Consider the following 72,089-nt stretch of genomic DNA (forward strand, 5'->3'; position numbering starts at 1 on the left):
CCGGCCGGCCGTAAAGCAAAGCACAGCGCTCTGCTTTAGGGCCGGCGCTTACACAGTGCAGGGAAGCGGACGCCGGGGGACGCGACCTACACGGCAATGTAAGTATGTAGTGTTTTTTTTTTTTTACATTTACACTGGTAACCAGGGTAAACATCGGGTTACTAAGCGCGGCCCTGCGCTTAGTAACCCGATGTTTACCCTGGTTACCCGGGGACCTCGGCATCGTTGGTTGCTGGAGAGCTGTCTGTGTGACAGCTCTCCAACGACCACACAGCGACGAAACAGCGACGCTGCAGCGATCGGCATCGTTGTCTATATCGCTGCAGCGTCGTTTAATGTGACGGTACCTTAACGGGAAGGTGAGAGGAGGAGGAACCAGCAAAACATACAGTGAAGGATAGGTCAGAGAGATAGGCCGGAGACACACTGGTGCGAGATACGGCCGAGTCTCGCTGGTTAAAAGCAAGGTGTGGCACCTGCACTCCGGAGCGGAGCGTGCAGCTGCATAGCAATACATGGAGCCGCACGCTCCGCTCTGGAGTGCCGGTGCCACAGCTTGCTTTTAACCAGCGAGACTCGGCCGTATCTCGCACCAGTGTGTCTCCGGCCTTAGGAGGAGAAGCAAGAGAGAACGGTGTCCTTGAGGCCGATGGATAGGAGCATAGTGAGGAGGAGCTGATGATCCACAGTATCGAATGCTGCGGAAAGATCCAAGAGAATTAGCATGGAGTTGTGACCATTAGATTTAGCTGTTAATAGGTCATTAGAGACTTTAGTGAGGGCACTTTCAGTAGAGTGTAAAGAGCGGAAGCCAGATTGAAGAGGGTCGAGAAGAGAGTTATCTGAGAGATAGCGGGTACCATATACTGTTCTTGAACAGGGACCCTCTTCTGTCTGTTTCCACCATTGAAAATGACTGTCTATAAAAACTGTGTTGCTGGGGAACATTGTACATAAAAAGTAGTGGTTGTACTGTTTAACACTTTCCTGGCGTGGCCAATTTCTGTTTTTTAATTTTTGTCTTTTTCCTCACTTCTTTCAAGAGCAATGTTTTTTTTTCATTTTTTTTATCCATTTAGACTTTTGAGAGCTTGTTTTGTGCAGGATAAATTGTACTTTTTTAATGACACCATTCATTTTACCACATAGTGTAATGGAAAATTAGGAAAAAAAATTCCAAGTGTGGTGGAATTGTAAAAAAAGACGCAAATCTGACTTTGTGTTTTGGGAATTGTTTTTTCAGCGTACATTGTGTGATAAAATTGACCTAGCAATATGTTCTCCTCATCAGTACAATTACGGCGATGCCAAAGTTATCCAGGTTTTTTTATTATTTTAGTGGTGAAAAAAAATCATATTCAATCAAATGAAAAAAAAAAATGCTTGACTGTGTTGCCATTTTTCGAGACCTGTAAGGTTTTCATTTTTCCGTTGACAGAGCTACATGACTGCTTATTTTTTGCTGACGTTTTCTATTGACACCATTTTTTACAGCATTTTTTGTGGTGTTGCGGTGAACAAAAAAATGCAACTTTGTAATTTTTTATATTTTTCTATTTAGGGTATTTACCAATTGGGTTAATTATTGTTATATTTTGATAGATTGGACTTTACTGTATGTGGCGATACCATATCTGTGTATTTTTTTATTTTTAGTGGAGGAAAAGTGTGTGATTTGGACTTTCATGCTTTTATTTTTTTTAACACTTTTTTTTAAACTTTTTAATGTTTTTTTTGCTCTTGAACCTGCAATCATATGATCTCTTGTACTTTATATGACAATACCACAGAATTGCTGCATATAGTAAAAATCTCCATGATGACAGGCATGGAGGTCTTCAACAGACCCTCAGCTTTTGTAGCAGCCCATCGGCACCTCGCAATCGTGTAATGGGAGCGCCGATGGGCACATAGAATGACGCGCGCCCCTGCCGAAGTGCTGCTAAGGCCGGGATCACACATACGCGAGATACGGCCGAGTCTCGCAGGTGAAAACCCAGCTCTGGTGCCAGCATTCCGGAGCGGAGCGTGCAGCTCCATGTATTGCTGTGCAGCTGCACGCTCCGCTCTGGAGTGCCGGTGTCAGAGCTGCGTTTTCACCTGCGAGACTCGGCCGTATCTTGCGTATGTGTGATCCCGGCCTAATGCTGCTGTCAGAGATTGACTCAGTCAGCCCACATATGAATAATGCATGTGTATCTGGGCACAATCTTAAGGCCACCATGTTCCTAAATTAAAAAATGCTTCTTTTTCAGCTGCATTTTTTTCTGTATTTGTTCTGCACCAAAATACACAACAGGAATCTGTACTGATTATTGCATTTTTGAAGGTTTTATATCTTCGCTCCTTTCTTGATGCGTCTTTAGTGCAGATTTGAAGTAGTATTTTTTATTCTTTCTTTCATTTTGAGATTCTGCACTTCAAAATGCATTTTTACATGCTTTTTTTCATTCTCCTCATAGAACTCTTTAGTTAATGCACCAAAAATGCAGATTTCAACAGTCGTGAAAAAAACAGCGGGCAGGAGATTACATGAAATCACATTACTTTGCTTAAATTGTTAAATGCATTGGATTTTCTGCACAAAACAAGTGAGTGGATAAAAAGCAGCATTTGCTCTAAATATGAATATGGTCAGATACGGATGACTAGGAGTTTACACTATGTTCCAAATTGTTATGCAAATTACATTTTTATCAGATTTTCCTAAATGGTCGGTGCAAATGACAGTCAGTCTAATAAAAGTCATCACCCGTTAGATTATACATCGAATTTTATTGAAGAAACCTCCCAATGATAACAGTATAATCTCCAAAATGAATAAAAACTAAAAATGCACTGTTCCAAATTATTATGCACAGTAGAATTTCTAAACATTTGATATGTTTTGAAGAACTGAAAATGCTCATTTGTGGAATTTGCAGCATTAGGAGGTCACATTCACTGAACAAAAAAGCTATTTAACTCCAAAACCTCCTAACGGGCCAAGTTACATGTTAACATGTTACATTTTTCCCCATGGTGGAGTTACTCTTTGCCACATGGGTTTTTTTTGCCTTCCTCTGGATCAACATGTTAGGGCATGTTAGGTTAGGCTGTGGGTTGAACTAGATGGACTTACAGTCTTCCTTCAACCTTAATAACTATGTAACTATGTAACATAGGAACCCTTCTTTGCAGGGCCGGCGTTAGGGGCAGGCAGACTAGGCAGCTGCCTGGGGCCCCCGCTGCCCTAGGGGCCCCCAGCCAGGGGCAGACATACTGCTAATGGCACTGCTCCGGGGCCCAGAGGTGGAGGGGGGCCCCTGCAGGTAGGCCCGGTATCATGCAGGATCGGGCCCCTCTCACTCCCTCCTATAATCATGGAACACCGGGTGCTGGGAGAGAGCGGGGCGCGAAGTGCAGGAGATCAAAAAGGGGGCGTGTCATGCAGGGAGAGACGCTGGCCAATGAACGCTTTCCATACCTCACAGTGACCAGACTGAGGAGAGCGCTCACTGGCTGCCGTCTGTCCTGCTGCATGGAGCGTCCCAATGGTGAGTGCTCACCTACAGTCAGGGGCCCCAGGGCAGCACAGCACATAGGGACAGCAGTGGAGGAAGAGCAGGACTTACAGGAGGTCTTCTGCTCCCTCCACTGTTCTGTTCAGAGCAGGCTGCAGCGTCTCCTCACAGAGAAGAGATGGGGGAGGAGGCTCACTGCACGGGACAGCACCAGGGGACTGATATCAGTCCTGTCTGCTCTGTACCCCATCCCCCACAGTGGGGTCTGCAGCCCTCTCCAGCTGAACTATGTGTCCTCATCCAGGGCTCATCTGATCACCTATACAAGATTAGTATGTGTATATGTATATGCTTGTATATGTATGTGTGCATCTGTGTGTGTATCTGTGTATGTATGTACGGTATATGTGTGTATGTATGGTATATTTGTATGGCTGTGTGTGTATGCATGCACATTATGTGTGTATCTGTGTATGTGCAATAAATTTGTATGGATATATGGTATATATGTATGTTTATGTGCATGTACATACAGTATATGTGTATGTATATGTGTGTACGGTATGTGTATATACTGTATGTGTGTATGTACGGTACGTGTATGTGTATCTGTATGTTCGGTATATGTGTATGCATGTACGGTATATGTATGTATGTACGGTATGTGTATTTGGGTGTGTGTATTTTATATGTATGTACGGTATGTGTATACTATATGTATATAACTGTATCTGTGTATGTACGGTATATGTGTGTGTATCTGTGTATGTACGGTATATGTGTGTATGGCATTTGTGTGAATGTACGGTATATGCATTTGTGTATGTACGGTATGTGTATGTATGATGGTATATGTATGTGTATCTGTGTATGTATGGTATATGTATGTGTTTGCATATACTGTATATGTATGTGTATCTGTACGTACGGTGTATGTATGTGTATTTGTGTGTATGTATGGTATATGTATGTACGGTATGTGTATACTATATGTGTATATAACTATGTGTGTATGCATGTAAGGTATATGTCTGTTTATGTATGTACGGTATGTGTATCTGTGTGTGTACGTATGGTGTATGTATGTGTATCTGTGTGTATGTATAGTATATGTATGTATATCTATGTGTGTGAATGTACGGTATATGCATGTGTGTATGTACGGTATGTGTATGTATGACGATATATGTATGTGTATCTGTGTGTACGTACGGTGTATGTATGTGTATTTGTGTGTATGTATGGTATATGTATGTACGGTATGTGTATACTATATGTGTATATAACTGTATGTGTGTATGTGCAATAAATTTGTATGTATATATGGTATATGTATGTTTATGTGCATGTACATACAGTATGTATATGTGTGCGGTATGTTTATACTATATGTGTATATACTGTGTGTATGTACGGTACATGTATGTGTATCTGTATGTACGGTATATGTGTGCATCTGTGTATGCACGGTGTATCTCTGTACGGTATGTGTATGTATGTACGGTATACTGTATTTATGTGTATGTGTGTATGTATGGTATATGTATGTACGGTATGTGTATACTATATGTGTATATAACTGTATGTGTGTATGTACAGTATGTGTTTGTGTATCTGTGTGTATGTACGGTGTATGTATGTACAGTATATGCCGGAACAAAAATCATTGTTCTCATCAGCACATCACCCAGTTAAAACTGCAGATATGCTGCTAAGATGATACTGTATGGGGACAGATTGATTTACTAGTGATCATTCTGTCCCCATCATTGTTCCTCAGCCAGTGTAAAGAGGCTGGGAAACAAGTGGCGAATGACTTCAATATTGTTGATCACACTCGTTTAGTGGTCTGAAATCAGCGCATGTAGCTACAACCAAAATGTTTCTGTTTGTTGGTGCAATTTGTTAGCATTTGGGGCCCCATTTTAAACTTTTGCCTAGGGCCCCACTTTGCCTAAAACCGGCCCTGCTTCTTTGATATCACCTTCACAATTCTTGCATCCATTGAACTTGTGAGTTTTTGGAGAGTTTCTGCTTGTATTTATTTGCATGAAGTTGGAATAGCCTCCCAGAGCTGCTGTTTTGATGTGAACGGCCTCCCACCCTCATAGATCTTTTGCTTAATGATCCTCTAAAGGTTCTCTATGGGGTTGAGGTCAGGGGAAGATGGTGGCCACACCATGAGTTTATCTCCTTTTATGCCCATAGCAGCCAATTACTCAGAGGTATTCATTGTCATGCATGAAGATGATTTTGCTCCTGAAGGCACGTTTCTGCTTTTTAGACCATAGAAGAAAGTTGTCAGTCAGAAACTCTATATACTTTGCAGAGGTCATTTTCACACCTTCAGGAACCTTAAAGGGCCTTACCAGCTGTTTCCCATGATTCTGGCCCAAAACATGACTCCTCCACCTCCTTGCTGACGTTGCAGCCTTGTTGGGACATGGTGGCCATCCACCAACCATCCACTACTCCATCCATCTGGACCATCCAGGGTTGCTCAACACTTATCAGTAAACAAGACTGTTTGGAAATTAGTCTTCATGTATGTGTGGGCCCAATACAACCATTTCTGCTTGTGAACACTGTTTAAGGGTGGCTGAATAGTAGGTTTATGCACCACAGCAAGCCTTTGAAGGAGCCTACACCATGAGGTTTGAGGGACTCCAGAGGCACCAGCAGCTTCAAATATCTGTTTGCTGCTTTGTAATGGCTTTTTAGCATCTGCTCTCTTAATCCGATGAACTTGCCTGGCAGAAATCTTCCTCATTATGCCTTTATCAGCATAAACACATTTGTGCTCAGATACAGCCACAAATCTCTTAACAGTACAATGATCACGCTTATGTTTTTGGAAAATTTCTAATGTTTTCATCCCTTCACCAAGGCATTGCACTATTTGATGCTTTTCAGCAGCAGAGAGATCCTTTTTATTTCCCATGTTACTTGAAAACTGTGACCTGCTTAATAATGTGGAACATCATTTTTAAGTAGTTTTCCTTTAAATAGAATCACCTGGAAAACCAATTATCACATGTGTTTAAGATTGATTTCAGTGATCCATTGAGCCCTGAGACACAATACCATCCACGAGTTTATTTGGAGTTTATTTGAAAAACAAAACAATTAAATCTTTATGACACTTAAATCCAATTTGCATATTAATTTGGAACACAGTGTATAAGGACAGCCAGCCCATTGTTTGCAGTGGGCACCATCTAGTGCTTCATTTCCCATGTGTTGTCCATGTATAGGAATTTCATATTTATAGCAGATCTCAATTTTCATTTTATTCAGATCACATACTATACATGGTGTATATTTCCCTTGAGACCCTTTATGTCTTAAAGATGGTGACTATAGAATTACTATGGGGACGCAGAATAGCATTTTTTCCTGCTGTGATGAGCACTAGCAACCACAAGGGGGCAGTGAAAGCTCATAATGTTCCTAAATTAACTTGCATGTAGTTTAGTAGAGAATTATCACATGGATGATAATAAAAAAGGAGCCTAATTTATAGAATGTTACCATTCCATGGGGAATAAGTAAATATATCAAATTACATATTGAAGAAAAAAAACGTCTTAAAATAACACAAAACATAAGAAAACACTGGCCATAAGAGCTTAATATGTAATGAAATGCTTTGGAAAGCACATTGTCAGTGAGTCTAAACATTATCATTCGGTGATTATTTTGTGTTGCCGTTGACTCAACCAATAAAAGTGTTACGTGAAACCAGAAAATTATTATGCATACATTGTGAACACGAGTTTGCACTCTTGTCCTTTTCCACATGGCCTATGAGTAAAATAAAGGAAATGTAAATTTTTCTTTTTATCTCCAATGAAAAAATTTGACCATAAAGCCATAGAAACGTTAGTGCTGTCAAAAAACTTGTGCTTTATTATGGTGCAAGTCATTGGCTCTCCATGTGACTTACCTGGCAAGTGCCACAAGGGCTGATACTACTACTAATTAATATGACAATTTATCGGTAAGCCTAGGACCTTGTGAGAGAATGAACACGATAATAGCCGATACTATGACATACAATGGTTCTGAGCACAACTTAAAGGGGTATTCCTATCTAGTACATACGGCATATCCTAGTGAGATGAAATAAACGTATAGCAGATGCAGGTACTACAATAGCACCTACATGTATATGGAGGACATGGCATGTTGTGTGCTGCAGTCAGGGCAGAGGTGGTTAGAATTCCAATACAAATAAAGAAGAATTACAGCCACCTCTCTACTGACAGCCACATTTATCCGGGCGCTGTCATCGGTGGAGGGATCAGCTATACATACATTTTGCCATAAATTACCAGTAAGTCCTAATTAATCCTTGGACTACTGTAGATACAGCCCCCCGATATATAGTGCAGCCAGTGTTGTGTGTAACCTGCATATTTAGGTCTTTTCCCCTATGCTGGGGTCTATAGACTTATATTTTTATGCACATCCCTGAGTGTGAGCAAACCCTCTTCCTGGTGTGATGTCAGGACTGTGTTTGCTACACTGAGTCAATAAGATTAGCTATTTCTTTTTGCCTCCTTTCCCAAAATATGAATCCGAAACACAAAGCAAGGCCAGGGTCACACGGCAGTTTGATTCAAGTGTCATGTTACTGTGCTGCAATTCTCTCCCATGAGGGAATCGCATCACAGGTCCGTAAAAGACGGAGAACATAATTTCTCCATTGTCTCTGCGCACGTAGATCGGACTGCACTCACAATGACATCCAAGTGCAGTCCGATACTTCACACGCACCCATAAACTTGAATGGATAAGTGCAATCCGACTTATCGGATGCAGCTGCTATTGTTTTCTTATGGTGAATTGGCATGAGAAAACAATCAAAAGATCTGCACTGCCCCATAGTACAACATTGGGCCAAGTACTATCAGATAAAACATCACACAGCACTCTGCTGTGTTATACAGTCGTGTTAGCGTGCCCTAAGAGAAATACTGCAGTTGCAGCCCCTTTTCCCCTTCCTCTAGTTTTACTGTTCTTTTAGTGTTTGCTGTTTGGAGACATTTTATGAAACATTCAGAAAGAGAGGTAAGAAAGATGCCATAATCTCCTACTGAGACACATTACATTTTATATTTACATATGTGCTCTTAATTTATGGTAAAACACTCAATATATCATTTTTATATCATCTGTAAAATTATTTAACCAAGTGTATTTATAAATCCTGTCCCTAAGGAAAGAACGTGGGTTACTGTGTTTCTTGAAAGTCAGTATGATTCCACTGTGATATCTTATGTCATGAGACCTAATTTGATTATAGTAACGCTAAACTGAAAAATCTAAACTGGTAACTAAAAAAAGACATTGATATGATGTGTACAGAGACACCTCCTGAGTAACCACATTGCATTTCACTCCTGTAGACACAACATTATTTACTATTATTTATAGCATAATGTAATAAATACAGAACAACAGCAAATAACTGCAATGGTACTGCAATTAAAACAAAAATAGTTAATAAATAATCCAAAATCACATGTTACAAAAGGTTTAGAGACAATTTGTAGAATGTGTATGTTTAAATATTCCTCCGAATACAAAGCATTTGTTATTTTTGTTCCAATGTTATTGCATGTAGTATGCTTTATTAAAGGGAGCCTGTCACCAGGTTTGGCCGATAAGCCTTTCAGGGCTTATCTACAGCATTCTATAATGCTGCAGATAAGCCCCCGATCCGACTGAAAGATAATCAAAATAACTTTTATCATACTCACCTGCAGAGCGGTCCGGCCCGATGGATGTCGCAGGTCCGGGTCCAGTGCCTTCCACCTTCTTATGATCGCCGCCCTCCTGCTTGCTTCATGGCTCCCAGGCATCACGCTCCTGTGCAGGCGTACTTATCTACTGCAGTGCGCAGGCGCTGGGCCTCTCTGACCTTTCTCAGCCCCTGAGCACTGCAGTACTTTGCTCTGCCCTCAACGGGGTAGATAAGTACACCTGCGCAGGAGCTCAATGGTGAGGAGCCATGAAGCAAGCAAGAGGGCGGCATTGCAAGAAGATGGGAGGCGCCAGTCCCGGACCTGTGACACCCTTCGTATCGGACCGTCCTACAGGTGAGTATAATAAAACTTATCTTATCTTCCAGGTCGGATCGGGGGCTTATCTACAGCATTATAGAATGCTGTCGATAAACCCTGAAAGGCGGTGACCGCCGTAACTCGTATCGGCCAAACCTGGTGACAGTTTCCCTTTAAGGAATCAGAGCAATGTTGCACGTTCTAATTACTAAGTCTTCATCATACATAAGTCAGAATTGCAGAGTCAGATATACGTCAACATGAAATGAGACTTTCACTCCTCCTATTGATGTCCATGGAAACACGGAATCATTCTTCCAAGCGGTGGTCTCCTAATTCCATGTGATCTATATCGGTACCCCACAACTCCAACATTCTAATAAAAATACATTAGAAAGGGACAGAAAATTAAAGTGTTTGTACAAAACCGCCTGCAAGGCTGCAACATTTTCCACTTTCTCACTTGCTTACAAGACCACATCCCTTTGCAATTAATCACCACTCATTAAAATAGGGGCAATGCTAACTTGGATTGGGCTTCTGCACTTCACACTGTTGGGACTTTTATATTAAATTTGGACATAAAATAGGAATACGTCTCAAAAGAGAGTGAAAAATAAACATTCCTTAAAATAAAAGTTTCTCCCTATTAAAGTGGAATATGAAGTTATCTTTTGATTATGTAAATGTGGTCTAAAACCATTATTGTAGCGTATTGAGGAGTTGGGACTGGGGCACAAAATTCTTAGGGGAGCTAAATTTGAAGATTTTTTTTTCTAAAAAAAGGATAATAGTGGCTTCTTTAAGCACAGAAGATCCATGGCAGTGCATGGCATGCCCTAAACATCTGGCCAGCTGCCTCATAGGCCCAGACGAGCACCACTTTGAACTGTATTGGTGTCAAAATAATGCCAATACTATTGGATTTTGTGATAGAGCAGAGAGCCACATGTTCCCTGCCCCACCACTCACCTTTTCTGTAGGCACAAGCTGCTGTAGGTCCACAGCCAACAAGACATCAGCGTCCCAGCACAAGAGGCACAATGGCGTTATTGTATTGCCTCGCCTGTGCAAGCCCATTCTCCGTGTCGGCAAGAAGATGACTGGGTCAATAGAACTAGGGCAATCTAATTTTTTTTTGTGGGTAGTGCACAAAGGGGTAATCATTAATTTTTAAGGAGAACTCAGTGGGCATTATTTGTTCTAAATGGGTACTTTGGGAACATTATTTTAAGAGGGCAATCACTAGGAATTATAACTAAGTTATGGGGTACAATACTTGCCATGCTATGAACGCTGGCAACACACACTAGGTCACTGCCTAAAACTATAAACAATTTTTTTTACATGTGCTTTAACTGTTTATACAGATGTTTGAGACAATGGACTTTGTAGGCTTAACACAACAGGACAATGGTAGCCTACTCCCTTGGTAGGGACTTTGTTGAACATAGTTGACTCAAACATTGCTTTTTCCCCTTCCACTGAAAATCGGGCAGTCGTCTCCCTGTTTAAGCAGTAGATAGCACCGTCCAGCACAGCACATCTAAAAGGAACCTTGCTGTTTGGAAAAGTTGCTGTATATTCAGACCACACCTTGGCAGTGGTATTATATTTAAAAATATGGACTCTGGATTCCTTGTGCATGTCAAATCTGTAAAGGATATGGCCCAACGCTACCATATCACAAGAACGACCCTTGCTGGCATTGAAAGGACATTCTTCCCATTGATTTTGAATTGGGTTGTATTTTAATAGCCGGTAAAATAAATGGCCTCCTGAAATATAAATGTCTCCTCCACAGGCTGCAGCTTCATGTGCCACAGCAAAAGAGCCTTTTGGGAGGGGTGCTGAAAGGGTCCATTTGTTTAATCTTGGATCATATCTTTCCATTGTCTGCAAGCACTCTCCTCCAATGGCGTAAAGGTAGCCATCAAGTGGGACAAGCTTCAGCTGGGACCTTGCTTGGTTCATTGGCGTGAGCTGTGTCCATATGTCAGTCAGGGGGTTATAACAAAATAGTTTGTCAGAGCATAATGAGCCGTTTTTGGTCTTTTGGATGCCTCCTGCAATGAATAGGTAGTTATGCATAGAGCAGATACTACAACCTTTGAGACATGCTTCTTCCGGAATATTAGTGACTCTTTTCCATTCGTTAGACTCCATATCTAGTGAGTAAATCTGGTTTATAGGTTGATCAGACGTCATAATCTCTAAACGACTAATATTTTTGTTTAAGCCAAATATGCTTTGTGTTTCAATTATGCAAAGAGACAATTTTCCCCTCGTTCTTAACTGAAGGATTTTCTCTCTCTCCAATCCTGTCAGCTGACTGTAAATAGCAGAGTTCTTTAGCACATTTAGGTAGTTATCGCTGATAAGTGTGTACAGTGCCTTCAGAAGTTCAGGCACACTGTTCTTTCTGGCTAACTTTAACAATTCCAGGCAGTTTCCCAAAGTCAGCTGAAAGCTCACACCTTCTCGTATATTCTGAAAGCCCTTCGGAATATGAATGAAACATCCCCTTGATACTTTTTCAAGTGGCCCATTCTCCAATGAATGTAACTTTGTAGTGTAATATTCTGTAAGTAAACATATCATGCTCTGTGCTTTGCTTTTCATTGCTGATCCCTGGAATGAAGGCCCAGAAAATATGTTATCACAGCTCTTAGTCATTAGGGGCATCTTTCTTTCAGAAATGAACACTGACTGGTATTCCGGTAAAATTAGCTCTGGAGTTTCAGCAATAGTGGACATTATCCTTTCCCTGGAAAATGACTGGGTATCTGATTTTATTGTATCCAGTCTTTCCTGATCTCTAATTTCTAATGATTTATCTTGTTCTTCATTATGCAAAGGACTTGAAGTAATAGAGCCTTGTGCAGAATATGATTCGTTGGAACTGAAGTCTGGGTTGCCTAAAATACTCTGTTCAAGACTTTGAACTGAAGACCACAAGGAATCAGATGTTTCTTCAACCCTACTCACAGCCACGTTTTCTACAAACAGATGAGGGTCCTTTTCATTTTCTTTTGTAATTTGTTGACATTTTAATTCACTCTTAGATATGTCCATCATATCACTCAAAGCAGTGGGGTTGGAGTAAATCGGACTCTGGCAAGGGGATTCTTCAGCCAGAATCACATTGTTCGGCAGAGAGTTTGATAAGGGTTTGGAAATGGCAGTCTGTTGATTTTTACTATAACACTCCTGTGATTTCAATTCTTCAGAAGACAAACCAAAACTTTTGGAGTCCACTTGTTTTTGATACCTACTGAAATATCCATTAGTGATGGCAGTGCAGAACTCCTTTTGGTCCATGGTAAGCAATGTAGAATTCTGCTTGTACCCATTGTAGATTTCATCATTGTCTTGTTTATTACTGGTAGATTTGATACTTTGGATATCAGTGTTGGTGACCGTTGTCGAATTGAATGTGTTGAGCGTGGAGGGATCACATAAGTTCTTCCTTCTCATGGTGGTTGGTACAAGTTTGTCATATAGTATGTTGTGGGATGTAGAACTTTCAAAGAAACTTTCCACCTCAGCATCCAAATTGTGATGTTCTCCATCATAACATAAAGGCACTGATTTATCAGATAAAAGTGACACGGTGTGTTGAATATTAGTTTGGCCTTCATCATTCTCGATAACAGGAATAATCACATTTTCAGGTTCACGATTATCCAGTGGGTACATCAGATTTATATATTCTGTAGAATTAAATACACATGTAGTATTCCATTGCATAACATGGTTAGTAGAATGAGAAATTGTATTTTTGATTTTCCTTTGATCCATTGCACCAGACTCAGGTAAACACCATTCCACATGGTCGTGTGAATCAGAAGAAATCTGTCCTCTTGAAGGAAACTCTTTGTCATGTTTTCCATTGTGATATGTATGCAAAGTGTTGAGTGATGAAAATAACTTTCCATTTTTCTCTCTAACAGTCTTGTACTCTTCAGGAACAGGCACAGAGATCATATTAGAACATGTCAAGTTGTCATTTAGTTCTTCAAGTGTTTCTTCAGAATTCACATAGATGTTCTGCTCCTTACTTGATTGCCGTGAGCACATAGGATGATTATTTTGCATACAATTAATTTTTTTATTTTGGAAATGATGTTTGCAAAATTTATTTGTCAGTACCGTATCTTCATTGGATATGGTTATAGTGGTCTGGTTAGCCTCCTGTATTGCATCTTCAGTTTGAAGAATATCCAACATTGTAAATGTTGTGTAGATTGTCTGCTGCTTACTATTGTGACATCTTGCAAGAATTTCATTATTAAATGGACTATAAGCCTTTATGAAAGTATTGTCTGTCTCCTGTGATTCAGGAAGGCAGGGGAAACATATTTTAACATGGTTGTCTCTTTTACAGATGTGTTCCTTGGTATTTTCTTCCATATTCCTGCCAGTAATTATACCAGGCATGTTGTCATCATTCTCCGCACAGGGCTTTGTATGATTTGAAATATTTAAATCAGTGTCACTGTTTAAATTTCCATTAATTTCCCATTTATCCTTATTAAATAGGTCTTCATCCAAACCAACGTTTACAGCCTTGTGCCGCAAATATGTTCTAGACACCATGTTGTCATCACCGATAAACTGGCTTTTACACTCTGGGAACTTTACAGTCATAACATCAATACACTCACCATTGCTTGAGCGTGTTCCAGTGTCGATCTGCTGCTCCTGTGACCTTTCATTAAATGTCATATCGTAGGTCTGTGCGAAGCAGCTAGATAATACTTGATTCTGTGTATCCTTTGTTTTACCATAAACAAAAGCAGCAGGTAATCCTGAAATACTGACACTTGCCTGCTCCGAGATGTGCAAATCACTTTGGGGGGCTGACACCATACTCACTTCACGGGAAACTGGAGTACGGTCACTTGATAAACTTTTATGATCAGTCAGAAATCCACTTTTTTCTTCCACATACATATTTGGACAGGACATTTCTAGAGAACTTTTCAAAAGTTCACGTGAAAAACAATCAAACTCTAAAACCATCAGATCTTTTTCATCACTGACCTGGGGTTCCCTTATATTATTTTCCACCGTTTCTTCATCTGATTTAGGATCATCCCCTGGAGGTTGTGCATCTTCTATTGAATCTTGATTACATTGGAGCTTTGAATAATTATCCTTTCCCTTTTCGATCTGGTCATGTGAAAGAAACCATTTGATGGCTACAGCCGTGGCCGCTGCTAGAGCCAATGTTCCCAGAGCTCGAAGTACAGCAGGGATATCCTGGCTGGATACAGAATCTTTATCGCTCATCGTTATTGATGTTAATACCAATAGGTGGCTGTTGCTGACCTCCGGCAATGGAAGATGAAAATCGGTTTCAAGTTAGGAGCAGGAATAATATGTCACATGGACCCGGAAGTGAATTCCCGCCACTGGATTTCTGTAAAGAAGCAAATTTTCCCGAGAATCCTGCAAACTGTTGCTTCTTGGTGCTTGTGGTGCATCTCTGTTAATGTATTTCTCCGTGATCTTCTTGTGTGTTTTTTTTTTCTGGCAACACGCCACTAGTAATGTGATCAAGGCAGACGACTGTATTTAAGGTAGATCTGATAATACGCCCAACTTACAAAAGTTTCACTGAAACTCATATATATAAAATAACCATTCTCCTTAACACTGAAGAATAAATATTACAGTGAATATTATCTGCATATACATGTGGAGTAACTTTGCAAATGTCAATCAATTAAAGTAGTGTTACAGTTTTGTATTTAGCATTCATAGACTTTTTTTATTGGTGTTATTTAACATGTCTATTTCTTCATGCATCCATCATTTTTTTTACTAATATTTATTTTTTAATAGCTAATACTTCTGATGCCTGCTTAACTGTTAAGTTTTTCCACTTGGTCTTAGAAAGCAAAATGTAGCTCTCAAATATTGGTAAATTAGCATGGTTATTCCCTTTACATAAGGGTGTGTGCGCATGATGTCTCTTTCAGGCGATTTCAGCTTAGAACCCACCTGAAAAAGCACCACAAAAAAAAAAGAATGACGTGAACAGCAATGTAAAAATGTTATGTAAAAATGAGATTGCTGTGCACGTGTTTCGTCTATTATTACTTGAAGCTCCCAGTCTACCTTAACAGCAGCACGGTCCTATTCAAATCCACGTACTCAGGTATATGATTACAGCAGTCACAGGCTGCTCTGTGTCATGTTACCTTTGTTATTCTCGCAAGTGCAAGGCTCCAGGGGCCGTGGTGTATGCTGTAACCAGTCACTTCAGGTTATATGAACTCATCCTTATTCAGAAAGTATTGTAATATAGGACATTATAAATAGTTTTTTTATGGAAACATATTTTACATTGCATATTTTAATACTTAAGTTTTTTTTATTTTTGCAACTTTTTATGATTTGTAAATTGTTCCTAATCATGTTAATTACAAATAACAGGTTAGTTGCTAAACTACAGAAATTAGATATATTTTCTTTACAGAATTTAAAGTGAACTAGTTATGTTCAAAAATGCAATTTATCAGATCTGCAGATATAGGGTTATTCTGCAGGCAAATAGCATTAAAATCCCATTAGCTGCCTTAATGGAGCAATGAGTACAGGGAGAAATTGAACTTACGGTATATCCTCCTTGTAGCTGCTCGCATTTTTCCCCACACCTGCCTAAAACTTTTGCACAGTACCGCATGTCTAATATAGAATTCTGATAATAATATTTTGAATAAAAATATTTTGTATGATCTTTTTCAATGTTTAAAAAAATCATGGAGGCATTACTTTTTTTTACGGAGAGTGGAAAAAGTGTTCTATTTTTATGGACTGTTCAAGGGTTTCTGGACAGTAAGCAATAATGGGAACATGGCACAAAAAAACTGGGTCTGAGAGTCCTGTCCAGTCATGAAAAATGTATTTCTGATTGTGGAGCTAAGTAGACACCTGTACAGAGAAATAGCTGTGCAACACTGAATCATAGCTTCTTAGCATCTGAGACATAAAATGTATAGGTAAAAGTATTAAATAGGTGATCACAACTAAAGGGGTTGTCCACTACTAGGACAACCCCTTCTTGATCTGATAGTTTGGCATCGATAAAATGAAAACACTTATACGCTATTCCAGCTGTGTCGGCACTCTCGGGGCTCTCATGCAGTTGTTATGACACGTGAGCCCTGCGTCCGATCAGCCCTGAAGTCACTGTCCCCACCTTTGGACAAAGCAAACATCAACAGGAAGTCAGAGCACATCAGCAGCACTGGCTTCCTGTTAATGTTCGATTTGTCCAAAGGCGGGGACCAGTGACGCCAGCGCTAATCGGATGAAGGGCTCATGTGTCATAACAACCACAAGAGGTCCTTTGGATCACCAGTGCTGACACTGCTGGAATGGCGCCGACATGGAAGGCGAGTATAAGTGTTTTTATTCTATCGGTACCAAACATTCAGATTGAGAAAGGGTTGTCCACTACTTCATTTTTTCTACTATGTGATACAAGAATAAAGTTTTTTGTTCTTTGCCACAAGCAATATCTTGAGAGAAAAAAGGACACTGATGCTCTTTAAACCTCACATCTTTACTCTTGATTTTGGCAAGCAGGATAGCCGTAGTAATAATAAAGTGTTAGCACAACTATGGAGACCGGTGCACAAGTAGGTTCCCAAACCATATAATCTTGTGTAGATAACTTGGCACACAATGGATAGTTGAGAAATTGTGGTTTAATGTGATCCAAAAATTAATACATACACAAAGGTTTCGGTCATCTAGACCTTCATCAATGTGCTAAAGATTTATAGGAAAAGGATTGTGGGATTCCACGCACAGTAACACAAAAGGCTCAGTATGTGCAGAGGACTTGGCTATGGTAGATACCAGGTGAATTTCACTGAATACCCAATTATAATGTATGGATCTTGTATGTGTCAGACACGGTCTCCACCTTTAGTCAGGCTGGAGGATGATATCTTGTGTGTGTACCGACACGGTTAAGATAATGTGCATCAAGTGTTGCAACCAACTAGTGTATTGTTCCTGTTAAACAACATTCACACGGTCAGTATTTGGTCAGTATTTTACCTCAGTATTTGTAAGACACAATCAGGAGTGGAACAATCAGAGGAAAAGTATAATAGAAACATATGCACCACTTCTGTATTTATCACCCACTCCTGGTTTTGGCTTACAGATACTGAGGTAAAATACTGACCAAATACTGAACATGTGAACGGGCCTTAAAGTAATAGTAATCAGGAAAATTTCTGCATCACTCTATGTGAAGAATTGTAAAGTAAGGATGAACAGTTTGAATAACATTGGTCTACAGATGTCTTCTTTTAAAGTAGAACTGCTACACACTTAACAAGCCTATAACAGAGCATATATGATCAACCCACACTCCAGGAATAGGATGAAGAGAAATCCAGCACCAAAATCTGCATTGTATTTTAGTATAGCTCAGTGAATACAACACATTATAATTTTTCAAAATTATAGATTTTATTTCAAGGCGTCTGAAGGTTTGTCTTGGGCAAAATAACAAGCTTGCCAAAAATGTATCTGTGAACCAAGGTCATTATCTGGCCCATGAAGTCATCAGATGTGCATCAGCCAGGAGGGGAAAGGTTGCTCAAAGCTGCTGCAGAAGCTGGAAAGTAGCTGGAAACTCATTTTCTTAACCAATACATTTACAATTCCTTTTTTTAAAATGCAATCAAATTAATCTTTTGACAGACAGGCTTCATGATCTCTTCTTCACATATTGTTAAAACAAAATTATATATATTTACTTCTGACATTGGCACTCTGACATTGGAAAACACCAGTTGTTCTCAGTGCAGAAATCTGCAGCAGGCAAGCTGAATAGCAAACAGGCTGAATGACCCCCTCGTAATTATTAGGCAACTTTTGAACTTCTAGCATTAGTATTACTTAGTGGCCACATTTAAGGTTCTTCTTTCTTCTGGTCACATTACACCTAAAAAGAAAATTGTATCAAAATGTGCACAATTACTTTGCATCTCAAAACTGGACCAAACATTTCACTGAATGTTAGGGCATGTTCCCACGCTCAGGTACCGGCAGCACTTTGGACGCAGCACATGTTTTCTCCATCCAAAGCGCTGCCAGCTTTTGAATGCAGGTAATTCAGCATGTGTTTATTGAACGGTGTGGAATCACCGTGCCCAATACATTGAACGAGGACATTTATCTTGCAGAGACTGAGCGTCTCTGCAAGATAAATTGACTTGCTGCGGTCTGGAAAGAAGCGCCGCATGTGCGTCTCCGCAGGGAAGCTGCGGGTGCCGGTGCACACATAGTGGACATGGGATTTCATGAAATGCCATCCACTATGCTGTAACATCTGGCCGCTGCGGGTTGGACACTGCAGATATACGCAACGTCCAACTCGCAACGTTTACTGACCGTGGGAACATACCCTTACAGGGTAGTAATCGATATATATGAACAGCATGGTGGCTCTGTTGCCTTGCAGCGCTAATGTCTTTTGTTCATATTTGACCAAAATCAAAAACTGTATAGAGTTTGCATGGATTGCTTGAGGTTCTTTACATACAATAAAGCAAACAATGGACATTGCAAAGCTGCAGTTCCAGGCAATGGCATAGCATGAGTTGCCTGCTCCCGCTAACCCAGTAAGGATACCCTCAACAATAGAAAGTATTATTGCCACTCTAGTATTCCCTTAAAAAGTAATGGTGACCCTTTAAAAAGTATTATTGCTATGATAGTGGCCTTCTTAAATAGTAATAATGCCCCTAGAGTGTCTCCACCAAAAGTAATAATGACACCTTCATGCCATCCCCTACAAAAAAATAAAGTATATACTCTCCTAATATGGGCGATTGAGTCCTCTCATCCCCTATACACATAGAACGGATCACCATATGTGGAGCAATGAAGTGACATCATTGCACTTGCCTGCCTAGATTAGAGCGTGAAGGTAGCCTTTGGTTCCCTGCTCTACCACAGGATTCAAATATATCAGTGTGATGATGATTCTGATACGATTCAAAGTGGCGGAGCTCTGGGTCACCCAGCCAAAATTTTGGAATATGTGCATTGCATCAGATCTTTATTCCTAACACCAATTCTTTGGGGTGCAAAATTTCAAAAGAAGAAAAAGGAAGAGCTACCTTTTTTTTACTTTTGAAATGTTGCACTCCTAAGAATTTTGCACCCAGGACAACGATGCCTGTAGTCAGCCCTACACCACTGAATGCAGGTACATATATCCAGTTATTTACAAACTTTAATATTTTATATAACACTGTATAAAACAGATTATTATCTTCCTTTCCACTTTTGGTGTATGTGGACAAAATAAGAAACTAAAAAATATAATTTTGCCTTTTGAGATGAAACTTGGATCATTGGATCACTGGTGGGACACAGACAGAAGAGACCCGTGTGCAAGAACAATACATGGGTCTTTGCAGTCCAATAGCTCATCATAATGTACAATTCCACCTGCTTTGGAGGCGATAGTGGCCCCCTTACTTCTTGGGCCCCTCTGCATTTGCGCAGGTTGCACCAATGGTATGTTCGCCTCTGAATTGGATCATATGATCTTCATAGTCCTGTTTAAGTTGGTCAGAGGCACAGAAGCAACTGCGTATTTTGTAACTCAAACTGACCGTATCACTTACTTGATGGAAGATCGGGTCACTCAGATTACACAGCATTGCTTTTCTCAGCCACTGGCACGGGCTTCTCAGCTGTGGTCTCAGTTGGCTACAGTGCAGAGATAAAACAAATTATATTCATATCAGCATTAAAACATCATTAACTACTATGGTAATAGGATAACAAGCTCACAGCATTACATACAGTATATCTTCAGTGTAGACCAGAGAAATAATACCTTAGCCTCCTTAGTTCCCGGTATTAGAGCACTCCCTTGGTTGGGTCGACGCCGGTAGTTGTATGGTCTTCGGAAACCACGTCGGTTTTGTTGATCTGGAGCCCCTGTCTCATATTGGTTTTCCTTGTTCTCATTTTCTCCAGGAGGTGGAAGAGATCTGGACTGAGTCATAGGTCTGTACAAAAATATATTTATAGATGTTGCAATGCTCTTTGTTTCCTAGTTGTGCAAATGCTAAGTCACAGCTTCAGTGGGTTGTTCCACCATAAAAGGTTTCTTAGATAATGAAGCCAGCCTGGTGATGGGTGATATTAATGTGCCTGACATCTATAAAAAATCCTGGTTTTCACCTAGGGAAATTAAGGCCAGTTATACATGTATTAAATGACGACAACTGAAATGAATGGCCTTCTATGAAACACATGGAAAAACCATGTCCGCCTGAGGGAGGGCCCACTAGAGAATGTCATAGTGGCCAAATAGAGCATTTAGACAGCGGTTGCCCTTATGAAAAAAAACGAGCATCTAGAAACTTGAGGGCCTTTCATGAGGGCCAATGATTGAGCATGCAAACATTAGTTTCTAAGCATTGGTTCATGATAACAGATGCTCATACGACAGCTGAGCGCATCTTTTATGAGGATATTAAAATCACTGTCCACAGTACTTTACCAACGTAAACAGAAATGTACTATCAACAATAGCAAAGCTGCCTGCAAATGGATAATTGCATCTGCCCGTTGGCCTAATACATGGTGCTACAACTTTTTTTCTGCTGTATGGAATAGTGCAGCCTTTTGTCTTATGCCATACAAAGACATGCAGAAAAAAGAAAAAAAAAGCATGTCAAGCAATATATGTTTATTCTGATATCACTAATGCAAGTTCCTGCCCATAGTAAAATACTTACCAGCAATTGTCTTCTTCTGTTCTCAGCACCGCTCCCGTCATCTTCTGCAGTTTGTGACTTTCCGGATCGCATCAAGCCAAAAGTCCCTTCTCAATGTAAGTTTACGAGAGTCAGAAGGAGATTCCTAGACACTTACATTGAGAGCTTGTGAATGTTCCCTCTGACTTCTGATTAGTCAGAAGCTGTGATCACAAGATTGTGGAGAGGAACCAGAGCGGCACTGGGAACAGCAGAAGACGGCAGCTGGTAAGTATTTTACTAAGGGCAGGAAACAGACATTAGCAATACCACTCCGGCAGTGAAAGAAAAAATAACAAACATAGGAGTGGTGCTTTAAGTAAGCTAATAGATTATACTGTAAGTATGCAGTGTGAGAGGCTGAACTGTTACATAGCTACACAAATTCATCAAATGCAACCTTTCTAGGTCAATGATACATTTATCACTAAATTATAATAATCCTCAATGCCATTTGTTATGAGAAAATTATCCAGCCCTTTTTTTACCAGCTGATATATTATCTGCCATTACTACCTCCAGTGGTCAAGCATTCCATAGTCTGAACGCTCTAACTGTAAAGAACCTTTTCGTGTTTAGATGTCTAAATCGCCTTTCCTCCACACATAATGAATGGCCCCTGGTCTTTTGGAAGGTCTTTGGCAGGAACAAATCATATACCCGTTCTTTGTATTGACCACATATTTATTAATAAATCTAAATGAGATCACTTCTGAGGAGCCCATTTTGTAACCTGGACAGGCCTAATTTTTTAACCTCTCATTATAAGAAAGATCTCTTATATTGCTTAATTAATCTGGTTGCCAACTTTGAATCCTTTCTGTCTACAACTAGATCCCATATTCAAGATGTGGCCTTATAAGGGATTTATAGAGGGGTAATATTACCATGGTATCCTGGGTGGTTATCCATTTCTATGCATCGTAATCGTAAACTCTTATTTTCAACGGTAGCGACTGTTTAAAGCTGAGTACTGCTGCTTATCTTACTTGTAACCTGAATACATAATTCCTTAATTTATTTAGTTATCACTAGTTTACGTACATGTAGTGTAAATGCAGGACAAGGTGCATTACTTTACATTTATCAACATTACAATTCATCAGTTACATTTTTGCCCAGTGGCCAGCTTATTTAGGTCCTTTGGTAATATTATACAATCCAGTTTGGCTTTTATTGCCCTGCAAAGTTATGCGTGATCATTAAAACACATATTTTACCTACAATCCCATCCACAATGTTGTTAGTAAAAATATTTATTTAGAAATGTAACAGAGATTTACATAGGAGCTGTCTAATCATCATCTGTAACTAGGATAGGGGTTTCTATCCCCCATCCCAGACTGAGATAGTGTCTCGCTTGGGAGAATGTAAAGGTATGTAATTCCTAGGGGTTCACAATGAAATCACATAACTTAACTGAATGGAAGGAATACATACATTTTCATGAACATTCAAAGGGATAACAAACTAAGGCAACAGTGTATAAATTAGAGAATGAACTAAAAAATAACTAGAATGATAATTTAAAGGTATCCATCAGATGAAAAGGTCTGTCAATTTTCATCAAGTGTAAAAAAGTTCTAAATTATGGTGCACGGTGAGAAAAGTGTGAAGAGACATGTTCAGTAACTTTCTCATTTTCTAAATGCAGAAGATTTGTTGTGCAAATGATTTTATTTTCTTTAGCCCAAAATGCACCAGAGGCTTGCACACTTGTATTAATTTGATGCAATTAACTCCAATAAACTCCAATAATTTGCTGAATTGTCAGAATCTAGTCTAATGGAAATGGAAATATTATATAGCATTATTCAGTAATTAGCATTTGGAAGAGAATTACAATATTAATGAGCTAATATTATTTGGCTATCATGACCATTGGAGTTTTATTCAGAACACCAGACACTTTAATAGAAAATAAATTACTATAATAATAATTATAATAATAATACAGATTAATACTTTAAAGAACCTACCTACGATACCTTGCTCTGTAGTTGGTTGGCTGGCGAAGTGGTTGCTGGGTTTGGTTTGCTTCAAGGACACCGTCTTTGATCTCACCGTCACCTCCCTGTAGTATGGTAAAAGGCTATGTTATACATTTGTACAGTATTGTGTTATGTAACAAGAAAATAAAATAATTTCATTAATACAACATTGTAGTATCTAACCAATATGAGGAGTTGAGATTTCATCCCCCAAACTATATTGGAAAAATGAAACTACTGGTTTCTCTAAAAGTGAGCTGGATCAAGATTAATCGAGGATGACACCGTTAATGGGTTGGAGGCACTAATTTCTTTCTCTGGAACCTCAATTAATCTTGATCCAGCTGTGCATAAATGTTATATTTTGTCACCACTTGCCCCAATTTGCCTGCAACATCATAGTTATTATGAAGCCTACTGTGTTCTGTTGGATGAAACAAGGGTTGTAAATGTAGTTATTGTCAATTCTTTGCTCAAACCAGACATAAATGAAATAAAGGTGTGTGGCAGCCGCGTATCCCGCTCTTTTTATAGCAATAAACAGTCGTGGTCAGCCATCAGATTTCGTCTAGAAGGAGTTTGGAATATGAAGAAAAGTTTTCACCGAATGGGTCTTTTAAAATAGTTTTACGTTCTAGTATCAATATATTTGTCACAGGGTTACCGCGACACTATTGAGCCAGAAGACCGCAGCGTCTGATTACTTCTACTCCGGCGCTGAGAAGAAGCACTTCTCCGTCATATTAAATGTGTTTATTTCCTCTGGCAAAACATTGGTTAGTCTGCCATGTTGGAAATCCCTGTGCTCAGCTGTGCTCGGTTAGCCACTCCTTTTCCTTTATATAACCTGTGCTCTATTACAAATCCTCGTCAGCATTGGCTTTGCTGCTGCATGGCTAATGGAGGAAAAGGAGTTGGTATGAGAAGGAGAGTTGGAGGAGTTATTAGTGACTGTTGCTTGGTTTGTACGAGTGTTAATTCCTTAACCTTCTCTATTTTGTTTTTTTTTCCCTCCTTGCACACCCAGTGGATTCCTCTGTTATATGTGAGTGAATATTTTGTATGTCTGGAGTTTTCTGTTAACCCTTGTCTGTGTTGCCCTGTTTGTCAAGTTGGTGTACTGCGGTGCACAGTAGCGCTCCCTCGTCCCTGGGTGGGGGAGGAGAACAGATGGAGGGCTAACTTAGGAGATAAGGCAAAGGCGGAGGCCCGACATCTTCGCCATCTGAAGTATCCCGGGGAGCAGGGTGAGCTAGGGCACCCCCTAGTGTTAGGGACAGGAAAGGAGCCCTTGGTCCCGGGTCACCCAACAGCTGTGTTGTGACAATATTCCTTGATACTAGAAAGCTCAAAATTTCTTCGAAGATCCAACTTGAAATACAAAGGTTTGAGCTGTCAAACATGAGTACATATATAGAAAGATTATTCATATCCACAATTATTTCTAAATATGGATGTAGTATTAGATGGGCTTGACCATCCAGCACTTCGCCAGCCCTTTAAACATGACCAGTCATTGTGGGCATGACAGACAAGTGTGTTTGTAATCTGAGTTGCTGAAGTTGACTGTGCTTTCACGCTCCTTTTTTCCCTTATAATCCAGAGCATCTGTTTCTACTTCTCACACAGTCTGAGACAAATTTAGACTCTCAACAACAGCAGCTGCTGCGATTAATTTTTTTATCTACTCTTTCATTTCCAAGAAGACACGACTCACAGTCATTTAAACGTTAGCGCTGACATCTATATCAGCTCCATTAGTTTACCTGTTCTGCTTATTAATTTAACTCACATTATGTACAGTATATGTGGCAGCTCAGGTGTATTCCGTGGGCAGTCAGCCATGAAAGAGAACATCTTGCAGAAATTTATTAAGGCCTCGTTCACACGTTTGTCTTTCCAGTAAGTGTCATATATGTTTTTTTCACGGATATCACACATACCCATAACCTACTGTGCTATGCACATGTCAATGTTTTTACACAGACCATGTGTTCGTGCAAAACACACGAAGACATGTCCATTTTTTACCGCCAGCACGGATGACAAGAGCCAAATACAAGTCTATGAGTCCGTAAAAAACAAGTACAGCACACGGATGGCATCAGTGGGCATTCCATCTGCCATCCATGTTCTGTCCGTGTTTAACATTGCAAAGTATAAGAAAACTTTGTAATTTAATTCTTTCTTTATTCATTCTGGAAAAACAATGATGACGCTGCTGACACCGGTACCATTTATTTACACACATGTTTTATACGGATCTGTGATCTGTGAAGGAGGCCTAATGAGTGGAATGGCATGTAAATATCTACAATATTGCACAACTCTATAGCTTAATTTGTGCTATTTTTTGTTTTGTCGTTTGGCCATTACTATATAACCTGAACCACCAATACCTTGCAAATAGTGAACTGGGATACAACTAAACTTCATTGCCGTAGTCAATATTGCAGTGCAGCGAATATTTGCAGAGCCCATATATGCATCGTATAGTAGCAATTTGTATTGTAAAGCGTTAATTATAGACAAAAAATTAGGTTTCATTTGTGTATCCTTGTAAATAGGATATATTCACACAAACTAGTAAAAAATATAAACTAAAAAACAAAAACACAACTATTATCACCTATACCTCTCTTGAAGGTCCTCTTCTGCGTCCATAATAACCGCGGCGATATCTGCGGCGATCAGCAGCATAACGACTACCCTGGACAGGAGCTCCTTTTGGGCCTGTTACATTAGCTGCTTCGGCGCCCTAAAAAATTAGTTTTGAAAACATACTGCTGATTAATGGAGTTATGAATCATGTTAATACAGCACTTAAAGGGGTGTTTAGGTGGCCATAAAGATATATCACTTAGCCACTGTGTGAGGTTATAAAGGTTAGATCACACACAATCACTTGTTCCCCTGTCTACCATAGCTGCAACAGCGCAGCAAAGAAGGGCCTAAAGAATCTTTGCATGGAATAAACTGTAACAGTTGAACAGCTGAACGGAACAAATCAAGAAAAAAATCATTTTGATTAAAAAAGAAAAAAAAGAAAGTTTTGTCTACTGCTTGTACCTCTGATCATGTTACATGTCCTGGAATATTACACATTTTTAAAACAAACACATAGAGTGACTTACAGTACCTTTTCCCCAGCAACAACATCAAACTCCACCACCTCTCCATCCCCTACGCTCCGCAGGTATTTGCGAGGATTATTTTTCTTGATTGCTGTCTGTAAAATAGAACACATGACATTTTAGAAAAATGTATACAAATGCGTAATTCGCACATCAGAATTTTTGATCAGTATTTCTTTAGTATTTGTATACCAACGTCAGGAATGTCCCCAAAACACAGAACAAGTTTCAATCTTTTAATTATAGTTTTTCTCTGTAAGTTTCACTCCTGGTTTTGACATACAAACAATAATGAAATATTGATCAAAATAATGACGTGTGAATGAGGCCTAAAACTAGTGTTGAGCAAAATGCCGCAGAAATAACGTCATGCAAGACTACTAAATCAGTAGAGACACCGGGGATGCTAGCGGGGAAGAAGAGGTTCGCAGGGCTCTGGTCTGGCAGCCACGTAACACCAATGTCTCGGCTGGACCAGTGTTCTGTGAATCATTTGACATAATGGGTGAGTTAATAGAAAAAAATCCTTATATTCAAGGTCATGAAATGTTGCTTCAGGCCTTATAATAACCTCCATTCAGGTCCGTTGTGGTCATATAGAGACATTACAAAAACTGCTTACTACTCAGACTAGTAGCCTTCGCTTTACGCTGCCATTAACCATAATAGCAGGGTCATAATTATTTGAGACCGATTTGTCAATTTTTCTACTAGCAATGTCATAAAGTTTATACATAAACTATAAATGGTTATTAGATTCTCACTATATGTCACTGATGATGACAAGACCCAGTGCCAATCTAATTTAGGGCATGAATTTTAAAGAGATCCTGTCAGTCGATTCATGCTCCCCAAACCTCGGAAAGCAGGAATCAGAGTCGGAAACACACTGGAGATTCAGAAGAAGCAGTTTGATGAGTCAACCAGGAACCACAAGAAAAGACTCACCCAGTGCTGCCCTTAGTTGGCTTCTCTCCACACTGTTTTGATTGACAGGTCCTTCCTGATGTACACGCATAGAAGTAGTATGCAGTATATCAATCAACTAGAGCAGTGCAGGGAGAAGCCGTCTGGCTGCTGTGCTAAAATTGTCTAATCTTTTCCTGTGGTTCATGGCCAGCTCTTGATACTATCTTTTCTTTGAAATCCTGGAGTGTTTCAGAGAAAAACATACTTGCCCGTAGTTTGGGCACCATGATTCGACTGACATGTTCCCTTTAACTTCAATCCTGTGGTAACTGAGAGATAACCATAGCATGCTCGATTATGTCTTCAAGCTAGCAGAGCCAGAAGAAAGAACATTTTATTTTAATTCCTTTATGTGCCATTAACCTTAGATACCATACCAGTCAGCTGAAGGCCAATTCACCCAACACCTATCTCCCATGATATCCCTATACATATAAACAATCGGCTCAGCCAATCTTTTATGTGTTTTCAAAGGGGAGAGAGGAGTATGTCTACTCCGAGCATCTTATCTAACTAGTCCATGATCTGGTGGATACGGTTAGACGATTGACTTATGTATACTCCGGCCTTGAACACCACTGTATATCGTATTTCTTCATACTATTCATATGTATAATTCATCTTCATGAACAATGTAGTGTGAAGACAAGTAGTTTTAAATAAGATGAGTGACACTACAGGAGAAGATGATGACCCCGCTTCATCATAAAACTGAAGACTATAAAGTTCACCTCATCAGCGCTTTTGCTGTGCTAGGCACCAGGCAGTGTGTGAAGGGAACAGGTGCCGCTACATAGGACGGTAGCAATAACAGGCTCAGTGCCATCTAATGGAATGAAACACTACTTGAAAGTTGGAGCCCCTCCAGTCACCTAGACTGCTCATTACCAAGGTAAGCAAAGTGCGCTGTCATACAAATAAATGGCATTGTCATTCCACTTGTCTACAGTCTCTCGCGATGATGCTGAATTGTCTGGGGTCTTTCTGGCCATGAAACGTGAGTTTACTACTATTCAGACAAGTTTGTCCCATTGATTCCTCCAATTGACCCTTCACTCCTCTCTCAGTGTTAGTGACTTTCTCAAGTTACATTTTGACAGACCTGGCAGCGGATGGTGTTCTATTTTAACTCATCAGCACTAAACGCCGATCCAGAAAGGATGAAGTCAGCGACACATCAATCATTACTCTAACCATAGAACATTCCAGGGATTTGTAGATAAAGATACAAAAAAAACAATATAGTACCAGTGTAACAGGATTTAGGCAAAGACAAAAACATGAAAACACACACACATATATATATATATATATATATATATATATATATACACACCGTATATATGTTCTTAAGGTCAGGATCAGATGAGCATGAAAAATCATCTAATTTTCATCCAGAAAAAAATGGATAATTTTCATCCATATTGTCATCTACAGTATATTGCATCCATATGCCATCAGTTTGTCCATTTTTTACATCTATATGATATCTGTATGTCACGGGTTTTTATACATCACCAGTTAAAATTACAAGGCCAAATAAAGTTTCCTTTGCTAGTATTATGCAATATGAATGATCCATATATACTTGAATAGGCGAGTCTCATCCAAAATAAGGAAGAGACTAGTTCATGCTGCAATTTTTTTTCATACGGATACCTGGTCTGTGTGAAAGAACTGTCATCTGAACAACCTTATAGAATGATATTTGTATGTGTGTTATCAGGAACAGAACACATCATTTGAACAAGCCGTAACAGGGAACAGACCCTGTTGTAGATCGCTTTCGTAATTAGTTATTGCCGGAAATGCTTATGGCTTCCTTAAACCTTTCATAATACCTTTGTCATACCCTCACACTCTTACAAAGGATTGTATCACATCTCACCTGGTGGACAAAGACATCTTCTTTGGTGTCATTTCTAGAAAGATAATAGCAGATTAGAAAAATATTACACAGTTCCATTGAGAGATTGAGAGATGTAAAGATAAAATAGTAAGGTGATGGGCAGTGGAATAACTTGAAGCTTGTGGGCCGCAATGCAAAGTCTCCAACAGGGAACACACTAACATGGGTCTTTTTATAATATTGGTAATCTATAGTGATGAGCGAACGTGCTCAGATAACTTCTTATCCGAGCATCTGGCAGTGCTCGTATATTATGCTCAAGTCCCTGCAGCTGCATAATGTGCGGCTGTTAGACAGCCTCAACACTTATGGGGATTCCGTAACAAACAGGCAATCCTGACATATGTTCAGGCTGTCTAACAGCCGGAAATCATGCAACCGCAGGGACTTGAACATAATATACGAGCACTGACAGATGCTCGGATAACACCCGAGCATGCTCTGATAAGATGTTATCAGAGCATGTTCGCTCATCACTAGTAATCTGATGGAACCTTCCCACACCCCACTTCTCTTTTTTGCCCCAGGGCCCATATGTGTCTGCAATTCTGGATAAGCCATCCTAATGGTGAGAGAGGTTGCTCAGCTCAGATCAGTGCCTTCCACATGGACAGCGAGAGCCTACATAAGAATGCAAGAAATTGCAGGTTCTTGAGGCAACAAACACTCTTGAGCTAAAGGCCCCGTCTCACATAGCGAGATCGCTAGCGAGATCGCTGCTGAGTCACAAGTTTTGTGACGCAACAGCGACCTCCATAGCGATCTCGCTATGTGTGACACGTACCAGCGATCAGGCCCCTGCTGCGAGATCGCTGGTCGTGTCGGAATGGCCTGGACCTTTTTTTGGTCGTTGAGGCCCCGCTGACATCGCTGAATCGGTGTGTGTGACACCGATCCAGCGATGTCTTCACTGGTAACCAGGGTAAACATCGGGTTACTAAGCGCAGGGCCGCGCTTAGTAACCCGATGTTTACCCTGGTTACCAGCGTAAATGTAAAAAAAAAAACAAACAATACATACTCGCCTTCTGATGTCCGTCAGGTCCCTTGCCGTCTGCTTCCTGCTCTCACTGACTGCCGGCCGTACAGTGAGAAGTGAGAGCACAGCAGTGACGTCACTGCTGCGCTCTGCTCTCACTGTACGGCCGGATCTCAGTCAGAGCAGGAAGCAGACGGCAAGGGACCTGGACACCGAAAGGCGAGTATGTAGTGTTTGTTTTTTTTGGTAACCAGGGTAAACATCGGGTTACTAAGCGCGGCCCTGCGCTTAGTAACCCGATGTTTACCCTGGTTACCCGGGTGCTGCAGGGGGACTTCGGCATCGTTGAAGACAGTTTCAACGATGCCGAAGTCGTTCCCCTGATCGTTGGTCGCTGGAGAGAGCTGTCTGTGTGACAGCTCCCCAGCGACCACACAGCGACTTACCAACGATCACGGCCAGGTCGTATCGCTGGTCGTGATCGTTGGTAAATCGCTTAGTGAGACGGGGCCTTTAGTCTTCCTTCAATCTTAAATACTATGTTACAATGTTACCTTCTGCTGATAACACATCTATAAAAGTCCATCTAGTTCAATCCATAGTCCATCTAGTTCAATCCATAGCCTAACATGTTGATCCAGAGGAAGGCAAAAAAAAAAAAACCCATGTGGCAAACCCCAAGCTCCACATTGGGGGAAAAGATTCCTTCCCTTCACATGGTGAATCATTTATCAATATTCCTGGATTTCCTTTCTGCTTTATTCAACAATAGCAGCAACAAACATTACATTAAGGAAATATTTTGAAACTATTCTGCTTAACTATTATATGAGTAATTAGACTTTAATTGAATATTTGACAAATTATCAGAACTATGGTCAAAGATTAGAGACCATCTGCCCAACATTTATGGGTATTTATATTATATTCCTTTATGCGTAACCTATGAGATCCAAGATATCTGATTTTTCTTTAAAGGGGTTGTCCTATAAATAAAATGTGTCACCTATTCATAGGCCAGACTTCTAAAGTATGATTGGTGGGGGTATGATCACTGAAAGCCTGCTAAATGGGAGTACCAGGGCTGCAAATTCCTGTGTGTGAATGAAGCACTAGTAAACATTTCAGACGTCTGATCCACTGATAAGTGTAAAGCGCTGTAGAATTAATGGCGCTATATGAGTGAGTAAAATAAATAAACTGTTTATAGGCATTACACACATTTAATGGAGTAGTGGTCACACATGCTCTCTAATGCTACATTGGGGACTTTAGTGCCTCAGTTCTTGTTCTTGTGATCATATGGGGTCCGGGAGGTCAAACCTGCATCAATCATTCATACCCCTATGACCTACCTTGTGGATAAGGTAAGACTCACATGGCAGAGGTTTGACTGCATTTTTTCGTCCATATTATGACTGCAATTCCTCGTTTGAATGCGGATGTCGTGACCTGAACCAACTGAATATTTTATGCCTATGATACGGTTAGTTTGGGTCAGGAGACCAATGGTCAGACTGGGAATTGTGTAATATGGATGAGAAAATACTGCTACAATTCGGTCAAGTGAGCATTTTGTACCCGAGTTTTAGGCTTCATTCAGGCTGTGTCGTGTGCATTGTGGCTATACAGAGGCACATGAAATCCCTGCAGCTCTGTACTGCCGAGCCATAGGTATTCCAAGTGTTGTCATATGGTGCTCTGTGCGGTGTCCAAAACATGTCACCAATTATTTAGGGAAGCAGTCAGCATACATAGCACTGTATGCGTCTTCATGAAATCAAAGTCATACAAAGGTATAGTAGAACCAAAGAGACATGATCTAGCCATAATACATCAGGTTGTGTGAGGCTGTAATGCTCTCATGTGTACAAGAGAAATGGGACAGCCAGGGATAGCTCTGTGCCACTTGCATTGATAATGAATGGAGGGGAGGTGGACATGCGTGACCTTCACTCTATTCAGATGGGAGGAGCCCTGTTCTCAGGAAGATTAGGGGTCTCCACCGATCAAACACCCAGCGATCAAAAAACCTTTAATGTGTATATTAATCTAAAATATAGACAAATATATTTTAGTTTTGATTGAAAGCTTACCGATTTATGAATCCATAGCCATTCCTTACATTGAACCATTTAACCGTCCCTTGGACTTTTGTTGCTGGAAAAATAAAAGTGTAATTTCAAACTCATAGTACCATAGTATTCCCAAATCTAAAGATATGTTTATACCTTAAGCTCAGAGCTCTTTCTGTATGGTGGGTATGTGCACAGCTAAAATATTAGTGCATTTTAAATCTGATTGATAGGGTATTATATGGTTGAATGTGCAAATATATTCTAACAAGTATGGTAAAGCTGTATAATAACGTAACACAAGACAGACGGTGATACAATATAGAAAAAGGTCTTCTTCACTTCTCATTCATGACTATGCTTGGTAACGTATGAAATATTATCAGGGAGTAGATGAACAGATGGGATTCATCCAGACCATAAATAGCCCATGACAGGAACATTAGGTAATTAATTCACAATAGGGAGAGCACATACTGGAAAATCAACATGTTGTAGGGCGATGTGAGTTCACACTACTGAAGAATTAGTTCACAATACTCACCTAGCACTGTCCTCTCCACTTCGCCGTCACCAGGGGCAGCCGCACTTGGTTCAGTCCCTGGAGTTTTGGGCTTTGGTTCTTCAGCTGTTCCTTCACTCATGACTGTGAATCCTTATTGTTCTGTTCCCTGCTAAATGGTGTTGGGAGAGGGGGGAAGGAGAGGCAGGGAGGATTGCAGATGGTAGTTCGAGGGATCTCTTTCCTCGATCGGTCTTGTTCTCTTTCTGTCACTGATCTTACTGACCTAAAAATGGCCCTTCAGTGTCTTTTATATGGTGGGGAATGTCCACCCATCGTCATCTCTCCTTTCTTAAAGAGACATGCCATGTGATTACTCACCGGCAGTATGAGTAGTATGATTTATTCCTGTCTTATGTTGCACCACAGCAATTTTCGAAGTCACTTTGGAATTAGCTACCATGCCAGATAACTTTTTTTTTTATCTGCCATCTTCTCTTTTGTAAGGCTAGGTTCACATTGCGTTAGGGCAATCCGTTTAGCGCTAGGGGATTGCGCTAACGCAATGTATTTTTATGGATCGCGTTTGGGGGTCGCGTTAACGTCCCCACTCTCGCAGATCCCCGATCTGCGAGAGCAGGGAACGGACCTCGGGTGCGCCGCGGACGCTGCAAGCAGCGTCTGAGGCGCGTCACAGAAGAACGGCACATCACTAGCGCGAGCCGAAAAAGGCACGCGCTAGTGATGCGCTGCTGGCGAAATTAACATTGCTGTCAATGGGTGCGCTAACGGACCCGTTGCACGGCGTTAATTGCGACATTTTCGCCGTGCAACGCTGTCCGTTAGCGATCACCCATTAACGCAATGTGAACCTAGCCGATGAATCATAGCTAAAGGGTTTGTCTTGCATCGGGCAACATTTCATGTCGCAATGACCAGTGACATTTTTCCCGTTCGAATAATTTTTAAATTTTTCTATTAAATTGAATTTTACATATTTTTTTTGTGCCCAATAGGGAACTATTATTTTCCATGTAGTAAACAAATAGCAGCTACTTTTTAAGCAATATTGGCTTTTTATTGTTTTAAAAAAAATAAAAATATTTTATTTTTTTACGTGAAAAAAATGTAAGTAAAAAAAAAATTACCGGTATGTATATATATTTTTTCTACTATTATATTTTTATGCATAGCATGCTGTAGTTAAAGTTACTCTGTCAAGGGCAGGGCCTTTTTCCATTTTGATGGCCAGCATCCCCCGATGAACCCCCGCCATTCCCACGGGGGGGGGGGGGGGGGGGGACACGCATTGGGCATTGTTAGGGCTGTCATTCCTATATGAAGCTTCACTTGTGGCTCAGGTCGGACGGTGATCTCTGCCTTGGAGGTGGTGAAATACAGCTCAGATGAGTATATGATCATTGCACTATATATAATATGAATTAAACATCATTACACCTATTTACTATATAAGATTATGTATGAAACCCTATTATGGACAATACATAGTTAATGAGCTGTGGTTTTGTGGAGCCCTGTCCTTGACACTATTTTGTATTATGATGTTGAAAAGCACAATCTTTATAGAGTCTGACCGGTGGCTTTATGTGGATGGCTATCTCCGCTACGACTGTTACCCATTATAGCTCAAAAGGACGCAAGGTCATTATACCATGCTATGCACATCAGATGCTACTTTAACTGTGATTCTGTGTAGCCCTTTTAAGGATAATGTATAGCTAAAGAGTCGTTTATTGCAGAGCCCCGTCCATCTCTTTTTATTATTAAGTACTAGGACAAATGCACATCTTTTTGCAATCTATTTGTCCAGACTGCATTTAGACATTTGAGCTTCAATAGGGATATTTAGAGGTAAATTATCTATTATAGCCTCTATTTTAAGGATTAAATATCCCCTCTATTTAATTATTATTATTTTTTTTTTTTTTGCTTGTTTTTGTTTTTCTTTGGGCAATATGTGTATTGGGACACAATTCTAGTTACCATAGGGAATTGTAGGGATATTAGGGCAAGCCGTTGTTGAGTGGGGGGGTGCCTACCGCTGAATCTTAGGGTACCAACCTCCGCTGCCAGGCAGGGGTCAGTACAGTGGACCCACAGGGCATAATAGGATACACTATTAAGATATATTTTTCCCTATGGTAATCTATTTATATTTGTTGCTTTGTCTCCAATTTTGGAATATTTTTTAACTTGATTCATTAAACGTTATATTTTAGGGATCCTTGTTCTTTTGGTTTTTGTGCGGTTCTAGGATCTCAATAGATTTGATTTGGTTGATAAATTTATTGCTTAATATTAGATGATTTTTAAACCACAAAAATAAACTCGGTGTGAACATACCCTTAGCATCCCTAATGGTTTGCAATAGAATCATTACTACCGTATATATTATTATATGATCAGGCCAGTAAATTAGTGGTACCCTGTGCATGAAAAAAGCACAGTGCTGTTTTCTGAGGGCATTTTATTTTTACTATTTGTTTTATATTGTTATATCTTAATAACAGCTCACGGCTGTTTGCTTAGCCTTTCCTGGTGAATTTATGGGGGATCCCAGAAAAAAAATGATGTAGGGTCCCCCTACAAATTCAAACCAGCAAAGACTAAACAGACAGCTGTGGGTTGATATTAATAGCCTGTGAAGGGGTCAGAGATATTGCCTTCTACCAACATCAGCCCTCTGCCGCTCCAGAATTGGAGCAGCCATAAGATGTGCAAAATCTGGTGCTTAGCCTCACTCTTCCCACTTGCCCTGGGATGACAGCTGCCTTCAGCAGGCGGCACTTGGGATTAGCATGAATTGTACTGCTTTTCCCAGGTGTCGATACATGGCACATGGATGTGACACACGGACAAGAAACGGATACACGATTGTCATACAAATGTCACATATGTACATACGGATGGCACACGGACAAGGACCTCACCTGCAATGGTTTTTCATATACATGAATCCCAAGAACATGTGAAGGAGGCCTTACCCACAAGGCAAAATCTTGACCAAGAAAGATTGAGTCATCTTGTGTTTTTCCCATCTTGTAATCGTGCCAACAATTGTTGCCTTCTCACCAATCTGCTTGCCTATTGTTCCGTAGCCCATCTCAGTTAGGTGCAGGTGTTCCGTTTTGTCACTGGTGTCGTTAGACAGCTCTTTGGTCTTGGCCAAGGTGGAGAGGTTGGAGTGTGATTGTGTGGACAGGTGTCTTTTAGGCCGGTTTCACACGTCAGTGGCTCCGGTACGTGAGGTGACAGTTTCCTCACGTACCGGAGCCACTAACACACGTAGACCCATTAAAATCAATGCATCTGTGCAGATGTCATTGATTTTTTGCGGACCGTGTCTCTGTGTGCCAAACACGGAGACATGTCAGTGTTCGTGGGAGCGCACGTATTACACGGACCCATTAAAGTCAATGGGTCCGTCTAAAACACGGACCACACACGGACCTTCTCCGTGTGCAGTCCGTGTGGCGTGCAGGAGACAGCGCTACAGTAAGCGCTGTCCCCCCCACATGGTGCTGAAGCCGTGATTCATATGTTCTGTGCAGCAGCGTTTGCTGCATAGAAGATATGAATAATAGTGTTTAAAAGAAAGATCTATGTGTCCGCCGCCCTCGCACCCCCTGTGCGCCCCCCCGCTGTTCTGAAAATACTCACCCGCCTCCCTCGCAGTGTTCTGTGCTGGCCACCCCTTCTACTGTATGCGGTCACGTGGGGCCGCCGATTAGAGTCATGAATAGGTGGCTCCACCTCCCATAGGGGTGGAGCCGCCTATTCATGACTGTAAATGAGCGGCCCCACGTGACCGCATACAGTAGAAGGCACGGTCAGACCAGGAAGCATCGACAGCCAACGAGGGAAGCGGGTGAGTATTTTCAGAACAGCGGGGGGGGGCGCACAGGGGGTGGGGGGGCGGCGGACACATAGATCCTTCTTTTAAACACTATTATTCATATCTTCTATGCAGCAAACGCTGCTGCACAGAAGATATGAATCGCGGCTTCAGCACGATGCAGTGTACCATACGCGTGGGTACCACACGCTCCGTGTGGTACCCACTCGGCACATGTGTGCCGCACGTATGGCCTACGTGACCTCACGGGCACACGGACACGGATAACTCCGGTACCAATTTTTTCCGGTACCGGAATTATCTGGACGTGTGGGACAGCCCTTATACAGGTATTGAGTTCAAACAGGTGCAAATAATACAGGTAATGAGTGCTGAGTCGGAGGGCTTCAGAAAGAAAAACTAACAGGTCTGTGACAGCCAGCCTTCTTGCTGGTTGGTAGAAGATCAAATAATTAAATTGCATTTTAGTACATGAAATAATTATGTAAAAGTCGTACAATGTGATTTCCTAGATCTTATTTTTAGATTCTGTCTCTCACAGTTGAAGAGTACCTATGATCAAAATTACAAACCTCTACATTCTTTGTGGGTGGGAAAACTTGCAAAATCTGCAGTTACACCATTTCTGTAAATTTACTTCATTTATCCTTAATGGAAACAGATTAAACATCATTCTGCAGTGACTGCAGTGAGAAAGATTATATTCAGAAGAGGAAACATTCAAGACATTTGACAATCTTCCCAGGAGTGGACGTCAGTTCAGAGAAATTACAAATAACTCAAGAGCTCCAGCTCAGATTGTAAAGGCCTCAACTAGCATGTTAAATGTTCAAGTTCATGATAGGAATAAAGAAAAATAAGGCTATGTGCACACTTTGCGGGGTCCTCTGCGGGTTCTCCCGCAGCGGATTTGATAAATCTGCAGGGCAAAACCGCTGCGGTTATCCCTGCAGATTTATCGCGGTTTGTTTTGCGGTTTCCGCTGCGGGTTTACTCCTATACTATTGATGCTGCATATGCAGCATCAATAGTAATGTTGAAAATAATAAAAAATGGTTATACTCACCCTCTGACGTCCCGATCTCCTCGGCGCTGCACGCGGCGGTCTGGTTCCAAAGATGCTACGCAAGAAGGACCTTCGTGACGTCACGGTCATGTGACCGCGACGTCATCTCAGGCCCTGCTCGCACAGCAACCCTGCAACCGGACGGCCGCGAGCAGCACTGAGAGGTGAGTATATCATTTTTTATTTTAATTCTTTTTTTTTTTTACACTAATATGGTTCCCAGGGCCCGGAGGAGAGTCTCCTCTCCTCCACCCCGGGTACCATCTGCACATTATCCGCTTACTTCCCGCAACGTGGGCACAGCCCCATGCGGGAGGTAAGCGGATCAATGCATTCCTCTGTGTGCAGAATCCCCGCGATTCTGCACAAAAGAAGTGACATGCTGCGGAATGTAAACCGCTGCGTTTCTGCGCGGTTTTTCCCGCAGCATGTGCACAGCGGATTGTGGTTTCCATAGGGTTTACATGTAAACGCAATGGAAACTGCTGCAGACCCGCAGCTGCAGAAACGCTGCGGATCCGCGGTAAAACCCGCAAAGTGTGAACATGGCCTAAAGGATGCTTTTCCAAGAGGTTAAACTGATTTTAGCAGATAATTCTTGTAAACTCATATAGAGAATACGAATGATAACACCCAAACTTTATCTCCACTCACTCATAGTTATGATTTAAAAGAGAAAACACAGTAGTTTGACAAAAAATGGCTTCACCCAACCACTAACCATGAGTGGAGAAAAAGTTTTGGTGTTATTCATATTCTCTGAAAAAAAGGCCAAGAAAGCAAAAATTCTGCCGGGGTATGTAAACTTTTGGGCACAACTGTTTGGCTGGTGTTTGTGCATTTTTGTATTCACTCCTGTTTCATATGATTTTGTACAGCTACATGAAAGATATTTTAACCTCATAATAATCACAATAAGATCCTAGTAACGGGTAAGCGTTTTCTTTATACTATATTTGACAACTGACAGATTTTTATGACCAGTCTCACATGAGGTGGTTTGTGTCCTTTAATCAGCTGATGCTAAGCAACAAGACAAAGACATCCCAGGACTGTATTTACCATGATGTTATACAGCTCCTACTGCTTGGAAAATGGAGTTCTAGATAGGAGATTAGTGGAGATCAGTCCTGTGCTCTCAAGAGTTCAGCCTCTTTAGAGAGGAAAAGGACAGCAACTCTAGTCAGCTCGTCAGTCCCTGAGCCATAGCGCTCTTCTGATAGCTACTGCGTTTGAAGCCGCAAGCGCAGCTCAATTAGCCGCGTCTATCTGCAAAGGAGGGAGCAAGTGCAGAACCTTATGCCTTGAAAACCGAACGGGCGAGGCTGTCGGTTAGGCGATCCGTGAGATCCCAGATGGAGGATCCATCAGGTAAGGACAGAAGAGTTTTGGAAGCCAATTGTGACACAGGAGGATCCACTGGAGGGGATTCTGCCCATTGTTTGCAGAGGTCAGATGGGAAAGGATATCTGGCGTCAAGGGACTTCTGTCCTGCAAAGCGTTTGTCTGGCCGCAATCTGTGGCACCGAACTATGTCCTGGAACTCAGGTTAATTGGCAAACACCCTATGAGGACGTTTAGCCCTTTAAACCCCTTCATGACCGTGGGATTTTTCGATTTTACGTGTTCGTTTTTCACTCCCCTCCTTCCCAGAGCCATAACTTTTTTATTTTTCCGTCAATTTGGCCATGTGAGGGCTTATTTTTTGCGGGACGAGTTGTACTTTTGAACGACATCATTGGTTTTACCATGTTGTGTACTAGAAAACGGGAAAAAAATTCCAAGTGCGGTGAAATTGCAAAAAAAGTGCAATCCCACACTTGTTTTTTGCTTGGCTTTTTTGCTAGGTTCACTAAATGCTAAACCTGACCTGCCATTATGATTCTCCAGGTCACTACTAGTTCATAGACACCTAACATGACTAGGTTATTTTTTACCTAAGTGGTGAAAAAAAATTCCAAACTTTGATAAAAAAAAAAAAAAAAAAAAAAATTGCGCCATTTTCCGATACTCGTAGCGTCTCCATTTTTCATGATCTGGGGTCGGTTGAGGGCTTATTTTTTGCGTGCCAAGCTGGCGTTTTTAATGATACCATTTAGGTGCAGATACGTTCTTTTGATCGCCCGTTATTGCATTTTAATGCAATGTCGCGGCGACCAAAAAAACGTAATTCTGGCGTTTCGATTTTTTTTTCTCGTTACGCCGTTTAGCGATCAGGTTAATGCCTTTTTTTTATTGATAGATCGGGCGATTCTGAATGTGGCGATACCAAATATGTGTAGATTTGATTTTTTTTTAATTGATTTATTTTGATTGGGGCGAAAGGGGGGTGATTTAAACTTTTATATATTTTTTTATTTTTTTCACATTTTTTTTTTAAGTTTTGCCATGCTTCAATAGCCTCCATGGGAGGCTAGAAGCTGGCACAACGCAATCGGCTCTGCTACATAGCAGCGATCTGCTGTTCACTGCTATGTAGTAGAAAATCAGGTGTGCTGTGAGCGCCGACCACAGGGTGGCGCTCACAGCTACAGGCGATCAGTAACCATAGAGGTCTCAAGGACCTCTATGGTTACAATGGAGAAGCATGTGACGGGGGTCGGCGATGCCGTCATTTCCGGCCGCCCGGCCGGATGCGGTAGTTAAATGCCGCTGTCTGCGTTTGACAGCGGCATTTAACTAGTTAATAGCGGCGGGTGAATCACGATTTCACCCGCCACTATTGCGGGCACATGTCAGCTGTTCAAAACAGCTGACATGTCCCGGCTTTGATGCGGGATCACTGCGGAGAAATGCGACCGTACCCGCGACGCGCTAACGGAGCCCCCCTCGGGTCAACTTACTGCGGAGCCTGGATGGAAGACGTTGCGTACTGCAGAGCCTGGATTGCAGGTAAGAAATGGACGGTGTAGGGACCCTCTTATCCACCATCCCCTTCTATGGGGGTGGTTGAAAGGGAACGTCCAGCTCCATGCAGCGCCGCTGTTGTATCAGTGGTGGTGCAGTGGGAGCAGCACGGACACCATAGAAGCTTCTGTGCATCCTAAGGGTTCGCTCCCCTAGGATGGAACAGGACTGTGTCCGGCTGTAGCCTGGCTCACAAGGGGTAGATGGAGGTGACAGTCCATGTTCCCATCTGTTGCTGGTGCGGGGAGACCGGTGCCCTGAAGGGAACAGTCGCCCCTAGTATAGATCAGGCCTGACTTGCATTGCAGGGGAGGATACGGGGAGGCGACACTCCCCGTGCTCGCCTGTTGTTGATTGGGGGGAGATCGGCCCCGTGGAAGGGTCCTATGCCCCTTCCTTGTAGAGAAAATTAAAAGGAATAAAATAAAAAAAGTATAGTCTGAATAGCAGACCCTGTGTGCCTCCTACGGACTCTAAGCATGAACTGGTTCCCTCTAGAGCCAGTGGATGGTATATACTGCAGGGGAGGAGCTAACTTTTTTTGTATTCACTTAGTATCAGCCTCCTAGTGGCAGCAGCATACACCCACGGTCCTGTGTCCCCCAATGTGGCGAAGGAGAAATGTAAACATTTTTGCAAATTTATTAAAAAAGGAAAACTGAAATATCACATGGTTATAAGTATTCAGATCCTTTGCTCAGACACTCATATGTAAGTCAAATGCTGTCCATTTCCTTGTGATCCTCCTTGAAATGGTTCTACTCCTTCATTGGAGCCCAGCTTAATTAAACTGATAGGTGTGTGCCTTTCCAAATAAAGTCCTGTCTATATAAGGCTAGGTTCACATTGCGTTAGTGGGTATACGCTAACGGAATCCGTTACATAGCAGCACTAACGCAATGTAACGGATCCGTTAGCGCACCCATTGACCGCAATGTATGTAACGCATCCCTAACACATGGCATTTTTGGCATGCATTAGCGATGTGCCGTTATTTTGTGACGGATCTTGAACGCTGTCTGCAGCGTTTTTGGGTCCGTTCTCCCTATCGCAGATCGGGCATCTGCGCTAGCGTGATCTGGACATTGCGTTGACGCAGTCCGTTAGCGTATGCGCTAAACGGACTGCACTAACGCAATGTGAACATAGCCTAAGACCTCACAGCTCTCAGTGCATGCGAGACGAAATGAGAATCATGAGGTCAAAAGGAACTGACCAAGGAGCTCAGAGACAGAATTGTGGCACATCACACATCTGGCCAAGGTTACAAAAGAATTTCTGCAGGACTCAAGGTTCCTAAGAGCACAGTGTCCTCCATAATCCTTAAATGGAAGACATTTGGGACCACCAGAAGTCTTCCTAGACCTGGCCGTCCAGCCAAACTGAGCAATCGTGGGAGAAGAGCCTTGGTGAGAGAGGTAAAGAATTACCCCAAGATCACTGTGGCTGAGCTCCAGAAATGCAGTAGGGAGATGGGAGAAAGTGCCACAAAGTCAACTATCGCTGCTGCCCTCCTTATTTGGGCCTTTATGGCAGAGTGGCCTGAAGGAAGCCTAGCCTCAGTGCAAGACATATGAAAGCCCGCATAGAGTTTGCTAAAAAACACATGAAGGATTCCCAGACTGAGAAATAAGATTCTCTGGTCTGATAAGATGAAGATAGACCTTTCTGGTGACAAGTCTAAGCGGTATGTGTGGAGAAAACCAGGCACTGGTCATCACCTGCCCAATACAATCCCAATAGTGAAACATGGTGGTGGCAGCATCATGCTATGGGGGTGTTTTTCAGCTACAGGGACAGGACGACTGATTGCCACTGAAGGAAACATGAATGCGGCCAAGTACAGAGATGTCCTGGATGAAAAGTTCTTCGAAAGTGCTCTAGATCTCAGACTTGGCCGAAGGTTCACCTTCCAACAAGACAATGACCCGAAGCACACAGATAAAATATTAAAGGAGTGGCTTCAGAACAACTCTGTGACCATTCTTGACTGGCCCAGCCAGAGCCCTGACCAATACCCAATTGAGCACCTCTGGATAGACCTGAAAATGGATGTCCACCAACATACACCATCCAACCTGACGGAACTGAAGAGGATCTGCAAGGAAGAATGGCAGAGGATCCCCAAATTCAGGTGTGTAAAACTTGTTGCATCATTCCCAAGAAGACTTATGGCTGTACTAGCTCAAAAGGTGCTTCTACTCAATATTGCGCAAAGGGTCTGAATACTTATGACCATGTGATATTTCAGTTTTTCTTTTATAAATTTGCAAAAATTTCTACATTTCTGTTTTTTTTCAAGTCAAGATGGGGTTCAGTGAACACTAGTCACAAAAAAAAGAACTTTTTTGAATTTACCAAACGGCTGCAATGAAACAAAGAGTGAAAATTTAAAGGGGTCTGAATACTTTCCATACCCACTGTATAGGTCTCCATTGTCTCATTCTAGAGAATGTTCCATTGGGGGTCCAGTCTGAATCACATATTTCAGAGATTTACACGGAAACCCTGCTGTAAGTGCTCAGCATAGAGCACAGGAAAAATGTGCACCGAGCCTTACTGCCATATTTTGAGAGCTATAACTTTTCTATATTTGCAGACCAAGTCATGTGAAGGCTTTTTTTTTGTGGGACGAGAGTTTCTGGCATGCAACATTTTTTGATCGCTTTCTGTTCAATTTTTTATAAGGCTAGCTATTAAAAAAAAACAGGGGACCCGACGTCGTTTTTTGAAATTATTTCTTTCACACTGTCCCTCACTTGAGCAGCTTCCTCGTCCCTATGCTAGACAAAGCACAATGGCGCCATCATCTGTGATCCAGCGTTTATACAGGCCAGCTCACGTGTTGTGCATCGCATGGCTGTGATGGCTCCAGAAGTGCCCACAGCCTAAAAGAGTTTTGATTGGCTGCAGCCTTTCCACAAACTTTATTCGGGACCAAACCGAACAGGAAAACGAACTTCCGGGAAAAACACCGTATTTGGAGATCAGCACTTGACACTAGGTTTCTGGTATGAACCCGATTTATAGAACTCGCACGCCCACTGTTTGTTTTTTTAACACACACACCATAAAACTGACCTGTAATGTGTTTGAAATCTACAACATGTTGATTTCTCGTATGGCAACGCTGAGTTTTACTGTAGATTTTTCCCATATAATTACATTAAAAGCAGAGAATTCACATGTACAAAATGCAACAACAGGTCAACAACAAGTGAAACTGTAATTATGTAAAGGTTTGTTAAAGCACTAGGAAGCATCCACAACAATGCTGTTTAATTTAGAAACATGACATACCAAAAAGAGACAAAAAAAAACACAGCATCAAATGTGCACTCGAAAATGCAATGAAAAATAAAGCAAATAACCTAAGGCGCATAAATGCTGCGATACAAAGAGAAAAAAAAATAATCACAAAAAACTCATTGTGGTTTCGAAAGTAGCCTTATGATACATTCAACCAACCCAGTGGAGCTGCAGAGGAAATCAATATACATGCACAGTTTGGAGAAGCAGATCATGGAAACGTTGTCAGGTTGGACAGTATGGAAAGACTCTGTGCAAACTGCTTAATACATGAGGTATTATAATTATCTTCTTTCATGAAAACACACTTATGACAAAACCACATGAACTGCATTAATAATTTTCATCATGCAGCACAAGGCGAATGTGACCTTACAGACCTTTACAGGCACAGAGAAGCCATGACACTGCAAATACACAGACTGACTTTATTAAGGCAGAAACGGTGGTAGCTATAGGTCCTTAACACTGTATGGTCCATCTTTATAACAACATCCAGCTTTGGTGGCGACTCCAACAGTAAAAGGTAATGTAGGTGCACATTATATGTGTAAAAACCAGTAATACAACATTGGTATCTCCGCCTTTATTAATTCTGATCCAAGAGGTCATCACAAGTGGGATTTTGGTGGTACAGGGCCCAGCCATTTTTCACCTGGGGGAAAAAAAAAAAAAAAAAAAAAAAAAAAAAGACATTGAGTGTTTTCTAGTGCTAATGTAAGTTCACATCCCAGATTTTGCCACTACAAATTTTGCTGCAAATACATAGCAGTATTCCCTGGTATTATAAAACTCATGTTGAAAATCCATAATGGAATTTTACCTATGGTGTAATTTTCCTTGTTGCCAGTAGGGTGCGATATAACATCTTTATTTAGGTTTATGTTACAGCAGTAGTTTTATGACCAACTTAATATAAAGACACTGCCACTGCATATACACAGTATGTGAGTAAGTTTATAACAAGTGACATTATTAGGATATCTTCACAATTAAAAGTGATTTACCTGCGGCCATAGTGGTAATCTGAAGCAAAATAATGTTTATTTATATTTTAAAATATGTAAAAAGCTGCTATACAGCAGCGGAACAATGAGTGACAAGCCGGCCAATAAAACATACATGTGCAATATATTTAATCACATGGTACATTCACTACATCAAGATGAAAAACAAAAAAAAAAAAACCCGAACAAAAGATGTTTAGTACTGATTATACTGACCCAGCTGATGAGCTAAAATTTCAAACCGATCAGATCCAAAAAACAATTGTGGCTTTTGATTTATATGAGCCACTATGGAAGGCATTCCGAAAGCCTGCACAGCAATGAAAGAAAAACACACAACATATTAATGGATGGAGGATAAAATATAAATGTAACATATTAACAGGACACATTATACTATATAGACATAATGCAATAAGGTCTGTGTTCATTACATCTGGCTATGGCTAGCAAAGGAAAGCACTGAGTTTATAACAGAGGCAGCAGAATTTCATGTGTACAATGAAACCAGAAAGGAACCAAACACACCAAATGTTGAAAAGTTTTAAGAGGAATATTAAGTATAAATTGTATACAGCATGGTTCTGACTCCCCCAGAAGGCATTGTAGCCGAAACGCACATTGGGGCTGTGTCACCGCAGCTCCAAGGTAAGCCATGCTCTGTACAAGTAATAATGTACGGAGGCCTCAAATGGGGCCCTAGACTTCAAACATACCTCCCAACTTTTGAAGATGGGAAAGAGGGACAAAGTTTGCGGCGCGCGAAGCGCGTCGCGGCAAATTTTAGGCCACGCCTCTGACCACACCCATTCATAATTAGTCACACCCATATCCACGTCCCAAGCACACCCATTTAGCACTGCTGATCACACTGTTTCATATACAATAGTTATAAACAAAAAAATATGGCCACACAGTGCTCCATACTGTATAATGACCACACATGATGCCCCATACTGTATAATGGCCACACATGACGCTCCATACTGTATAATGACCGCATGCATACTGTATAATGGCCGCACATGATGCTCCATACTGTATAATGGCCGCACATGATGCTCCATACTGTATAATGACCGCACATGATGCTCCATACTGTATAATGGCCGCACATGATGCTCCATACTGTATAATGACCGCATGCATACTGTATAATGGCCGCACATGATGCTCCATACTGTATAATGAACGCACATGATGCTCCATACTGTATAATGACCGCACATGATGCTCCATACTGTATAATGACCACACATGATGCCCCATATTGTATAATGACCGCACATGATGCTCCATACTGTATACTGGCTGCACATGATGCTCCATATTGTATAATGACCGCACATGATGCTCCATACTGTATACTGGCTGCATATGATGCTCCATACTGTATAATGAACACACATGATGCTCCATACTGTATAATGGCCACACATGATGCTCCATACTGTATAATGACCGCACATGATGCTCCATACTGTATACTGGCCGCACATGATGCTCCATACTGTATAATGACCGCACATGATGCTCCATACTGTATAATGGCCGCACATGATGCTCCATACTGTATAATGGCCGCACATGATGCTCCATACTGTATAATGGCCGCACATGATGCTCCATACTGTATAATGACCGCACATGATGCTCCATACTGTATAATGACCACACATGATGCTCCATATTGTATAATGACCGCACATGATGCTCCATACTGTATACTGGCTGCACATGATGCTCCTTACTGTATAATGACTGCACATGATGCTCCATATTGTATAATGACCACACATGATGCTCCATACTGTATACTGGCTGCACATGATGCTCCATATTGTATAATGACCGCACATGATGCTCCATACTGTATAATGACTGCACATGATGCTCCATACTGTATAATGACCCCACATGATGCTCCATACTGTATTATGGCCACAGTTCTCCATACTGTATAATGACATACAGGCACGCAGCTCACACACATGCAGCATCACACACACACAGTATCACACATACACACGCAGCATCACAAACGCAGCTCACAAACACATGCAGCTTTGACACAAATGCATCACACATGCAGCCATCACACACACACACAGCCATCACACACACACGCAGCCATCACACACACACACACGCAGCCATCACACACACACGCAGTCATCACACACACACGCAGTCATCACACACACACGCAGCCATCACACACACGCAGCCATCACACACACGCAGCCATCACACACACACACACGCAGCCATCACACACACACGCAGCCATCACACACACGCAGCCATCACACACACCCAGCCATCACACACACCCAGCCATCACACACACACACACACACCCAGCCATCACACACACAGCCATCACACACACACCCAGCCATCACACACACACACCCAGCCATCACACACACCAGATACCTCATACACACATGACACACACACAAATGCAGCATCACACATCTCACACACACACACACACAATCTCCTCTGTGGTGCAGGGGCGGCTGATCTGTCCATGTGCAGCTCTTCAGTTTCTCCGGCTGCTCACAGCTCTGCACTGTCCCGGCACCTCCCCCGTCTCTCCTTCTCTGCCGGGATAGCAGCTAAGAGCAGGAGACGCCAGAGCTCTGTGCACACACCTCAGGTAGTGAGTCGCTGACCTCTCATCTTGATCGCTGCTGGCTCTCTTCCTCAGCGTGGCAGCGCCGCACACACAGGGGGCGGGGGCGGGGGAGGGATCGGTCGGGAGGAGACCCAGCATGTATAAGAAAAAAAAAAACAGCCACAAACCTAATCGGGCTCTCTCTACGTCCCGGAAGTGGGCGGGGCTTCACCGGCGGCCGCAAATTCGGGATTTTAAATGCCCGAAGCGGGACAGCGGGACCCCGGTGCCAAAGCGGGACTGTCACGCTGAAATCGGGACGGTTGGGAGGTATGCTTCAAAGTTACACATCACACTCCTGTCAAGGTATAGTCATGGTGTAGGCACATATGTATGACTTTTAGACAGCTTTGTGTGTGGCTGGTGGTTTCTTCATACATTTTATACAGTATTTTATAAAGCTAAAAAACAGGAAAAAAAATAAATAAAAAAATAGGCATTAGACCTACCGGTAATTATGTTTCCAGGAGTCCATCCTGACAGCACCCTGGAGGACGTCCTCCTCCCCTTTGCTGGGACAGGAAACACACGAGAGTTTAAAAGGTCATGTCCCACCCCCAATCCTCAGTGTTGTAACAAGAACCGCCTCATGGAATGCAAGAAAATACTTTAATGATAAATAGAACATATTACATCATATGTCAGAAACACATTACATCATGCATATAAATACCAAATCGGGGAGAAAACAACCAGTGCTGTCAGGATGGACTCCTGGAAACATAATTACCGGTAGGTCTAATGCCTATTTTCCAGGATGTCCCTCCTGACAGCACCCTGGAGAGTACCAAAGCACCTCCTCAGGGTGGGATTACCGCTTGGAGAACTTTTCTCCCAAATGCAGTATGTTGACCAGACAAAACATCAAGTTTATAATGTTTACAAAAGGTATTGGCACTAGCCCATGTTGCGGCCTTACAAATCTGCTCCAGAGAGGCGCCTGCCCTCTCGGCCCAAGAAGTATCTATTCCTCGTGTAGAGTGTGCATGAAGACCCTCCGGAGGTGGGACCCCTTCGGACTGGTAGGCCTCAGAGATCACATACGTGATCCAACGATCGATAGAGGCCTTAGAGGCCTTCTTTCCCTTATTCTTTCCCCCAAACAGAATGAACAAATTTGGGTCTATCCACCATGAGCTGGTGGCTGCTAGGTAGTCTAAGACTGCCTGTCTGACGTCAAGGGAATGAAGGGCTTTTTCTTTTGCGTTAGCTGGGTTATTACAAAATGAAGGTAACACAATTTCCTGATTTCTGTTCTTTGCAGATCCTACTTTTGGAATAAATGAGGGATCTAGTTTAAGGGCTCCTTTTCACTTGCGAGAAACACGTCCGTGTCTCGCATGTGGAAACCAAGCTCTGGCGCCGGCCCTCCAGAGCGGAGCGTGCGGCTCCATGTGTTGCTATGCGGCCGCATGCTCCGCTCCCAAGTGCCGGCACCAGAGCTTGGTTTCCACATGCGAGACACGGACGTGTTTCACACAAATGGAAACAAGCCGTAAGGATTAAACTGTCCTCTCTAATCTGTAGGTATGGGTCCCTTGTACACAGGACCTGAATTTTCCCCACCCTTTTGGCCATGGTGACTGCCACTATAAATGCAGTTTTACGTGTGAGGGTTGATATGGGCATATTATCAGCCGAGGCGTATGCGTCTTTACATAAGAATCTGAGGACCAAGTTGAGGTCCCAGGGAGGCGTCAATTGCCTAATGGTGGGGCACAACCTCTGAGTAGCTCGTATAAATCTGACCACCCACGGGTGAGATGCTAGGGGATAGTCAAAGAAAGAGCTAAGTGCCGAGATCTGCACTTTCAAGGTGCTTGGTTTAAGGGTATGTGTCCATGTTCAGGATTGCATCAGGATTTGGTCAGGATTTTTCATCAGTATTTGTAAGCCAAAACCAGGAGTGGGTAATAAATGCAGAAGTGGTGCATATGTTTCTGTTATACTTTTCCTCTAATTGTTCCACTCCTGGTTTTGGCTTACAAAAACGGATGAAAAATCCTGACCAAATCCTGATGCAATCCTGAACGTGGACACATACCCCAAGACCCTTGTTGAACCCAGCCTGCAGGAAATTTAGGATTCTAGGTATGTCAGGTGTGTCTGCCGCAACCTCAGACCTGCCACCCTCCAGACAAACGCTTCCAGATCTTTAAATAGATTGCCGATGTGACTGGCTTCCTGCTGGATTTAATAGTGGCTATCACTTGGTCTGATAAGCCTCTTGCCTTCAGGATGTCCCCTTCAGGATCCATGCTGAGAGATGGAGTTTCTCTGGATTCGGGTGATAAACTGGACCTTGGTAGATTACATCCTCCCTGAGAGGAAGCTCTATTGGGTTCTCGTTCGCCAAGTCCGCTAGCAGAGGGAACCAGCTCCTTCTTGGCCAGTATGGAACAATCAAGATAATCTGAGCTCGATCCTCCTTGATCTTTCGGAGAATGGCTGGGATCAGTGCCAGAGGTGGAAACGCATATGAGAGGGGTTCCGTCCAGTCCTGGCTCAGGCCGTCTACCCCTTCCGGGAGGTCCAGTGGGTTCAGAGAGAAGAATCTTGAGACCTTAGAGTTTCTTCTGTTTGCAAACAGGTCTATACTGGGAGTTCCCCCAACGAAGACATAAATCCCGGAAGATATCCTGGTTGAGTTCCCACTCTGTTGCGAACACCCGCCTTCTGCTCAGGTAGTCTGCTATGACGTTTTGAGAGCCCTCCATGTGAATTGCAGAAATAGATAGGACCGAATTTTCCGCCCAGCGAAATATTCTTCCTGCTAGATCCTGGAGCAGATGGTGTCTTGAGCCCCCCTGATGTTTCAGGAAAGAGACCGTTGTCACATTGTTGGATAGTATCCTGACGTGACAATTCGCAAGAGTGTATCGATTTCTTCTCAAGGCCTCCCACACCGCATACAGCTCCTTGAAGTTGGAGGAGCTGTGAATGACATCTGCTGGCCATCTTCCTTGTAAGATCTTGCCCTTTAGATGGGCTCCCCAGCCCCATGCACTGGCATCTGTAGTGACTACCATGTAGGGGGAGGTAGACCATAGTACTCCAACTCTTAGATTCTCTGGCTGTGTCCACCAGAGGAGAGACCTTCGTACTGGATTTGTTAGCTTCAAAATACTGTCCAGTGAATACTGGCGACGATCTCATCTGGAGAGAATTAACCTCTTGAATGAGACTGTGCCCATCTGACGCATGGTATACAGGCCGTCATTAGACCTAGTATTCTCATAGCCATCCTTATTGAGGCTCTGTGCTCCAGTAGGAGCCTGATCTGGGTCTGGATTGCCTCCAGCTTGTTTTCGGGCAGTAGGGATATCCTGCTTCTGGAGTCTAGACACACTCCCAAGAAGGTCTTCCTGTGTTCCAGAGTCAGGTCGGACTTCTGCCAGTTTATGACCCATCCTAATTGTTCCATTACCGATACAGTCAGTCTCCTGTGGGCTGATAGTGTCTCGGGCAATCTGCTACAAGGAGAAAGTCATCGAGATATGGAACTATTAGGATTCCCTGGTTTCTCAGGAAAGCAACGATCTCCAACACCAACTTGGTGAATATACGAGGTGCTGAGGCAAGCCCGAAGGGAAGGCATTGAAACTGGTAGTGACAGGTCCGAGACGGCAGAGCTACAGCAAACCTCAGAAGCCTCTGAGATGAGGGGTGGACGGCGACCTGATAATAGGCACTCTTCAGGTCGAGAATGCACATCACAGCGTCCTGGTCTATGAGGTGAATTGCTGATCGTATGGACTCCATACGGAAACTTTTGTACCTGACCCAGGCATTTAAAGGTTTCAGATTTATTATCGTGCAGGAGTCGCCGGATGGCTTTGTGATGGAGAATAGGGAAGAGTAGTATCCTTGGCCTACTTCTAGTGGCAGGACCGGAATTATGACTTCTGAAGAGAGCATCTCTTGCAAGTCTAACAGCATGGCAGAGCCCCGCGTGACCACCGTAGGTGCGATGTATCTTTCTGGAGAAGGGGAATAAAGCTCGATACTGTATCCCACAGCCACCGTCCGGAGGACCCACTGATTCTGGGTGATTTGGGCCCAACTCTCTGCAAAGTGGCGGAGCCTTCCCCCGATATATGTGGCGTCATTGTGTTTTGGACTTAGAGGAGGGGCTGAAGAAGAAACTCTTGTTCTTATTGCCCTGGCTACGGGAACCCCTATAAGATCCTCTATTGGATCTACCCCCTCTGAAATAATACTGTCTCCTGAAGGGGAATCCTTTCCGAAAGGACTGAGACCTCTTAGGTTTGTCCTCTGGGAAACCCTTCTTTGTATCCGAGGCAGACTCTAGAATAGTATCTAGAGACGGACCAAATACTCTTGTCCCTGAAAAGGGGATTGAGCAGAGCTTAGTCTTAGGCCGGTTTCACATGTCAGTGGCTCCGGTACACGAGATGACAGTTTCCTCACATACCGGAGACACTGACACACGTAGACACGTAGACACATTCAAATCAATGTGTCTCTGCACATGTCAGCGTGTTTTCGCGGACCGTGTGTCCGTTGGGAAAAGATGGAGACATGTCAGTGTTCGTGGGAGCGCACGTATTACACGGACCCATTAAAGTCAATGGGTCCGTGTAAAACATATACCGCACACGGATGTTTTCCGTGTGCAGTCCGTGTGCCGTGCTGGAGACAGCGCTTACAGTAAGCGCTGTCCCCCCAGCATGGTGCTGAAGCCGCCATTCATCCGTTTTCTCCAGCGCTCGCTGGGGAGAAGGGATGAAAAATCTTTTTTTTTTTATAGTTTTTTTGTGTTTAAAATAAATCTTTAGGGCATCCTCCCCCCCTCCCACCCCCTGTGCGCCCGGCCGCCGGCATTAAAATACTCACCTGCCTCCCTCGACGCTTGCTCTCCACCCCGCAGCTTCTCCTGTATGAGAGGTCACGTGGTGCCGGCCATTACAGTGATGAATATGGGAGGTGGAGCCGCATATTCATCAACTGTAATGAGCGGCACCACGTGACCGCTCATACAGGAGAAGCTGCGGGGCGGAGAGCAAACGTCGAGGCAGGCGGGTGAGTATTTTAATCTCGGCGGCCGGGCGCACAGGGTGTGGGAGGATGCCCTAAAGTTTATTTTAAACACAAAAGATTTTTCATCCCTTCTCCCCAGCGAGCGCTGGAGAGAACGGATGAATGGCGGCTTCAGCACCATGCTGGGGGGACAGCGCTTACTGTAGCGCTGTCTCTCCTGCACGGTCCGTGTGGTACCCAGGCGGCACACGGCTGCCGCATGTGTGCCGCACGTGTGCCACACGGATGGCCTACATGAGCTTACGGACACGGATAACTTTTCCGGTACCGGAATTATCTGGACGCGTGAGACTGGCCTTAGAGGCATTATCTCCTGACCAGGATCTTAGCCAAACCGCCCTTCTAGCTGCGTTAGATAGCAAGCCGCTTCTAGCTGAGAATCTAACCGACTCTGCTGTCATATCGGACAGAAAGGCCATGGCGGATTTCATAATAGGAAGGGAGCTCAATATGTCGGACCTCGGGGTTTTATTAGACAGATGCTCTTCCAATTGCCCCATCCATAGGTACATAGATCTGGCCACCGAAGTGGCTGCTATGTTAGTCTTAATTAGGGCCGCAGAAGATTCCCAGGCCCTTTTTAGAAGTATGTCAGCCTTTCTGTCCATGGGATCGCGCAAATTTGATGAGTCCTCAAAGGGTATGGCTGTCTTTTTGGCAACCTTTGCCACCGGAACATCTATTTTGGGTATTTCTTCCCATAGCTTGACTTCCTCAGGCTCGAATGGTAAGCGAGCCTTAAAGTCACGAGACAGTACCAGCCGACGTTCAGCCTCCTTCCACTCTTCCAATATCATAGCTTTAATATGCTCGCTAACAGGAAAGTGTCTGTCGACGTGACATAAGTCCCCCGAACATCAGGTCCTGTCTGGATTGTGGCTTAGATGTCTCTTCTATCTGCATCGAGCTTCGCACTGCCTGCACAAGTTCATTCGTCTCCTCCGCCTGGAAGAGGTATTTCCTATGATAGTCCTGGCTCCCTGAGGGGAACTCTGTTGTGAATTCCGTTCTCGGGCTCCCTCCTGTGGTCATGAATGGTTCTTTGGTGAGTTCTGTCCTTGGACACCCTCTGGTGGCTTTGAGTGGAACTGCTGGTCCTTGAGGTTGGCTTCTCAGCTGGCCTCGTTTATTGCTCTGCTGACTTCCCTATTTAACTCCACTCAGATCGTTACTTCATGCCAGCTGTCAATGTCTCAGTACTGGTTCAGATCTCTCTTGGATTTCTCTGATGACCTGTCTACTCCAGCAGAAGCTAAGTTCCTGCTAGTTCATTTGTTGTTCATTGCTTTCTGAATATATTTCTTAGTACATGCTAAGTTCTAGTCCAGCTTGCTATTATGATATTTCCTTGCTAGCTGGAAGCTCTGGGGGTGCAGAGTTGCACCTCCACACCGTGAGTCGGTGTGGAGGTCTTTTTGCACACTCTGCGTTGTTTTTGTAGTTTTTTGTACTGACCGCAAAGTTCCCTTTCCTATCCTCTGACTATTTAGTAAGATTTGGCCTCCTTTGCTAAAACCTGTTTCATTCCTATGTTTGTGACTTTCCTCTTAACTCACCGTCAATATTTGTGGGGGGCTGCCTTTTCCTTTGGGGAATTTCTCTGAGGCAAAGTCAGGCTTCTATTTCTATCTTTAGGGGTAGTTAGCTCTTAGGCTGTGAAGAGGCGTCTAGGGAGAGTTAGGAACACTCCACGGCTATTTCTAGTGTGTGTCATAGGATTAGGGTTTGCGGTCAGTAGAGTTCCCACCTCCCCAGAGCTTGTCCCAGATTTCTAATTTTGACCACCAGGTCAGTTCGCTGCGCACCTAACCACCAGGTCATTACAGTGTGCACCTATTACCAGGTCTTCTTAGTGTGGACCTTACCACCAGGTCATAACAGAGCTCCCCCTCTTCTTCTGAGACTGAGTCCTCTGGGTCGGACCTGTCCTCAGAACTAAACTCTGGCTCTTTCAAGTCTCGCTCCCGTCTGGCTCTCTTGCGGCCAGGGATGGGGCTGGACTGCCCTGAAATACTGGACAAGGAAGCCTGAACTTCTTCCCGGATTAGGGACCTCATCTCAGATAAAAGCGAAGATTGTTCGTCCCTCATAACCTTACATGTGCAAGATGCACACGAGGATTTGCCATAGGATTCCGGGAGCTTCACGTGGCATATAGGGCACCTGCTGGACTTTGCAGAGACCTTGCCGGGTTTCTTAGCTGGAGCGGGGGGGGGGGGGGGGGGTTATACAGCGGGGGATCTGTTATGATCCTGGTGGTTAGGATCACAAAACTGACCTGATAGGTAAACAGAAATTAGGACAAGCTCTGGGGATGTGGGAACTTTACTGACCGCAACCCTGATCCTGTCACACACTAAAGGCAGCCGTGGAGCGTTCCTAAAATCCTAGACGCCTCTTCACAGCCTGAGAAACTAGCTACCCCTAGAGAGAAAGCAAAGCCTCACTTGCCTCAGAGAAATTACCCCAAAGTTTAGACAGCCCCCCACAAATAATAACGGTGAGTTAAGGGGAAAACACAAACGTAGAAATGAAAACAGGTTTTAGCAAATGAGGCCCGCTAACACTAAATAGTCAGAAGATAGCATTTTATACTGACCGCACAGATTCCTTGCTATCAAAAATTATCCACGCAGAGAATACAAGAACCCCCACACCGACTCACGATGTGAGGGGAGCAACTCTGCACCCCAGAGCTTCCAGCAAGCGAGAAAATCACATATAAGCAAGCTGGACTGAACTCATCATATACTGAGAAACATTTTCAAGGAATTAATGAGCAAACATTAACTAGCAAGACTTAGCTTCTCCTGGAGGAGACAGGTCACAAGGGAAGTCCAAGAGAGACCAGAACCAGTACTGAATACAACGACAGCAGGCAACAAGTAAAGGTCCAGGTGGAGTTAAATAGAAGCCAGAATAGCAGAAAACGAGTCAGCTGAGTCCAGCTACAGACCAGCCGTATCGCTAAAAGCCACCAGAGGGAGCCCAAGAACAGAACTCACACAGTACCACTCATGACCACAGGAGGGAGCCCGAGAACGGAACTCACAACAGGGATCCCTTATCCTTAAATGACATAAGATAGGGAGTAGACAGGATAGGCCTGCTTGGGCGAGCAGTGAGGGAAGTCTGCGCTATGCGCACTTACCCCTTCTTCGCCTGGCATGTCTCCTTCCATCCTTACAGTAGGTAGAGTAGTTCCCGTGCTCCGGACACTTGGATAGGAGCGCCTCTGCTGCTATGAGTTCCAGCGCTGGAGCGCACGCACTTCCCCGCTTTATGACCGGAAGTGACGTTACTGGATGCCGTGATACCGGAAGTGACGCAGTTCCCTCAGAGTAACCGGAAGACGCCGTGCAGGGCGAGACGCCGCTCTGAATGCCGCGACTCCCTGCCACCTGGAACCGCGTCCGCAGCCGAGAGCCTCCCTCTGAGAGGAGCGGCTGCCACCAGGAGCCTCGTCCCACTCCTGGTCTTTGGAGCAGAGGGACTCCCCACCTGGAGAGTTTCTACCCTGAGCTACTTAACAGGTGGAAGTGTATTGGCAAGCCGCACGATCCCCCTGAGCTCCGGTAAACCTGCGCAGCTTCTCTCTTGTGCGTCCCTCCTTGCAGGGACAGGAAAAACACTGAGGATTGGGGGTGGGACATGACCTTTTAAACTCTCGTGTGTTTCCTGTCCCAGCAGAGGGGAGGAGGACGTCCTCCAGGGTGCTGCCAGGAGGGACGTCCTGGAAAAAAGACATAATACATAGATTTAAACATGATCAAAATACTAAAGTTTGGACACTGTGGTATCTTTACAAAGAGAAGAAAACATCATAATTACCCCATATGTCAAAGCTTTGTCTGTTGTCTCCTTCAGCTTATTCTTGATTTCTGGTGAGGTGATTGTGGTCAGTAGTTTTTTAGCCAGGTCTTCAGACACCCCAGCTTTCTTAGCAGCCTAAAAGAAGTTAGAATAATAAAAAAAATATAAAATAAAGAATGAAATAAAGAATGATTATTAAAAAGAACCTATGGTAGTCAAAGGGGCAAAATAGTTTTTGCTTTCTTTTAACTTTATAGTAAATTATTTTTGGAGCAGAAAGCCAAAAGTAAAAGGGTATCTGTCTCTAGGTTAAACCCTCCTAATTGATCAGGCACAGAAATCTTGTTCAGCTTATTTGTATATGAGAATCGGATTATCAGGGCATCATTTGATACAACCTTCTATGACCAGTATGGACGGCTTAGAAGGGTTGACTCTACTAACAAATGCCCTTTGGGACGGCAGATACTAGAAAGATTTTGGAAAAAGTTGTGTTACATTTCAATAACTAAACAAATGATATAGAACTTCAAAGAAGAATACTACAAATGTTTACTTTCTTTTGTGGTGTGAATATAGAAATAATGAACACATGGCAGAAAATCAGTAAAAGACGAGTACATAAAATCATTGACTGTTATAGAATTCAACAAGCAGATGTTACACACCAGACAAAAATATATAGAGCCACATAGACAACTTTATATTGCCGTATGACAGAATACCTCCATGATATGGTACCTATTGGATTTTTATTCAGAATATAAATACAATAAAACAAAAGCCCCTGTGAAATCAGAGGCACCAGGAGTTGTAGCAGACCACATAGAAGACCGGCTGTAACATTTCCAATTACAGGGGGTTTTATTCTTACCTGAAGTATGCTTTCTGGTTCTGTGATGTCTTTATCCTTTAACAAAATACTACAGTTAAATCAGACTGATCAAACAAAGCACAGGAGAGCAAATTGAATCTATATCCTTTATAAGCTTTTCAAGTATTTGAAAAATTGGTGCACTTGTGTGACAATTTTCCTATAAAAGGGAATTTGTCAACAGGTTTTTTTCTACCTCATCTGAGAGCAGCATAATGCTGGAAAAGAGACACTGAAGCCAACAATGTGTCTCTTAGTTCACTGGGTGCAGAAGTTGTGACACAGAGTTCTTACATGTAGCAGAGCTCAAAAGCTGCCCCCATCCACACCACAGTTCTCTATGTACATTGTCAATTGACAGAGAGCTGCTCGTCAGAGGAGGGCATGTGGTCAATCTACGAGGGGCGATCCAAAAGTAATGATAATCGGTTATTTCTATTGCACGCAGAAATTAAAATAAAATGTTTTCTTCTCTCTTAGGTACCCACTAGTCCAGGGAAAAAAAAAAATCACTTAAATAGACCACGATTCCCGGAAGCTACATTCATTTGAATATGAACTGCCGAGGAGTGAACATCAAAATGGAAAAAAACGAACTCAGAGCTGTCATCAAATACCTCTGCTTGAAAAAAATGACTACCAAATACATACACAGCGACTTGGTGGAAACATTGGGGGACTCTTCTCTTCCATATTCCACAGTTGCACGCTGGGCCAAGGAATTTAAGCTGGGAAGATCATCGACGGAAGATGAACATCGTGAAGGACGCCCATCCACGTCCCTCAATGAAGAAAACGTGAAAAAAGTTGAAGAAGTTGTATTGGCAGATCGAAGAGTGACTATCAGGCATGTAGCTGAGGTCACAGGGATCTCATATAGCAGTATTCAAGAATCCTTGCAAAAGAATTGCATATGAGAAAGGTCTCCGCGCGTTGGGTGCCAAAAATGTTAACCGACGAGCAAAAGAAGAAACGAGTTGACATTTCAATAGCAAATCTCGAAAAGTTCCAAGCAGACAAGGAAAATTTTTTGTCACGTTTTTTGACCATGGACGAGACCTGGATCCACCACTTTGATCCTGAAACTAAACAACAATCGATGACATGGAAACGATCCGATGAACCGACGCCAAAGAAATTCAAAGTGTCAAGCTCAGCAGGGAAGGTTATGGCGTCCGTTTTTTGGGACGCTGAAGGAATTATTATGGTGGACTATTTGGAGAAGGGAGCCACTATTACGGGCTCCTACTACGCAGAACAAATAAGAAGATTGCGGGAGGCTATCAAGGAGAAAAGGCGCGGAAAACTGCGGGCTGGAGTGCTGTTTCACCAAGATTACGCGCCGGCTCACAAAGCTGCAGTTGCCATGGCTACCATTCAAGAATCGGGCTTTGAACTGGTGGAACACCCCCCCTATTCGCCAGATCTAGCCCCCAGTGACTTCTTTCTCTTTCCTCGGCTCAAGGAACACCTCCGGGGCAAGAAATTTGACGACAATAGCGAAGTGATAACCGCTGTTGGGGATTTTTTTGAGGGTCAAGATCAAGATTTTTTTTCGAAGGGAATTCTAAGTTTAGAAAAGAGATGGACTAAATGTATAGACTTGTTAGGAGACTATGTAGAAAAAAAAAAAATTTGACTATATTCATTGTGTTTAGTATTGATTATCATTACTTTTGGATCGCCCCTCGTAGAAAGCATGTGAGCACCAGTCCAGACAATGATAATATCCTGGTGATAAAACTTTATTTGTAAGTAAAGACATAGCCTAGCAAGTGACATTGCTAAATTCAATGTTGTATCCCCTACTTCTTGCTGTCCTCTGATCACACAGCAAAAACTTGTTGACAGATTCCCTTTAAACAAAGGGATTTCTTGAAAAAGCTGATAACTGATGATATCAGTTTAACTGGAATAATACTGTAACACCTGCACTGGGAACTGTTAGGGTAGCTACTGGTATACTGGGATTTACAGACACTAAGAAGAGCTTTGCAGTTGTTGTTATATCTGGACCTACAGACATTAGCAGATTTTCCTCTGAGCTGCAGTGGACTACAATTCCCAAGGACCCCTGGACTACAATTCCCAGGGATCCTTGTTTCAGTCAGATGACACAGCCTGGATTGGAGGAGGAGGGACTTGGAGGCAGGAGCTGGGGAGAAAGTGAAACTAAGAATTCAGAGGAAGAGAAGAGCGTGGTATCTTGCTGGGAGAGACGGAGCACGGGGGACTTGCCTGGCCCCATGCTGCAGGGTTGCTGTCCTCCCGGATATACTCGTGTTGCTGGAGAGAGTGCGACTTTGTTTTACCCTCTGGAGCAAGTTGCATCAAGAACTTGGAGAGTTCTGCCTGCACTCCCACCGTATAAAGGACTGAATCCGGCCGCCCCCAGCTGGTGTCCAGAGAACCATCCGACCGTTAGAGACGCGCCGTGAGGGACTTTCTGAGACTTGTGGTCCTACCAGCGTTATTTACAGTGAGTACATTACAGCCCAGACTATTGCCAGTTATATTCGTCTAACTGCACCAACTGTTTTAATTTGCGCGCCAACATCCGCGGCAACTGGGCCCCAACGTTTGGACTGAGTTAAACTAGAAGAAACAAACAAAAACCCTACTACGTTATACTTGCAGGGTGGAAGTAGAATTAGAGTGAGATGTGTATATGACCTTGACAAAGCACAGTTATTTGTATTTCATGTTATTCTTTTAAATCCATCTAATTTATGCTGCATAGCAATAAACCTGTTAAACTGTTTTACTCCTGATCCCTGTGAGTGTGTACTGAGTGTGGCAGGGGCTTCCCGAATCAGCCCCTGGCAGAAGATAATAGTCCTTCTGCAGCCCCAGAGAGAGAGCTCCAATCAAGATTCGGGTGGAGGCACTGCGCCCTTGAGAGGTGAGACCCCCCATAACACCCAGTGTATAGTGGTAGCCCTAAAGGGGTGTTACAATACAAACATTTTTTTTTCTATTAACATCATAAGAGTAAAAAGTGAACAGAGCCCTATGGACCGGATCTTAGACAGCACATGATGTAACACCAACCTCAGACCAGATGCGCAGCCACAATTGTCGGGAGACCTCCTCGAGGAACTCTGGATGTGACATATCCACAGCTGTCACAAACCGCATGGCTGAAAGGCTCCCTGTAGAGAGGACCCAAAAATTTGAAGTAGCTTAACTTTTGCAAGAAGAAAAATAATGTTTTATTTTATAGGGAATCTGTCACCCCAAAATTTGCCTATAAGTTTTGGCCACCGCCATCAGGGGCTTATCTACAGCATTCTGTAATGCTGTAGATAAGTCCCCGATGTAACCTGCAAGATAAAAACAGGTTATATTATACTCACCCAGGGGGCGGTCCCGGTTCTGTTCGGGTCCGATTAGAGTCGCGGTCCGGCACCTCCCATCTTCATGCAATGACGTGGTATTCTTTGCTTCCTGCCGCGGCTGCTGCGCAGGCGTACTTTGTCTGCCCTCTCTGACCTTTCCCGGCGCCTCCACACTGCAGTACTTTGCTCTGCCCTCAACAGGGCAGACAAAGTACGCCTGCGCCAGAAGAAAAGAGGACGACGTCATCGTATGAAGATAGGAGGCCCCGGACTGCGACGCACATCAGATCCGAACAGAATCGGGACCGCCCCTGGGTGAGTATAATTTAACCTCTTTTTCTTATCTTGCAGGTTACATCGGGGGCTTATCTACAGCATTACAGAATGCTATAGATAAGCCCTGATGGCGGTGGCCGCAGTTTATTATAGGCAAATTTTGGGATGACAGATTTTTTTTAAGTGGCTTGCAGAAGTGCAGTATATTGCATCAGTATAGGAGTTTTTTTGTTTGTTTTTTTTTTAAAGCATCACACCAGTATTTTTTTTTCTCAGCGCTGGAGTGGTGCAACTAAACTAAGGTCCCTGACCCTAGTATTATACTCACCACAAGCCATCTTCACCTGTTATCGGACCTACTCCGGTCCTGCAATGCCATCTTGTGACCACAACTTCTGATTAACTGAAAGTCGGAAATAATGGTCACAAGCTCTCAGTGCAGGTTCATGAGGCCAGACCAAGGCTCTGATAGATTCACACTGTAAAGTGACCTTTGGCTGATCCAGCAATTCACAACCTGCTAGGCACCGACCTGAGCGGCACTGGTCAAAGGTGTAGACGGCAGAAGGCAAGTACAATACTGGGGTCAAGGACCTTACATTAGAAGCACCACTCCATCGCTACAATAAAAAAAAACAAAAAACGCTAGGATGGTGCTTTAATAACACTTATTGTTTATGTAATTCTTGCATATGTAAAACTAATATATTTACCTAACTACTTTTATACGTAGAGGAAAGACAAAGTTCTTGTCATATATATATACACAGGTTTCTGGACATCAATCTTACACCAAAAATCGTACCCCCATTTAGAGAGGACTTCTGACATGTCAGAAATATGACTAAAGTTATCTACTATGCCTCTTCAGCAATTTTGGGCTCAATTTTGGAGATGTCAAGTCATAGACTTTCATTAGAGTCTATAGCCCCTGATTGCCTCTCCTGTATGGATCTGGTGCTAAACAAGTTACTGTCCCCTTTCCTATATTGCTAAAAACAGGAATCCGACCGAGCAAACGACACCCTTTACCCGATGAAACCTATGCCAGAATGCTACAGAATACTATTCCATTTCACATTAATAATGAAGCAAACATCATAACAGGAAAAAAAAAATCTAATGAGAATCCATTATGACTGCAATCAAATGATGAGACCTTCATTTTGCCCCACACGGCCTACCTATGGGAGTGAAGTACCGTAAATCTAACCTTTCTTAATAGCAACCTTAAAGAAATCACTTGGCAGTCGTAAGGGAACTTGATAAAACTCTGCCATTCTTTCTAAGTCTTGAAACATGTACGCTCCTTTATTTGGAACCATGGCAGGTGCGGAGTTACCTGTTTGGGAATAAGAAAACAAACTCATGTCTGGTATTTTGATATATCATCACAATTTAGTTTGATTGTCAATGTCTCTGACTGGGCAATCGCATGAAGCAGTTTAGCAGCGTCATCAGCAGGGATGCTAATCCTAGCGCGCCAGCCATTGATGAATGTGAGGGGTCTGCCAGGGCAGGAGCTCCTGGTCTGGGTCATATAGAGTAGATTTTCCTCTGTGATGGGCATTTGGACATGACAGGGCATTAGGATACCCTCCTAACTGATCTAGTGCCCCTTTAAAATTAGGCCTAGGACAAGATCTAATCCAATCCAGGACTGGATAATTTAATACGACAAAACCCAATCCCAACTGGCTCCAGATTTAAATGGAGCTTCGATAAGGTCACGGGTATGAACCACCTTTTTTTTTTTTTTTGAGCCAAAGGCAAAAATGGATCCAGCAAGGTGAGAATCCATTTTTAATTTGACTCCAAAACATGAAAAACTGCATAGGTGTTTCCCCTTTTCGCCACCAAAAAACAATTTGGAAAACCACCATAGTAAGGCTACTTCATTTTGGGGAAAAATCGGATCCTGCAAATGTGCCCGCAGGATGCGTTTTTTTGCCAATAGACTTGTATTAGCGACAGATCGCGAAGTATGACCATACGTCGCGTCCGTCGTGCACTGGATGCGTCGTGTTTTGACGGACCGTCAGCATGAAAAAACGTTCAAGGGAATGTTTTTTCGTACGTGGGGTCCGCCATTTTCTACCGTGCATGCGCGGCCAGAACTCCGCCCCCTCCTCCCCGGGACTTTACAATGGGCAGCGGATGCGTTGAAAAACTGCATCCGCTGCCCATGTTGTGCCAAATTTTCACAACGTGCGTCGGTATGTCACACCGACGGACCCGTACCGATGCAAGTGTGAAAGAAGCCTAAGGAAAAAAGGGAGTATAAAACTGAAGGCCTAGCCAGTCAGGACCACTGCGCCAGTCAGGACCACTGCGCAATAAAGGAGTAGTTGTGTTGGGTACTTGTCCACTCCATGGTCTATACTTTCCATAATAACTTACCAGACGCACTCATTAGTCCTCCAAGAAACCCAGGGCGAAGACTAATGTCTACATTCCATATGTTTTTGTAACGTAACAGTACCTGTACAAAAAAAACCCCACACATCAGAATAAACCAATTGTACACTGGTTTTTTTATTGCAATTTTACTTTTAGCAGCATTAACCATTCAGTATAAATAAGGTTTTAACGATATTCTGGACGCAAGTATAATTATAGTAGCAGTAAATTAAATTTTCTATATTTTACTAATCTTACCATAAATCCCCCCAAAAAAACAACACACCTTTAAAAAAAGTATATATCGCCACAATCAAAGACTCAGAGCATTTATATTTTTCTGTTGGTGGAGATTCCTCATACATAAAAGACTTCAATACCTTTGCATTGCACCAAATCACACCTGAGGTCATGATGCTGAAGACCATTTTATTAGACCTTGCAATTACTAGGGCCCTTGTTAGGTCATCAGCTGCTGTGGCAGATGGAGCCCCCTTCTTTTAACTGCGTAAGTGCCACTATTGGAGGAAGAGCATATGGGGTGTAAGGAGTTTTCTTCCATCCCAGTTGCTGCAGCGGAATATCGGCAACTGATTAGTTGCACCAATCACGTATGTACCGCTATTAGAGGCAAGGGGTTAATACTGTGCCTCACTTGTGCAAATTAAATGATAGGTCATAGGTATGATTGTATGGGCCAGGTAAGATGCACATACTGTACACTGGTCGCTAATCAACATCAGTCCTCATTCAGCAGCTCTTCAGGGCATCAGACACTTCTATATAGACAGGAAAAGCACCTATACAACTACTGGCTCATGGGACTGCTAATCTGAACTTTATCACCCGTCACACAAGTATGACTCTAACAGAGAAATATATATATCCTACAATAGGAGGAATAGAGCACGAACATTCCCAGGGCTGAAAAGCCCCTGGCCGGGAAACGTCTGAATTAACACAAAGGCCCATACAGCAGAAACCCTAGAGATCAGAAAAGAGTATAGATTACCCCTTTGTAGATATTGGCAGGGGCAGGTCACCCCATACACAAAGTGGACGGACCCAGGAACAAGGCCCCACGCGCATCACCCTCCAGAGAGGGCTTCATCAGGGGCAGTGTGGTGTACCTGTTGGCCTCTGTTTAAATAGGCCACTGTAGATGAGCCTGGTAGCAGGATGAGTAACGAGCTGCACCTGAGCAGAGAGAAAAAAAAAAAGGAAAGGGGGAGCCGTGCAGCTGCGTGTGTGTGGCTGGGGTCAGCAGGCACGCAACCGCGCCTGCGCAAGCTGGAGCGCAAAATGCGTACCAGGGGGGAATGAAGAGCCCCAGGGCGCACGCGCGAATTGCCACGTGTGCGCAGAAATGCGGCCGCAGCGCCCGAGAAGAGAGCTGCATAATGCCCCACTACGCATGCGTGGCTGGGTGGAGCGGAAATCCAGCGCGCCTGCGTGAGTTGGAACGTGGTAATGCGTGCCAGAAGGGCCGCAAGGCACGTGCGCGCGATGCCGCGCATGCATAAAAAAGGGGTATGACCTGAACGTTAGAGGGGGGGGGGCTGTATGACGAAATGGGGAGAGGGAACTCCCATGCATATCTGCATATGCACACAATAGTATGTGTGCACCTGCACATGAAGTAGATGCACAGGAGTGTAGGACGGGGAGGGGGCTGATTGGCACCAAAAGGGAAAAATTAATAATAAGAAGGTACCGGAATGTAATGCCGGTGACACCGGAGCTGGGGCTAAAAATATAATATGGACAAGCTATTGTGTTGGTGGTGCCAGCAATGGAATGCATACACTAACACACATACCACAGACAACCCCCGGGGGTGCATTCATACAGTACATGAATCCTCAGGCGCACAAGAACACAAAGAAAGTCATGATAAACATGTATAAATAGTATATAAAAAAACAAATATATCTTTATTAAATATGGCGCACCAGACAAAATCCCATCATTATACAATAGAAAATTTGCAAACAAATGACACAAAACCCCCCACAATACCAAAATTGCCTCCCCCCCATTTTTTATTATTTATATTCCTATTGCCCCCAGTTGTAAGTGCCAGGTCCCCAAATAAAGACCCAATTGAATAATGCACTTTTGCCAAAAGCCCCGCCTGTAGAATGAAGATACTGAGCCATGCTCCCGAGAATGGATGCAAACCCTAATTGAACAAGAATGCCCGGGTGTAGGGCAAGGAAATAACTTGTATAGTCACAGAGAAAACAGACCTGATGCTGGAACAGCCTAATTGAAAAGAATGTCCCATGAGCCAAAAGCCCTGACCCCACAAAAAACAAAACATAATAGTGTGTATACACAACACATATGCTAAATTATTGTAAATAATAGTCACACCGATAATCAGACACGTGCCTACAGTAATATCCAAGAGGGAGCAGAGAATTAGGCGCAGAACCTGAATAAGGTCCAAAACGCCCAGTCCCAGGCAAATAGAGGGCTGGTACCCAGAAGTCTTCAGTTGTAGTTCAATAAAATTTCAGGAACCATTCCATTGCCGTAGAAACCCATGGGAGCCACTGAAGCAATTGTGGTGAAGATGAATCCATCTCATCCCAGAAATCCTGTAAAAAAGGAGCTCCTCATTAAAGGGAAGGTGCCATCAATTTTTTTTTTTTCCAGCGATTGAAAAAATGTAAAGAATTAATGTTTACATTTTCTTAAAAAATATTATCATTTGTTTATAATTTAGTCAAATATGAAAAATAATGTTAAAAGGTTTGGCATTTCCACTTTTAAACACTAGGTGGAGCAGCTAATGAAATTTGACAAAAACCTAGTGTACAACTATCTCACATTACAGCACTGCAGTAATTATGGGCGGAGTCTGCTGACGTGTGTGTGTGTGTGTGTGTGTGTGTGTGTGTGTGTGTGTGTGTGTGTGTGTGTGTGTGTGTGTGTTGTCTCCTCTCCTCCCCTTCTGGTGTTTGCTAAGGGATAAGAGGATGATATTCAGGAACCCAGTGAGCAGCCATTTTATTGGTGACTGCAGCCTTATACTGACAAGTAGACAGTCACCGAGGATGGCAGGCAGCAAGGATTCTGGGAGATATGTGGTGGAGGGAGCAGGGTGACAGCAGCACAGAGTATTTCAGGAGAGCAGTGTGCAGGTCTATGGGGGGCACCATGTTCAGCGCGCAGAGCAGCCAGGGATTGTACATAGAACGCTGTCTTTTATACACATGGATGGACCGTCTGCTCCACAGAAATCCAGGAAACATTTCTGTGGATTGATGGCCTGTTCTGATCCAGACTTTGCATGCAGACCCCATTCCCCTCCTCAGATCCTGTCTTCTCCATCCTGTCCTGGCGATGTGTGAAAGCGAGGCGACAGGCGCAGTCCGGGGTGACGCTGGGGGGAAATGTAGCCATATAGTAACGATAAACATGAGACCCCTCTCTTCAGCTGCCTCACCAGCTCTCCCCTGACTGCACCTAACGTAGGTCATGCTGCCCCCTCTATTACCCCAGACCCGTGTGCAGCTGCTCAGCCAGAACAACCCTAGAATGGGTCCACTTTATGAAGATAATACTGCCATAGTGTTCTCACATACCACCGCCATACAGATCACACATAATACTGTCCTATAGTTCTCACATAATACCATCATATAGATTGCAAATAACGACGCCAGTGTACTCACATACCGACATATAGATCTCACATAATACCGCCATATAGATCACACATATCACCATATAGATCACTCATAATACCGCCATATAGAGCACACAATACCGCCATATAGAGCACACATAATACCGCCATATAGAGCACACATAATACCGCCAGTGTTCTCACATAATACCGCCATATAGATCACACATAACAGGGGAGAGGAGTGCATAGGAGAGGATTAGATACACAGCTCAGCAGTCAGTATCACAGGACAGTATTAGATACACAGCTCAGTCAGTATCATACAGGATAGGATTAGATACATGGCTCAACCGTCAGTATCACAAATGATAGCATTAGATACACAGCTCAGCAGTCAATATCACTCGGGAGGATTAGATACACATCTCAGCACAGTAACACAATAGGATTAGATACACGGCTCAGCACACAGTATCCCACAGGAGAGGATTAGATACATGGCTCAGCAGCCAGAATCACACAGGAGAGGATTAGATACACGTCTCAGCACAGTATCATACAGGGTAGGATTAGATACATGGCTCAGCACACAGTATCCCACAGGAGAGGATTAGATACATGGCTCAGCAGCCAGCATCACACAGGAGAGGATTAGATACACGTCTCAGCACAGTATCATGCAGGGTAGGATTAGATACATGGCTCAGCAAACAGCATCACACAGGAGAGGATTAGATACACATCTCAGCACAGTATCACACAGGGTAGGATTAGATACATGGCTCAGCAGACAGCATCACACAGGAGAGGATTAGATACACGTCTCAGCACAGTATCATACAGGGTAGGATTAGATACATGGCTCAGCAGACAGTATCACACAGGACAGGATTAGATGCATGGCTCAGCAGACTATCACACAGGAGAAGAGTAGATGCACAGCTCAGCAAAGTATCACACAGGAGAGGATTAGATACACAGCTCAGTTAGTATCACACAGGACAGGATTAGATGCATGGCTCAGCAGACAGTATCACACAGGAGAGGATTAGATACACGGCTCAGCACAGTAACACACAGGAAAGGATTAGATGCATGGCTCAGCAGACTATCACACAGGAGAAGAGTAGATACACAGCTCAATAAAGTATCACACAGGAGAGGATTAGATACACATCTCAGCACAGTATTACACAGGGTAGGATTAGATACATGGCTCAGCAGACAGCATCACACAGGAGAGGATTAGATACACGTCTCAGCACAGTATCACACAGGGTAGGATTAGATACATGGCTCAGCAGACAGTATCACAGGACAGGATTAGATGCATGGCTCAGCAGACTATCACACAGGAGAAGAGTAGATACACAGCTCAGCAAAGTATCACACAGGAGAGGATTAGATACACAGTCAGCACAGTAACACACAGGATAGGATTAGATGCATGGCTCGGCAAAGTATCACACAGGAGAGTATTAGATGCACATCTCAGCACAGTATCACACAGGGTAGGATTAGATACATGGCTCAGCAGACAGCATCACACAGGAGAGGATTAGATACACGTCTCAGCACAGTATCATACAGGGTAGGATTAGATACATGGCTCAGCAGACAGTATCACACAGGACAGGATTAGATGCATGGCTCAGCAGACTATCACACAGGAGAAGAGTAGATGCACAGCTCAGCAAAGTATCACACAGGAGAGGATTAGATACACAGCTCAGTTAGTATCACACAGGACAGGATTAGATGCATGGCTCAGCAGACAGTATCACACAGGAGAGGATTAGATACACAGCTCAGCACAGTAACACACAGGATAGGATTAGATGCATGGCTCAGCAGACTGTATCACACGAGAGGATTAGATACACAGCTCAGTTAGTATCACAGGATAGGATTAGATGCATGGCTCAGCAGACTGTATCACACAAGAGAAGATATACAGCTCAGCACACAGTATCACACAGGATAGGATTAGATACACAGCTCAGTCAGTATCACACAGGAGAGGATTAGATGCACAGCTCAGCAGACAGTAACACACATGGGAGGAGATACACTGCTCAGAGTCAGCATCACAAAGGAGAGGATTAGATTACCTCTCCCCCTCCCCACTGATACTTACTTCACGGCTCCCTGCTGAGTCCTTTCTCCCTCCCGTCCTTGGTCTTCTCCTCCTCCTATAACTGCAGGGCTCCTGCGATTATCCCGGGAAGCTGGAGCTCACAGATGCACTGTGAGCTCCAGGAAGATGGCGCTGATCTCCTGCCTCTGCTGTGATGTGGACGGCTCAGGGGGCGTGGCCACATCACAGCAGGGAGCAGCTTATAATGATAGGTATGGGGTCGGGCGCCGACCGCAGATCTCTATGCCCAGGGCTGCCATATTTGCAGAGTGTAAGTGTCGTGCAACGACACTTACACTCCTGCAAAGCAAAATGGCGGCGCCCAGTGGCTGAAAAAAAAATTAATAATAAAAAAAAAATGTTAAAGTTAAAAAATGTAAATTTGTATTAAAAATAATTGTTTATATAAACAATAATTTTTAATACAAAAAATAAAATGCCGGACCTTTCCTTTAAGACCTGCCGAGGCAAAAGAGCCAAGGTTAAAAATCCATCGGGATTCGGCAGGCAGTAAGCAAGGCTTAAAGGGACCACCCGTTAGATAACTGGATGTGTTCCAGCCCCACAACCCGTGTATTCAGCGTACGGCCTGTGTGATGGGCCAAAAAGTGAGCAGCTACAGGCGTGAGCGCCTTACCCTTGGACAGGTCACAGGAGGCCAAATTAATGGTGGAAAAATGTTTTTGGACCCTCTGCCGCAATTCCTGAGAAGTTTAGCCTACATACACCAGCTGGTATGGACAAATAAGAGCATAAATCACGCAGGTGGTTTTACAATTAATGTAGGACTGCAACCTATGAGTCTTCCCATCGGCAGGATTAACAAAAACATCTCTAGTGGCCACCATGTCGGCACAGATGTTGCAACTACCACAGGCAAAGGAGCCCCTAAGCCTAGTACCCCGATTGGTTCCGATATGCTGTCTCCTATAATGACTCCTGGTCAGGAGGTCCCTGAAGTTCGGCGCCCTCCTAGCCGTAAGGGTCGTTCGCCTACAACCGCAGAAGTGTTCAAATCCGTTGTAAGGATCCCCCAGTGTTTTTGCAGAATGGCCTTGATGTTCCCCCAGTTATCATTAAAACTGGTAATAAACCTGGGTTTGTCATCACGTATCTTAGTACGAGTGTCCATAAGTGATTCCTGTGTATGGATACGTGCCCGCTGGAAGGCCGTGGCAATACTCATGTGTGGATAATGTCTTTCCTTTAACCGTTCCGTCAGATTCCGTGCCTCAATCCGAAAATCCGCATCCGTGGTACAGTTTCTTCGCACCCTCAAAAATTGGCCAGTTAGAACACTATTCCTTGTGTGTAATGGGTGGAAGCTCCTGTAGTCCAACAGGCTGTTGGTGGCAGTTGGCTTCCGAAACAATTTTGCAGAGATAGAGCCATTGTCGAACAACACTTGCAAATCCAAAAGGGTCATTATAAAAGACGATATGGAGTAGGTAAGTACAATATTATGTGTGTTGACATTTAAAGATTCAATGAATCTACAAGAATCCTCCCTAGTACCTGTCCAGATGAAGAACACGTCATCTATATATCTCGACCAATGGCACACGCTGTTTTTGAAGGCCAATGATGGATAAACCACCGTAGCCTCCCACCATCCTTAAAAAAAAGGTTTGCGAGGGCCGGGGAACATCTGGCCCCCATGGCCACCCCCGAGGTTTGCAGGTAGTATGTTCGATCAAACAAAAAATAGTTATGCCTGAGAATGAAATCCAGCAAATCTACCACCAAGGAATCATGCATCCTGTCGGAATGCCTGATCATGTCCAGACCTTATTCAGGTTCTGCGCCTAATTCTCTGCTCCCACTTGGATATTACTGTAGGCACGTGTCTGATTATCAGTTTGACTATTATTTACAATAATTTAGCATATGTGTTGTGTATACACACTTATGGGGTTTTTTTTGTGGGGTCAGGGCTTTTGGGTCATGGGACATTCTTTTCAATTAGGCTGTTTCAGCATCAGGTCTGTTTTCTCTGTGACTATACAAGTTATTTCCTTGCCCTACACCCGGGCTTTCTTGATCCATTCTCGGGACCATGGCTCAGTATCTTCATTCTACAGGCGGGGCTTTTGGCAAAAGTGCATTATTCAATTGGGTCTTTATAATAAAAAATGGGGGGGGGGGGGGGAGGACAATTTTGGTATTGTGGGGGGTTTTGTGTCATTTGTTTGCAAATTTTCTATTGTGTAATGATGGGATTTTGTCTGGTGCGCCATATTTAATAAAGATATATATTTTTTTTTATATACTATTTATACATGTTTATCATGACTTTGTGTTCTTGTGCGCCTGAGGATTCATGTACTGTATGAATGCACCCCCGGGGGTTGTCTGTGGTATGTGTGTTAGTGTATGCATTCCATTGCTGGCACCACCAACACAATAGCTTGTCCATATTATATTTTTAGTCCCAGCTCCGGTGTCACCGGCATTACATTCCGGTACCTTGTTATTATTAATTTTTCCCTTTTGGTGCCAAACAATCAGCCCCCTCCCCGTCCTACACTCCTGTGCATCTATTTCATGTGCAGGTGCACACATACTATTGTGTGCATATGCAGATATGCACGGGAGTTTCCTCTCCCCATTTCGTCATACAGCCCCCCCCTCTCTAACGTTCAGGTCATACCCCTTTTTTACGTATGCGTGGCATCACGCGCCTTGCAGCCCTTCTGGCACGCATTACCACGTTCCAACTCACGCAGGCGCGCTGGATTTCTGCTCCACCCAGCCACGCA

At 43.0% G+C, this 72,089-nt stretch overlaps 3 protein-coding genes across 4 annotated transcripts in view; all 3 read right to left on the minus strand.

The window, feature by feature from the left end:
- Positions 1-6,686: 6,686 nt before the first annotated feature.
- On the minus strand, positions 6,687-14,975 carry LOC143769826 (uncharacterized). The gene has a single exon (XM_077258755.1). The coding sequence runs from the start codon at positions 14,864-14,866 to the stop codon at positions 10,934-10,936; it is 3,933 nt and encodes a 1,310-aa protein (XP_077114870.1). The 5' UTR covers positions 14,867-14,975; the 3' UTR covers positions 6,687-10,933.
- A 3,070-nt stretch (positions 14,976-18,045) lies between these two features.
- Positions 18,046-33,225, minus strand: LOC143769827 (Y-box-binding protein 3-like). 2 transcript variants are annotated; one of them, XM_077258756.1, is made up of 9 exons: positions 32,985-33,225; positions 32,462-32,525; positions 29,367-29,400; positions 26,515-26,604; positions 26,011-26,133; positions 23,364-23,458; positions 20,457-20,631; positions 20,242-20,326; positions 18,046-18,548 (listed from the first exon to the last, which is right to left on the minus strand). In XM_077258756.1, the coding sequence occupies exons 1-8, from the start codon at positions 33,082-33,084 to the stop codon at positions 20,267-20,269; spliced, it is 741 nt and encodes a 246-aa protein (XP_077114871.1). In that variant the 5' UTR covers positions 33,085-33,225; the 3' UTR covers positions 18,046-18,548; positions 20,242-20,266. The 2 variants fall into 2 exon arrangements, with proteins under 2 accessions (XP_077114871.1, XP_077114872.1); XM_077258757.1 differs by having other exon boundaries at positions 18,413-18,548; positions 20,230-20,326.
- Positions 33,226-44,515: 11,290 nt separating this feature from the next.
- LOC143769828 (glutathione S-transferase kappa 1-like) overlaps positions 44,516-72,089 on the minus strand; it is a 28,750-nt gene continuing 1,176 nt past the window's right edge. Inside the window, exons 2-8 of the mRNA XM_077258759.1 lie at positions 63,554-63,635; positions 62,367-62,495; positions 60,591-60,691; positions 57,540-57,575; positions 56,684-56,800; positions 45,325-45,418; positions 44,516-44,756 (exon numbers count right to left, since the gene is read on the minus strand). Coding sequence (XP_077114874.1) covers positions 44,713-44,756; positions 45,325-45,418; positions 56,684-56,800; positions 57,540-57,575; positions 60,591-60,691; positions 62,367-62,495; positions 63,554-63,635 — 603 coding nt within the window. The 3' untranslated portion in view covers positions 44,516-44,712. The remainder of the gene's footprint in view (positions 44,757-45,324; positions 45,419-56,683; positions 56,801-57,539; positions 57,576-60,590; positions 60,692-62,366; positions 62,496-63,553; positions 63,636-72,089) is intronic.

Source organism: Ranitomeya variabilis, chromosome 4, assembly GCF_051348905.1.
Source record: "Ranitomeya variabilis isolate aRanVar5 chromosome 4, aRanVar5.hap1, whole genome shotgun sequence".
In the NCBI taxonomy this organism is placed as follows: domain Eukaryota; kingdom Metazoa; phylum Chordata; class Amphibia; order Anura; family Dendrobatidae; genus Ranitomeya; species Ranitomeya variabilis.

Coding starts and splice junctions, on each gene's coding strand:
- LOC143769826 (XM_077258755.1), bottom strand. CDS start 14,866: ATGAGCGATAAAGATTCTGTATCCAGCCAGGATATCCCTGCTGTACTT.
- LOC143769827 (XM_077258756.1), bottom strand. CDS start 33,084: ATGAGTGAAGGAACAGCTGAAGAACCAAAGCCCAAAACTCCAGGGACT. Junction 32,526..32,984: donor AGTGGAGAGGACAGTGCTAG/GTGAGTATTGTG, acceptor TTATTTTTCCAG/CAACAAAAGTCCAAGGGACG. Junction 20,327..20,456: donor CGGGAACTAAGGAGGCTAAG/GTATTATTTCTC, acceptor TCTGCACTGTAG/CCAACTGAGACCACAGCTGA.